At 45.0% G+C, this 72,089-nt stretch overlaps 3 protein-coding genes across 3 annotated transcripts; 1 reads left to right on the top strand and 2 right to left on the bottom strand.

The window, feature by feature from the left end:
- Positions 1-25,408: 25,408 nt before the first annotated feature.
- LOC123147701 (cold-responsive protein kinase 1) lies at positions 25,409-27,592 on the bottom strand. Its single transcript, XM_044566973.1, has 2 exons — positions 26,831-27,592; positions 25,409-26,763 (listed from the first exon to the last, which is right to left on the bottom strand). The coding sequence occupies exons 1-2, from the start codon at positions 26,910-26,912 to the stop codon at positions 25,739-25,741; spliced, it is 1,107 nt and encodes a 368-aa protein (XP_044422908.1). The 5' UTR covers positions 26,913-27,592; the 3' UTR covers positions 25,409-25,738.
- A 243-nt stretch (positions 27,593-27,835) lies between these two features.
- Positions 27,836-32,214, bottom strand: LOC123147699 (choline transporter protein 1). Its single transcript, XM_044566971.1, has 10 exons — positions 31,867-32,214; positions 30,797-31,155; positions 30,537-30,682; positions 29,993-30,176; positions 29,786-29,859; positions 29,582-29,701; positions 29,060-29,416; positions 28,682-28,942; positions 28,343-28,570; positions 27,836-28,219 (listed from the first exon to the last, which is right to left on the bottom strand). The coding sequence occupies exons 1-10, from the start codon at positions 32,058-32,060 to the stop codon at positions 28,028-28,030; spliced, it is 2,115 nt and encodes a 704-aa protein (XP_044422906.1). The 5' UTR covers positions 32,061-32,214; the 3' UTR covers positions 27,836-28,027.
- Positions 32,215-32,269: 55 nt separating this feature from the next.
- LOC123147700 (protein odr-4 homolog) lies at positions 32,270-37,005 on the top strand. The gene is made up of 11 exons (XM_044566972.1): positions 32,270-32,501; positions 32,617-32,847; positions 33,151-33,249; positions 34,007-34,095; positions 34,358-34,474; positions 34,798-34,903; positions 35,032-35,116; positions 35,207-35,316; positions 35,889-36,019; positions 36,317-36,413; positions 36,510-37,005. The coding sequence occupies exons 1-11, from the start codon at positions 32,418-32,420 to the stop codon at positions 36,804-36,806; spliced, it is 1,446 nt and encodes a 481-aa protein (XP_044422907.1). The 5' UTR covers positions 32,270-32,417; the 3' UTR covers positions 36,807-37,005.
- Positions 37,006-72,089: the final 35,084 nt, after the last annotated feature.

The following is a 72,089-nucleotide window of genomic DNA, read 5'->3' as shown; positions in this document are numbered from 1 at the left end:
CCGGCCCCCTCCCCCTCCTCCATTCCTTTATATACGGGGGAGGGGGCACCCCATAGACACACAAGTTGATCATTGATCTTTAGTCGTGTGCGGTGCCCCCCTCCGCCATAATCCACCTCGGTAATATTGTAGCTATGCTTAGGCGAAGCCTTGTTTCGGTAGCAACATCATCACCGTTATCACGCCGTCGTCCTGATGAAGCTCTCCCACTAAGCTATACTGGATCGTGAGTTCGCTGGACGTCACCGAGCCGAAAGTGTGCAGATCACGGAGGTGTCGTACCTTCGGTGCTAGATCGGTCGACCGTGAATACGTATGACTACATCAACCACGTTGTCATAACTCTTCCGCTTACGGTCTATGAGGGTACGTAGACGATACTCTCCCCTCTCGTTGCTATACATCACCATGATCTTGTGTGTGTGTAGGATTTTTTTTTGAAATTACTACATTCCCCAACATCCCCGTCGACGCCCCGGCCCGTGTCGTTGCCGTCTCGCCGCCGCCCCATCGCCGTCGCCGACCCCGTCGCCGCCCCCGTCACCTCGCCTCGCCCCGGCCCATCGCCCCGCTGTAAGAACCTCGGCCGCCATGCATATGGTCGGCCGCCCCCAATCCCGCACACACACACGTACACACACACTTAGATGTGTTTTTCTGTTTTTAGTTTTTAGTTTTTTCTATTTTTCTGTTTTTATACAAAGGTTTTAGATGAATTGATTAATTAGATTAGATTAATGTCAAATGTCAAAGGTTTTAGATGAATTAATTATTTTTTATAGTTTTAGTTTGATGAATTAGCTAGCTAGAATTTGCATATAGAATTAGCTAGATATATATATATATATGTATATATATATATATATTAATGTTAGATGAATTAGCTAGAGTTTGCATATAGAATTTAAAAATGTTATATTTGCATATAGAATTTTGACATATGCAATGATATCATTTTTTAAATTTGTATATAAGAAATCACAATCCAATAATTTAAAAAATGTTACATTTGCATATAGAATTTGTTCTCGGCGATGCCCGGCCCGCATCCTCGCCGTCGACCGATTCGCGACGACGTCCTGCTTCAGAGGACCCATGTCCGGGGCTGGGCTACGCCAGGATGGCACTGGGAGGTGCTACCTTCAGGGGCGCGCCGCTTGGTGAGGAACCCGACCCCGGGTCCCGTCATCGACTTTGAGCTCCTTTGGTGGCGTTCGCGTGGGCCACTTTTGGTGCGGAGGGAGCCGGACCCGCCGGAGGTGGTATGTCACTATGTCAGGGAGGAGGACGAGCACGTCAGTCGCTACATGGCTGCTATGGACATTAGGTTCTCCAATACCTGGCAGGTTCTTCGGGGATCTCAGCCAAGCTATGATCCTGTGATGGTTCCTTCTCTTTGGGTGTCCACCGCTCGCGCCTCAGGAACCGCGAGTGAACTAGATTATTCTGTAGTATTCGATCTTTATTAGCTAGCTAGCTAGTGATATATTCGATATATAATATTCGAGACGATGTATCCGAGATTATATATATTATTTGAGATGATGTATTCGAGATTATATATATATTATTCGATAATATTCGAGATGATGTATTCGAGATTATATTTGATGATGCATATTATGTACTGTGATTCATTTTTTCAGTATTGATTGCATGCATGCATTGTAATTTCAATACTAGATTGTTTTATATTTCTTTTGGATTAGTTAAATAAAAGTTATGGCGGACAATACCGGCAGAGAAGGAGAAGAGGCCCTGTTCGAGATCATACGCTCCCCTGGCCGGCCAGATGATCAGAATGCAGAAGATGACGGCTCCCAATATCTGAACAATACCGGGAATGGTGATATGATATTCGATCGTGACGACCGAATTAATGAAGTCCAGAACTATGATTATGACGACGAAGAAAATGTTGATCTTGAAATAATAGAGACCGGCGAGGTATATTTATATAAGCAGGCATCTGGTGATCATCACATGTTTTAAATGATTTGAAGATATATTAATGAATCGATCTTTCTTCTTTCAACCCTCCGGGTCGAGAAAATCTTCTATAGGCAGCAGGACAGTGCGAGGCCCAGCCAAAAAGTTGAAGGAGGCTTTAAAGTACAACATCGATGCCATCAAAACTGATGGCGAACCAATCGCGCCTAAGAAGAATGCGAACAAGTTCATTGGTCAGTGCAGAGTTCTTGTGAAGGACCAACTCCCGATCTCCACGCAAGAATGGAAAAGGCTAGCAAAGGAACGTCCAGATCTTACTTGGGTCGACGACAGAGCAAAAGATCTGCTTTGGGAATCTCTCATGGAACATTTCACCCTACCAGATCATTTCATAGATGCAGATGTGCAGAAAGTGAAGGCCGCTGCTCTTAGGAAGATGGTAGTTGCATTCAACAACCACAAGAAACTATATGGGCCAAGTATGTCGCAGTAGGAAAGAAGACTCCAGAATTCACGGGAACACTAGAGAAGCAAAGAGATCACTGGCCCGCTTTCGTGAAATTCAAGGAATCGGAATTATCTAAGGAAAGGTCGAGAATAAACAAGGCCAATGCCGCAAAAAATTAGCAGTTCCATAAGCTGGGGCCAAGTGGCTACGTGGTGGCAATGCCTAAGTGGGATAAGTCTGAGCAAGAGATGGTGGATGCAACGGTCATTCCAGTTACATTGAGCTGGCCCCCAGGTGCGGGACTTGGTTCTATGTGCATGGGGGTGTTGGACCTGAAGACAGGCAAGGTTTTGAAGAAGATAAGTCTTAAAGGAGCTGAGGACAAATTACTTGTTGCAATAGAAGAGGCTCGAATGGGGTTGTTCACGCCCAACAGAGAGAACGACGAGCTTACGTGCACCCTGGGAAATCCTGAACACCCGAGAAGAACACGAGGCAAAGGCATTGTTCCGTGGTATGAGGGGTTTGCGGACTGGAACACCGACTATAGAAGCCATGCAAGAAGGAAGATGGAGGAGGAGGAGAAGAGGAAGCTGGAGGAGGAGCAGAGGAAGCAGGAAGCAGAACGCCTTAAAGGCCTAGAATCAAAGCACGCGGAGTTGGCACTCCAATTCCAGCGGCAGCAGCAGCAGATCGACTCACTTAGCCAAGAAAGGGGGTTTCAGCAGTGGCATCAGCTAGCGGATGATCTAGCATTGGATAGCACCATCCCATCCATGCCGAGAAGCAGCGTGGGTTCCGCCCTGGGCGAGGCACTGTTGGATAGATACCCTGTGGATGACAACATGGAGAACACTAATTGTGAGCTACACTTCAAAATGAAGAACATATCCATGAAGGTGGCGGACGCCGTTGCTTTTACAAATCCCCCCGAAGCAACCTTCCATTGCAACCCGATTCCAGGTGGCTATGCTCGTGTCATGGTTGATGAAGTGGTGGACCAATATTCGGGGCTAGAGCTTGACATTCCTGGAGGTGATGAGGAGCACACACTGGGAGAGGCCAAACATCGTATCATCCTATGGAGAAAGGATTGCATTATCTTTCCAAGGCCACCGACACCGCATCGGCCGACTCCTCCTCGAAGTCCGCCACTGCGTCAGCAAACTCCCGCTCCTCCAAGTCATCAGCCACCGCCTCAGCACAATCCTGCTCCTTCAAGTCCACCAACGCGTCAGGCCACTCATCCTCCTCCAAGTCCGGCCCCGCATTAGGCCACTCCTCCTGCTTTAAGTCTGGCATCATGTCAGCCCACTCCTCCTCCTCCAAGTCAGCCATGTCAGTCGTCTCTGCCGCCTCAGCAACATCAGAAGAGAGCCGCCGCAGCTATGTTGCGTAGCGGTACAAGTCGAGGTACAGGATCAGGTACATAAGGCAAGAGATTCCAATTTGGTCCAAGCCTCGCGCCACTTCCGAAGAGGCCTTACGACCTGACTCCGTAGGAAAACGAAGCCGAATGCCAAGCCCAAGTGAGGGCCCATTTTGGACCAAAACCGGCACCGCCGCCAAAGGAGAAAGTGCCTGAGCGTGTCGTTGACCACTTTATTCGTATGGCTGAAGCACCACCTCCCAAGCCTGTTGACTCGGACTATGAGCGCCAAATCATAAAGGCACATCGAGCACAACGAAAGAAGGAGTCAAGCTCGAGCTCGAGCCAAGAAGCTGCCCAAAAGAGCGGGAAAACCGTTCCCCAGCTGGGAGAACAAGCGGTGCAATCGATCCCCTGGCTCATTGTACCAACACATGCGAGTACCGGCGCCGATCAGCTGGTAATAACCGACGAGCATATAAGGCAGGCTACAGAGCTCGGTATCACTATTTATCAACTCCTAGATATCGAGCCCATGGAGACGCTTAGAGAGGAGGACATAAAATGGAAATATGTTCGCGGCGAACCTTTTGTCAAGCCTGAGGAGGTCAAGAAGCTCTCAACGAGAATGTATGAATTCCATCAATGGTACATGGAAATTACCAAGACTACCAATCGAGAGTCCCTCATGGTGAAAGTCAAGGAAGAGCATTACTTCCATCAGCTAGCTCTGTATGTTGAGTATACAGAACTATTTCAGTTATTCAATCAAGACGCACTCGACAAATCTATCGTCAGTTGCTATTGTCTGTAAGTGATTTCTTTCTATAATTTAAGTCTCAAGCTAGTTGTAGTGCTCTCGTTGATCATTACCTGTAATTATCCTCACTATATTATTTTCTATGGTATTATGCAGGATGAAGATGTATGATATGAAAAAAGCTGAACGCTATGGCATTGGGTTCATTGACCCAAATACCATTAATGAAGAGACATGGACATATGAATGGTATAAAGCAGAAGTAGAGAAAAACATGCTAGAGTTCTTGAAGCGCCTCAATACCAATCCAGATATACTACTTCCTTACAACTTCCCTGTCTTGTACTACAAATTCTATTTTTGCATACTAGCTAGATGTTAATAAGTGTATAGGGCTTAGGGAAGTTGATGAGTGTTATGCACTGATACGTCTCCAACTTATCTATAATTTTCGATTGTTTCATGCTATTATATTATCCATCTAGGATGTTTTATATGAATTTATATGCTATTTTATATGATTTTTGGGACTAACCTATTAACCTAGAGCCCAGTGCCAGTTTCTTTTTTTCCTTGTTTTTGAGTTTTACAGAAAAGGAATACCAAACGGAGTCCAATTGACGTGCCAATTTTTGATGATTTTTTATCGACCAAAAGAAGCCCGTGGAGTAAAAGAGTTGGGCCAGAAGAGCCCCGAGCCATCCACAAGGGTGGAGGGCGCGCCCTACCCCCCTGGGCATGCCCCCTGCCTCGTGGACGACTCGGAGACCCCCCTGACATGAGACCGACGCCAAAAATTCCTATAAATACAGAAACCCCCGAAAAGAAACCTAGATCGGGAGTTCCGCCGCCGCAAGCCTCTATAGCCACCAAAAACCAATCGGGACCCTATTTCGGCACCCTACCGGAGGGGGGAATCATCACCTATGGCCATCTTCATCATCCCGGCGCTCTCCATGACGAGGAGGGAGTAGTTCACCCTCGGGGCTGAGGGTATGTACCAGTAGCTATGTGTTTGATCTCTCTCTCTCTCATGTTCTTGATTTGGCACAATCTTGATGTATCGCGAGCTTTGCTACTATAGTTGGATCTTATGATGTTTCTCCCCCTCTATCTCCTTGTGATGAATTGAGTTTTCCCTTTGAAGTTATCTTATCGGATTGAGTCTTTAAGGATTTGAGAACACTTGATGGATATCTTGCGTGGGATACCCGTGGTGACAATGGGGTATTCTATTGATTCACTTGATGTATGTTTTGGTGATCAACTTGTGGGTTCCGTGACCTTGGGAATCTATGCATAGGGTTTGGCACACGTTTTCGTCTTGGCTCTCCGGTAGAAACTTTCGGGCACTCTTCGAAGTTCTTTGTGTTGGTTGAATAGATGAATCTGAGATTGTGTGATGCATATCATATAATCATACCCGTGGATACTTGAGGTGACATTGGAGTATCTAGGTGACATTAAGGTTTTGGTTGATTTGTGTCTTAAGGTGTTATTTTACTACAAACTCTAGGGCTGATTGTGACACTTATAGGAATAGCCCAATGGATTGATTGGAAAGAATAACTTTGAGGTGGTTTCGTACCCTACAATAATCTCTTCGTTTGTTCTCCGCTATTAGTGACTTTGGAGTGACTCTTTGTTGCATGTTGAGGGATAGTTATATGATCTAATTATGTTATTATTGTTGAGAGAACTTGCACTAGTGAAAGTATGAACCCTAGGCCTTGTTTCGAAGCATTGCAATACCGTTTGTGCTCACTTTTATCATTAGTTACCTTCCTGATTTTATATTTTCAGATTACAAAAACCTATATCTACCATCCATACTGCACTTGTATCACCTTCTCTTCGCCGAACTAGTGCACCTATACAATTTACCATTGTATTGGGTGTGTTGGGGACACAAGAGACTCTTTGTTATTTGGTTGCATGGTTGTTTAAGAGAGACCATCTTCATCCTACGCCTCCCACGGATTGATAAACCTTAGGTCATTCACTTGAGGAAATTTGCTACTGTCCTACAAACCTCTGCACTTGGAGGCCCAACAACGTCTACAAGAAGAAGGTTGTGTAGTAGACATCAAGCTCTTTTCTGGAGCCGTTGCTGGCGAGGTTGGCGCTTGAAGGTATATCTTTAGATCTTGCAATCGAATCTTTTTGTTTCTTGTTTTATCACTAGTTTAGTCTATAAAAGAAAACTACAAAAAATAGAATTGAGGATGCTTCATATGCTTCATCTTTTTAATATCTTTCGTGAAAATGATGGAAAGGAAAATTGTGCTCAAGTGTTAGAAGAAGAATGCATTAAAATGTTTGGCACTATATATTTGAATGATGAGCATGATTGCAATGTTGTTAGTATGAATTCTTTGAATATCCATGATGCTAATGATATGCAAAGCCACAAGCTTGGGGATGCTATGTTTGATGAAGATGATATTTTTAGTCCCCCAAGTTTTGATGAGAAAATTTATTATGATGATAGCATGCCCCCTATTTATGATGATTATTGTGATGACATGTATGCTATACAGAATAATGATATCCATGAAACTTGTCATCATGATTTTAACTTTCAATTGGATTATGCCTCACATGATAGTTATTTTTTTGAGTTTGCCCCCACTACTATGAATGAGAATAAATTTGCTTATGTGGAGAGTAATAAAATTTCTATGCTTGTGCATCATGAAAATAATTCTTTATGTGATGGTTATATTGTTGAATTCATTCATGGTGCTTCTGAAAGTTATTATGAGGGAGGGATATATGCTTGTAGGAGTTGCAATAATATCAAGTTTCCTCTCTATGTGTTGAAAATCTTGAAGTTATGCTTGTTTTACCTTCCTATGCAAGTTGATTATTGTTCCCATAAGTTGTTTGCTCACAAAATCCCTATGCACAGGAAGTGGGTTAGGCTTAAATGTGTTAGTCATATTCTTCCTCTCTTTATGTTTCAATTCTTATCTTTTATGTGAGCATCATTGAAATCGTCATGCCTAGCTAAAAAGGCATTAAAGAAAAGCGCTTGTTGGGAGACAACCCAATATTTACCCCTACTGTTTTTGTGTGTCCACATGATTAAGCTACTGTAGTAATCATGTTTTGTAGCTTTTGTTTCAATAAAGAGCCAAGTAAGACCTTTGGGATGGCTTACGGTGATAGTTGACTTGATCTTGCTGAAAAACAGAAACTTTTACGCCCAGGAGATTAGTTCTCATTTTTAACAGAAGGGTGATAAAATACTGATTATTTTTGCAGAAGATTAATAAACAAATTTCTCAGGTTTTCCTGACTTCTCAGAATTTTTGGAGTTATATAAGTATTCGAGAGCTACAGATTACTACAGATTGTCCTATTTTTGACAGATTCTGTTTTCGATGCATAGTTTGCTTGTTTTCTAGTTTCTATGGCTCATATTGCTTAATATAAATTGTAGAAATGATAGGGCACAGTAGGAATCATGTGAGAAAAATTATGAATCTTGTCTTGACAGTACCTAAGTGGTGATTTGCTTTCTTATACTAACGGAGCTTACGAGTTTTCTGTTAAGTTTTGTGTTGTGAAGTTTTCAAGTTTTGGGTAAAGATTCGATGGACTATAGAATAAGGAGTGGCAAGAGCCTAAGCTTGGGTATGCCCAAGGCACCCCAAGGTAATATTCAAGGACAAGCAAGCGCCTAAGCTTGGGGATGCCCCGGATGGCATCCCCTCTTTCGTCTTTGTTCATCGGTAACTTTACTTGGGGCTGTTTTTATTCACCACATGATATGTGTTTTTCTTGGAGCGTCATTTTCTTTTATTAGAATTTGCTTGCTGTTATTTAGAGTAATTTTTTCATCTTTTAATTCAATAAAAAGGTCAAGTATAGCCTTTACCATGCTTATTTTTCCAGTCTATATGTTGCTGTTTTAAAAACGGAAAGTTTGCTGTTATGTTTTGAACTAGCGGGGTTACCCGCGCATTTGCGCAGCTAGAGTGTCCTAATATCCATATTAGCAGTGAGATGCTGATAGGAGATAGACATATAGCCAAAGTACACCGTACAAACACTTTTTTTTCATCATTTACTGAGTTACCGGGGCACATGCAAAATATTTTGTATTGTATTTCATTTAGAAAATTGATGTGATGATTATCCCTAATATATCATTCAAAATAAAAAGTATTGTAGCCAAAATATATATCATGAGGAAATACCAACTGAGTCTATTGAATTTGTTTTAGTATATAAATTTATTGGTCATGGATTTAGTACGTGACAATAGAAAACCATAGAATTGCTTGACCCACATGTCAGGCCAATCTATATAGGGTTTGGCTGATTTTTGTAGGCAGTGTTTCCTTTCCTCTTCTTCTAGTCAATATTTGTTTGTCTTTTACTGATGTTTTTTTAAAGAATCACAATAAAATATATTAATCTAACATTATTGCCTATTACAACTGCCTTGTTACTACTGCAGTTGCATTGTGTAATATCATGTCCATATATGCTCCTACACATAATAATATAGTATTGTTCTAATTATGTAGGACAATATAAAAGTATTCCTATGTAATAATAAAAGAAGTGCTAAAACAAATACTCCCTTTAAGCCTCAGCATACCAATGTATTTGATGAATGAAATAAATGATATATGTAGTTGCATGGTGCTCTATTTTTAAATAATTGTCTCTTTTTCTTGTTTTATACTGACATGTATGTGCTTCTCTTGAGCGGTCCTTTTATTTTCCTCCAAGATTTACATTAGGTAATCCCATCAATTTTATTTGGAATATAGTTTCATCTATGAGGAAAAGTATAGCGTGTGCATATAACGTACTCTTCGTACTGATACTTGGTTATTTTGCTTCTTGTACTATTCATCGCTGGACATCAATACATCATAGTAGCGATGGCTAGTTCCAGATTAAGAATTTATTGCGGGAAGTTGCAAATTGGTTGTAGATTATTATATTACAATACATGCAATCCTCCTAGCTACATGGTTTGAGAAAGAAATAGTCATAGATAGTCTAATAGGCATGCTAACCTTGTTTATTCTTCAGCTGAAAAAGATTGGTTTGTTCTTGTTTCGAGAGCCAACTGATTGGCTTGTAACCATAACGATCGTCCTTCGGCCAGCGTGGCATGATGCCATGATGTGCTGAATCTCTTGCCGTTCGAAGCCTCAGATAGCCTATGAATCCTGCCAGTGCGAGCGCCACTCGTGCATGCCAGGCTAGGTGCCACTGTGTTTGTGGGATCATCCGGCTGTGCAGGCGCCCATGGCATCTGGAAGTCCTATGATTATAAGTGTTCGTGCTGGATTCGATGAAAACTATTCAACTTGATTTTGCTAGATGTATACTACCTTAGTTTTGGAACAATATTTGTCGCCACGTTCAGGTCATCAAAGACATCAGTCCAGGGCATTTGCTGAGTTCTTGTATGATTCTGGTCATGGACGTGTGTCCGTGTGCTTCTCTTGCTAGAGAATAATCATGACCATGGAAAGCAAATTAAGTTATACGGTACGTAGAAATATGTGCAAGTGTCGGTCTTATTTATGAGTCTCCCCCAAACGGATTGCAAGTGTCCCTCTTTGGGAAGGCAATCAATTGTACTATTGGAAGTCAGACTCGTTTTGAGTCCGTACAGCCCATGAAGCCAGCTTGCTTTACGTATCTTTGTTCCAAAACTTGCTTGATGTGTTAGATTGAATCTAGCACGTCCAAAAAATCTAATATGTCGATTGAATATCCACTGTTTAAACATCATAACTTTGGAGTACTAAATCTTTACTGTTCGTTTCTATCGTTTTAATAGTATAATAGATATTTGTGAATAGTCAGAATATGATAAAATCTTGAAATTTTCACACAATGAGTAACAACAAATTATCTGCAGTGTGGTAATTTTTCATAATTTTTGGAGTTAAAGAAGTATGACTCTTCTTGCATTCTTTACAGACAATCCTGTTTAGACAGATTGCTATTATGATTGCATTGTTTGCATATGTTTGCTTGTTTAATGATTCTATTTGATGATAGGAGTATTAAATATGCAGAGGCATTTAGTATGCAATGTCGAATAATAATTTTAGTCATTTGCTACAGTAGAGAATGATAAGGTTTAGCATGGATTTATACTAACTTATCTCACGAGTTCTTGTTGAGTTTTGTATGGATGAAGTTTTTAAGATTTAGGAAAATCGCGATATGAAAGGAATTAAGGAGACACAAAAGCTCAAGTTTAGGGATGCCCAAGGCATCCCTAATTAATATTTCAAGAAGTCTCAAGCATCTAAGTTTGGGGATGCCCCGGTTGGCATCCCACCTTTCTTCTTCAACAACTATCGGTCAGTTTTGGTTGAGCCTAAGTTTTTGCTTCTTTACATAATATGTGGTATCGTTGCAATGTCATTTTATTTTGTTTTGCTTGCTGTTTGAATAAAGTACTTAATATCTGGAAAAAAAATTGTGAGAAGGAGTCTTCACATAGTTACATAATTATTCAACTACTCATTGTGCTTCACTTATATCTTTTGGAGTAGTTTGTCATTTGCTCTAGTGCTTCACTTATATCTTTTTAGAGCACGGCGGTAGTTTTATTTTGAAGAAATTGATGAACTCTCATGCTTCACTTATATTATTTTGAGAGTCTCTAAACAGCATGGTAATTTTCTTTGGTTATGAATTTAGTCCTAATATGATGGGCATCCAAGAGGGATATAATAAAAACTTTCATATAGAGTGCATTGAATACTAGGAGAAGTTTGATTCCTTACGATTGTTTTGAGATATGAAGTATGGTGATATTAGAGTCATGCTAGTGGGTAGTTGTGAATTTGAGAAATACTTGTGTTGAGGTTTGTGAGTCCCGTAGCATGCACGTATGGTGAACCGTTATGTAATGAAGTTGAAGTATGAGATATTTTTTGATTGTCTTCCTTATGAGTGGCGGTCGGGGATGAGTGATGGTCTTTTCCTACCAATCTATCCCCCTGGGAGCATGCGTGTAGTACTTTATTTCGATAGCTAATAGATTTTGCAATAAGTATGCGAGTTCTTTATGACTAATGTTGAGTCCATGAATTATATGCACTCTCATCCTTCCACCATTGCTAGCCTCTCTAGTACCGCGCAACTTTCGCCGGTACCATAAACCCACCATATACCTTCCTCAAAACAGCCACCATACCTACCTATATGGCATTTCCATAGCCATTCCGAGATATATTGTCATGAAACTTTCCACCGTTTCGTTTATTATGACACGCTTCATCATTGTCATATTTCTTTGCATGATCATGTAGTTGACATTGTATTTGTGGCAAAGCCACCGATCATAATTCTTTCATACATGTCACTCTTGATTCATTACACATCCCGGTACACCACTAGAGGCATTCATATAGAGTCATATTTTATTCTAAGTATCGAGTTGTAATTCTTGAGTTGTAAGTAAATAAAAGTGTGATGATCTTCATTATTAGAGCATTGTCCCATGAGAGGAAAAAAAGAAAGGACAAAAAAAGAGAATGCCCAAAAACAAAAAAACAAAAAAATGAGAGAAAAAGAGAGAAGGGGCAATGCTACTATCCTTTTACCACACTTGTGCTTCAAAGTAGCACCATGATCTTCATGATAGAGAGTCTCCTATGTTGTCACTTTCATATACTAGTGGGAATTTTTCATTATAGAAATTGGCTTGTATATTCCAACAATGGGCTTCCTCAAATGCCCTAGGTCTTCATGATCAAGCAAGTTGGATGCACACCCACTTAGTTTCTTTTTGAGCTTTCATACACTTATAGCTCTAGTGAATCCGTTGCATGGCAATCCCTACTCACTCACATTGATATCTATTGATGTGCATCTCCATGGCCCGTTGATACGCCTAGTTGATGTGAGACTATATCCTTCTTTTTGTCTTCTCCACAACCACCATCTATTCCACCTATAGTGCTATGTCCATGGCTCACGCTCATGTATTGCGTGAAAGTTGAAAAAGTTTGAGAACATCAAAAGTACGAAGCAATTGCTTGGCTTGTCATCGGGGTTGTGCATGATTTGAATATTTTGTGTGATGAAGATGGAGCATAGCCAGACTATATGATTTTGTAGGGATAAGCTTTCTTTGGCCATGTTATTTTGAGAAGACATAATTACCTTGTTAGTATGCTTGAAGTATTGTTATTTTTATGTCAATATTAAACTTTTGTTTTGAATCTTGTGGATCTGAATATTCTTGCCACGATGAAGAGAATTACATGGATAAATATGTTAGGTAGCATTCCACATCAAAAATTCTGTTTTTATCATTTACCTACTCGAGGACGAGCATGAATTAAGCTTGGGGATGCTTGATACGTCTCCAACGTATCTATAATTTTTTATTGTTCCATGCTATTATATTATCAATCTAGGATGTTTTATATGCATTTATATGATATTTTATATGATTTTTGGAACTAACCTATTAACCTAGAGCCCAGTGCTAGTTTCTATTTTTTTCCTTATTTTTGAGATTTACGGAAAAGGAATACCAAACGGAGTCCCATTGACGTTTTATCGACCAAAAGAAGCCCCCGGAGTAAAAGAGTTGGGCCAGAAGAGCCCCGAGCCATCCACAAGGGTGGAGGGCGTGCCCTAGCCCCTGGGCATGCCCTCCTGCCTCGTGGACGACTCGGAGACCCCCCCCCCTGACATGAGACCGACGCCAAAAATTCCTATAAATACAGAAACCCCCGAAAAGAAACCTAGATTGGGAGTTCCGCCGCGGCAAGCCTCTATAGCCACCAAAAACCAATTGGGACCCTGTTCCGGCACCCTGTCGGAGGGGGAATCATCACCGGTGTCCATCTTCATCATCCCGGCGCTCTTCATGACAAGGAGGGAGTAGTTCACCCTCGGGGCTGAGGGTATGTACCAGTATCTATGTGTTTGATCTCTCTCTCTCTCATGTTCTTGATTTGGCACGATCTTGATGTATCGCGAGCTTTGCTACTATAGTTGGATCTTATTATGTTTCTCCCCCTCTATCTCCTTGTGATGAATTGAGTTTTCCCTTTGAAGTTATCTTATCGGATTGAGTCTTTAAGGATTTGAGAACACTTGATGTATGTCTTGCGTGTGACACCTGTGGTGACAATGGGGTATTCTATTTATTCACTTGATGTATGTTTTGGTGTTCAACTTGCGGGTTCCATGACCTTGGGAATCTATGCATAGGGGTTGGCACACGTTTTCGTCTTGACTCTCCAGTAGAAACTTTGGGGCACTCTTTGAAGTTCTTTGTGTTGGTTGAATAGATGAATATGAGATTGTGCGATGCATATTGTATAATCATACCCGCGGATACTTGAGGTGACATTGGAGTATCTAGGTGACATTAGTGTTTTGGTTGATTTGTGTCTTAAGGTGTTATTTTACTACGAACTCTAGGGCTGTTTGTGACACTTATAGGAATAGCCCAATGGATTAACCGGAAAGAATAACTTTGAGGTGGTTTCGTACTCTACAATAATCTCTTCGTTTGTTCTCCGCTATTATTGACTTTGGAGTGACTCTTTGTTGCATGTTGAGGGATAGTTATATTATCTAATTATGTTATTATTGTTGAGAGAATTTGCACTAGTGAAAGTATGAACCCTAGGCCTTGTTTCGAAGCATTGCAATACCGTTTGTGCTCACTTTTATCATTACATACCTTCCTGTTTTTATATTTTTCAGATTACAAAAACCTATATCTACCATCCATATTGCACTTGTATCACCATCTCTTCGCCAAACTAGTGCACTTATACAATTTACCATTGTATTGAGTGTGTTGGGGACACAAGAGACTCTTTGTTATTTGGTTGCAGGATTGTTTGAGAGAGACCATCTTCATCCTACGCCTCCCACGGATTGATAAACCTTAGGTCATCCACTTGGGGGAAATTTGCTACTATCCTACGAACCTCTGCACTTGGAGGCCCAACAACGTATACAAGAAGAAGGTTGTGTAGTATACATCATGCACATGCCCGCTTAATTTATACATATGCAAATGTATGCGCATGCAGTTTCCACTGAATCTTGTTAGTCATTGAAGTTGAAGAAGGAACAGTTGAAGTAATGGACTCACTACCTAAAAAACCTATTGACTACACAATCCTGAAGGGGATAGTCGACAGCTAATTTCAATCATTCTTGAACTATGTATCTGAAGGAAATATGCCCTAGAGGCAATAATAAAGTTATTATTTATTTCCTTATATCATGATAAATGTTTATTATTCATGCTAGAATTGTATTAACTGAAAACATGATACATGTGTGAATACATAGACAAACAAAGTGTCACTAGTATGCCTCTACTTGACTAGCTCGTTGATCAAAGATGGTTATGTTTCCTAACCATAGACATGAGTTGTCATTTGATTAACGGGATCACATCATTAGGAGAGTGATGTGATTGACTTGACCCATTCCGTTAGCTTAGCACTTGATCGTTTAGTATGTTGCTATTGCTTTCTTCATGACTTATATAAAGTTCCTATAACTATGAGATTATGCAACTCCCGTTTACCGGAGGAACACTTTGTGTGCTACCAAATGTCTCAACGTAACTGGGTGATTATAAAGGTGCTCTACAGGTGTCTCCGAAGGTACTTGTTGGGTTGGCATATTTCGAGATTAGGATTTGTCACTCTGATTGTCGGAGAGGTATCTCTGGGCCCTCTCGGTAATGCACATCACTCAAGCCTTGCAAGCATTGCAACTAATAAGTTAGTTGCGGGATGTTGTATTACGGAACGAGTAAAGAGACTTACCAGTAACGAGATTGAACTAGGTATTGAGCTACCAACGATCGAATCTCGGGCAAGTAACATACCGATGACAAAGGGAACAACGTATGTTGTTATGCGGTCTGACCGATAAAGATCTTCGTAGAATATGTAGGAGCCAATATGAGCATCCAGGTTCCGCTATTGGTTATTGACCGGAGACGTGTCTCGGTCATGTCTACATAGTTCTCGAACCCGTAGGGTCCGCACGCTTAAAGTTCGGTGACGATTGTAATTAGGGTTTTTGTGTTTTGATGTACTGAAGGTTGTTTGGAGTCCCGGATGTGATCATGGACATGACAAGGAGTCTCAAAATGGTCGAGACATAAAGATTGATATATTGGAAGCCTATATTTGGATATCAGAAACATTCCGGGTGAAATCAGGATTTTACTGGAGTACCGGGGGGTTACCGGAACCCCCCCCCCCCCGGGGGTTATTGGGCCTACATGGGCCATAAGGGAGAAGAGGAGGGCCGGCCAGGGCAGGCCGCACGCCCCCTCCCCCCCTAGTTCGAATAGGACAAGGAAAGGGGGGTGGCGCCCCCCTTTCCTCTTTCTCCCTTCCTCCTTCCTTTTCCAACAAGGCAAGAGGGGGGAGTCCTACTCCCGGTTGGAGTAGGACTCCTCCAGGCGCACCCATAGGGTCGGCCGCGCCTCCCCCTCTCCCTCCTTTATATACTGAGGCAAGGAGGCACCCCATGACACACAAGTTGATCCTCGTGATCGTTCCTTAGCCGTGTGCGGTGCCCCCTTCGACCATATTCCACCTCGGTCATATCGTAGCGGTGCTTAGGCGAAGCCCTACGTCGGTAGAACATCATCATCGTCATCACGCCGTCGTGTGATGAAACTCTCCCTCAACGTTTTGCTGGATCGGAGCTCGAGGGACGTCACCGAGTTGAACGTGTGCAGAACTCGGAGGTGCCATACGTTCGGTACTTGGATCGGTCTGATCGGGAAGACGTACGAGTAATTCCTCTACGTTGTGTCAACGCTTCCGTTGCCGGTCTACGAAGGTACGTAGACCACTCTCCACTCTCGTTGCTATGCATCACCATGATCTTGCGTGTGCGTAGGAATTTTTTTGAAATTACTACGTTCCCCAACAGTGGCATCTAAGCCAGGTTTTATGCGTTGAAGTTATGCACGCGTAGAACACAAGTGACTTGTGGGCGATATAAGTCATACTGCTTACCAGCATGTCATACTTTGGTTCGGCGGTATTGTTGGATGAAGCGGCCCAGACCGACATTACGCGTACGCTTACGCGAGACTGCTTCTACCGACGTGCTTTGCACACAGGTGGCTGGCGGGTGTCAGTTTCTCCAACTTTAGTTGAACCAAGTGCGGCTACGCCCGGTCCTTGCAAAGGTTAAAACAACACCAACTTGACAAACTATCGTTGTGGTTTTGATGTGTAGGTAAGAACGGTTCTTGCTAAGCCCGTAGCAGCCACGTAAAACTTGCAAAAACAAAGTAGAGGACGTCTAACTTGTTTTTGCAGGGCATGTTGTGATGTGATATGGTCAAGACATGATGCTAAATTTTATTGTATGAGATGATCATGTTTTGTAACCGAGTTATCGGCAACTGACAGGAGCCATATAGTTGTCGCTTTATTGTATGCAATGCAATTGCGTTGTAATGCTTTACTTTATCACTAAGCGGTAGCGATAGTCGTGGAAGCATAAGATTGACGAGATGACAATGATGCTACGATGATGATCAAGGTGTCACGCCGGTGACGATGGTGATCATGATGGTGCTTCAGAGATGGAGATCACAAGCACAAGATGATGATGGCCATATCATATCACTTATATTGATTGCATGTGATGTTTATCTTTTATGCATCTTATCTTGCTTTGATTGACGGTAGCATTATAAGATGATCCCTCACTAAATTATCAAAGTATAAGTGTTCTCCCTAAGTATGCACCGTTGTGAAAGTTCTTCGTGCTGAGACACCACGTGATGATCGGGTGTGATAGGCTCTATGTTCAAATACAACGGGTGCAAAACAGTTGCACACGCCGAATACTCAGGTTTAACTTGACGAGCCTAGCATATAACAGATATGGCCTCGGAACATGGAGACCAAAAGGTCGAGCGTGAATCATATAGTAGATATGATCAACATATTGATGTTCACCATTGATACTACTCCATCTCACGTGATGATCGGACATGGTTTAGTTGATTTGGATCACGTGATCACTTAGAGGATTAGAGGGATATCTTTCTAAGTGGGAGTTCTTAAGTAATATGATTAATTGAACTTAAATTTATCATGAACTTAGTACCTGATAGTATCTTGCTTGTCTATGTTTAATTGTAGATAGATGGCTCGTGTTGTTGTTCCGTTGAATTTTAGTGCGTTCCTTGAGAAAGCAAAGTTGACAGATGATGGTAGCAATTACACGGACTGGGTCCGTAACTTGAGGATTATGCTCATTGCTGCATAGAAGAATTATGTCCTGGAAGCACCGCTAAGTGCCAAGCCTGCTGTAGGAGCAACACCAGATGTTATGAACGTCTGGCAGAGCAAAGCTGATGACTACTCGATAGTTCAGTGTGCCATGCTTTACGGCTTAGAACCGGGTCTTCAACGACGTTTTGAACGTCATGGAGCATATGAGAAGTTCCAGGAGTTGAAGTTAATATTTCAAGCAAATGCCCGGATTGAGAGATATGAAGTCTCCAATAAGTTCTATAGCTACAAGATGGAGGAGTATAGTTCTGTCAGTGAACATATACTCAAAATATCTGGGTATCATAATCACTTGACTCAACTGGGGGTTAATCTTCCTGTTGATAGTGTCATTGACAGACTTCTTCAATCACTGCCACCAAGCTACAAAAGCTTCATGATGAACTATAATATGCAAGGGATGAATAAGACTATTCCTGAGCTCTTCGCGATGCTAAAAGCCGCGGAGGTAGAAATCAAGAAGGAGCATCAAGTGTTGATGGTCAATAAGACCACCAGTTTCAAGAAAAAGGGCAAAGGAAAGAAGAAAGGGAACTTCAAGAAGAATAGCAAACAAGTTGCTGCTCAGGAGAAGAAACCCAAGTCTGGACCCAAGCCTAAGACAGAGTGCTTCTACTGCAAGCAGACTGGTCACTGGAAGCGGAACTGCCCCAAGTATTTGGCGGATAAGAAGAATGGCAAAGTGAATAAAGGTATATGTGATATACATGTTACTAGTGTATACCTTACTAATGCTCGCAGTAGCACCGGGGTATTTGATATTGGTTCTGTTGCTAACATTTGCAACTAGAAACAGGGGCTACGGATTAAGCGAAGATTGGCTAAGGACGAGGTGACGATGCATGTGGGAAATGGTTCCAAAGTCGATGTGATCGCGGTCGGCACGCTACCTCTACATCTACCTTCGGGATTAGTATTAGACCTAAATAATTGTTATTTGGTGCCAGCGTTGAGCATGAACATTATATCTAGATCTTGTTTGATGTGAGATGGTTATTCATTTAAATCAGAGAATAATGGTTGTTCTATTTATATGAGTAATATCTTTTATGGTCATGCACCCTTGAAGAGTGGTCTATTTTTGATGAATCTCGATAGTAGTGATACACATATTCATAATGTTGAAATCAAAAGATGCAGAGTTGATAATGATAGTGCAACTTATTTGTGGCACTGTCGTTTAGGTCATGTCGGTGTAAAGCGCATGAAGAAACTCCATACTGATGGACTTTTGGAACCACTTGATTATGAATCACTTGGTACTTGCGAACCGTGCCTCATGGGTAAGATGACTAAAACGCCGTTCTCCGGTACTATGGAGAGAGCAACAGATTTGTTGGAAATCATACATACAGATATATGTGGTCCAATGAATGTTGAGGCTCGTGGCGGATATCGTTATTTTCTCACCTTCATAGATGATTTAAGCAGATATGGGTATATCTACTTAATGAAACATAAGTCTTAAACATTTAAAAAGTTCAAAGAATTTAAGAGTGAAGTTGAAAATCATCGTAACAAGAAAATAAAGTTTCTACGATCTGATCGTGGAGGAGAATATTTGACTTATGAGTTTGGTCTACATTTGAAACAATGCGGAATAGTTTCACAACTCACGCCACTCGGAACACCACAGCGTAATGGTGTGTCCGAACGTCGAAATCGTGCTTTATTAGATATGGTGCGATCTATGATGTCTCTTACTGATTTACCATTATTGTTTTGGGGTTATACTTTAGAGACGGCTGCATTCACGTTAAATAAGACACCATCGAAATCCGTTGAGACGACGCCTTATGAATTGTGGTTTGGCAAGAAACCAAAGTTGTCATTTCTGAAAGTTTGGGGCTGCGATGCTTATGTGAAAAAGCTTCAACCTGATAAGCTCGAACCCAAATCGGATAAATGTGTCTTCATAGGATACCCAAAGGAGACTGTTGGGTACACCTTCTATCACAGATCCGAAGGCAAGACTTTTGTTGCTAAATTCGGAGTTTTTCTAGAGAAGGAGTTTCTCTCGAAATAAGTGAGTAGGAGAAAAGTAGAACTTGATGAGGTAACTGTACCTGCTCCCTTATTGGAAAGTAGTACATCACAGAAATTGGTTTCTGTGACACCTACACCAATTAGTGAGGAAGCTAATGATAATGATCATGAAACTTCAGATCAAGTTACTACCAAACCTCGTAGATCAACCAGAGTAAGATCCGCACCAGAGTGGTACGGTAATCCTGTTTTGGAAGTCATGCTACTAGATCATGATGAACCTACGAACTATGAAGAAGCGATGGTGAGCCCAGATTCCGCAAAATGGCTAGAAGCCATGAAATCTGAGATGGGATCCATGTATGAGAACAAAGTGTGGACTTTGGTTGACTTGCCCGTTGATCGGCAAGCAATTGAGAATAAATGGATCTTCAAGAAGAAGACTGACGCTGACGGTAATGTTACTGTCTACAAAGCTCGACTTGTTGCAAAAGGTTTTTGACAAGTTCAAGGGATTGACTATGATGAGACCTTCTCACCCGTAGCGATGCTTAAGTCTATCCGAATCATGTTAGCAATTGCCGCATTTTATGATTATGAAATTCGGCAAATGGATGTCAAAACTGCATTCCTGAATGGATTTCTGGAAGAAGAGTTGTATATGATGCAACCAGAAGGTTTTGTCGATCCAAAGGGAGCTAACAAAGTGTGCAAGCTCCAGCGGTCCATTTATGGACTGGTGCAAGCCTCTCGGAGTTGGAATAAACGCTTTGATAGTGTGATCAAAGCATTTGGTTTTGTACAGACTTTTGGAGAAGCCTGTATTTACAAGAAGGTGAGTGGGAGCTCTGTAGCATTTCTGATATTATATGTGGATGACATATTATTGATTGGAAATGATATAGAATTTCTGGATAGCATAAAGGGATACTTGAATAAGAGTTTTTCAATGAAAGACCACGATGAAGCTGCTTACATATTGGGCATTAAGATCTATAGAGATAGATCAAGACGCTTAATTGGACTTTCACAAATCACATACCTTGACAAAGTTATGAATAAGTTCAAAATGGATCAAGGAAAGAAAGGGTTCTTGCCTGTGTTACAAGGTGTGAAGTTGAGTAAGACTCAATGTCCGACCACCGCAGAAGATAGAGAGAAAATGAAAGATGTTCCCTATGCTTCAGCCATAGGCTCTATCATGTATGCAATGTTGTGTACCAGACCTGATGTGTGCCTTGCTATAAGTCTAGAAGAGAGGTACCAAAGTAATCCAGGAGTGGATCACTGGACAGCGGTCAAGAACATCCTAAAATACCTGAAAAGGACTAAGGATATGTTTCTCGTATATGGAGGTGACAAAGAGCTCATCGTAAATGGTTACGTTCATGCAAGCTTTGACACTGATCCGGACGATTCTAAATCACAAACCGGATACGTGTTTTTACTAAACGGTGGAGCTGTCAGTTGGTGCAGTTCTAAACAAAGCGTCATGGCGGGATCTACATGTGAAGCGGAGTACATAGCTGCTTCGGAAGCAGCAAATAAAGGAGTTTGGATGAAGGAGTTCATATCCGATCTAGGTGTCATACCTAGTGCATCGGGTCCAATGAAAATCTTTTGTGACAATACTGGTGCAATTGCCTTGGTGAAGGAATCCAAATTTCACAAGAGAACCAAGCACATCAAGAGACGCTTCAATTCCATTCGGGATTTAGTCCAAGTGGGAGACATAGAAATTTGCAAGATACATACGGATCTGAATGTTGCAGACCCGCTGACTAAGCCTCTTCCACGAGCAAAACATGATCAGCACCAAGGCTCCATGGGTGTTAGAATCATTACTGTGTAATCTAGATTATTGACTCTAGTGCAAGTGGGAGACTGAAGGAAATATGCCCTAGAGGCAATAATAAAGTTATTATTTATTTCCTTATATCATGATAAATGTTTATTATTCATGCTAGAATTGTATTAACCGGAAACATAATACATGTGTGAATACATAGACAAACAAAGTGTCACTAGTATGCCTCTACTTGACTAGCTCGTTGATCAAAGATGGTTATGTTTCCTAACCATAGACATGAGTTGTCATTTGATTAATGGGATCACATCATTAGGAGAATGATGTGATTGACTTGACCCGTTCCGTTAGCTTAGCACTTGATCGTTTAGTTTGTTGCTATTGCTTTCTTCATAACTTATACATGTTCCTATGACTATGAGATTATGCAACTCCTGTTTACCGGAGGAACACTTTGTGTGCTACCAAACGTCACAACGTAATTGGGTGATTATAAAGGTGCTCTACAGGTGTCTCCGAAGGTACTTGTTGGGTTGGAATATTTCGAGATTAGGATTTGTCACTCTGATTGTCGGAGAGGTATCTCTGGGCCCTCTCGGTAATGCACATCACTCAAGCCTTGCAAGCATTGCAACTAATAAGTTAGTTGCGGGATGATGTATTACGGAACGAGTAAAGAGACTTCCCGGTAACGAGATTGAACTAGGTATTGAGATACCAACGATCGAATCTCGGGCAAGTAACATACCGATGACAAAGGGAACAATGTATGTTGTTATGCGGTCTGACCGATGAAGATCTTCGTAGAATATGTAGGAGCCAATATGAGCATCCAGGTTCCGCTATTGGTTATTGACCAGAGACGTGTCTCGGTCATGTCTACATAGTTCTCGAACCCGTAGGGTCCGCACGCTTAAAGTTCGGTGATGATCGTAATTAGGGTTTTTGTGTTTTGTTGTACCGAAGGTTGTTCGGAGTCCTGGATGTGATCACAGACATGATGAGGAGTCTCGAAATGGTCGAGACATAAAGATTGATATATTGGAAGCCTATATTTGGATATCAGAAACGTTCCGGGTGAAATCGGGATTTTACCGGAGTATCGAGGGGTTACCGGAACCCCCCCATGGGTTATTGGTCCTACATGGGCCATAAGGGAGAAGAGGAGGGCCGGCTAGGGTAGGCCGCACGCCCCCTCCCCCCTAGTCCGAATAGGACAACGAATGGGGGGTGGCGCGCCCCTTTCCTCTTTCTCCCTTCCTCCTTCCTTTTCCAACAAGGCAAGAGGGGGGAGTCCTACTCCCGGTTGGAGTAGGACTCCTCCAGGCGCACCCATAGGGCCGGCCGCACCTCCCCCTCTCCCTCCTTTATATACTGAGGCAAGGGGGCACCCCATGACACACAAGTTGATCCTCGTGATCGTTCCTTAGCCGTGTGCGGTGCCCCCTTCCACCATATTCCACCTCGGTCATATCATAGTGGTGCTTAGGCGAAGCCCTGCGTCGGTAGAACATCATCACCATCATCACGTCGTCATGCTGACGAAACTCTCCCTCAATGTTTTGCTGGATCGGAGCTCGAGGGACGTCACCGAGTTGAACATGTGCAGAACTCAGAGGTGCCGTACGTTCGGTACTTGGATCGGTCGGATCGGGAAGACGTACGACTATTTCCTATACGTTGTGTCAACGCTTCCATTGCCGGTCTACGAGGGTACGTTGACAACACTCTCCACTCTCGTTGCTATGCATCACCATGATCTTGCGTGTGCGTAGGAATTTTTTTGAAATTACTACGTTCCCCAACGGTGTCGGCCTCTTTAGTTCGTCATTTCCTGATATCAACTAATTAATTACTCCTTTATTCATTTTCTTTGCCGGCGGGTAGGACTTGGCAAAAGTTCATCAATACGGTTTCAGGCGAATGGAAACAAAAGTTGCATTTGTTTCGACCTAGGGTAAGTAATTAAGTATAGTACCAGCTAGCTACCATATCTTTAACTCTAGTTTCAATATCATTAATTATCATGCTTGATTAATTATTATCTGATTGATTTATATTCTCATAAAGGCCATGAAGTAGGCGTCGGGGACTGATTTATGTGCATACTATGTTTGCGAGAACATTCGTATGATGGCGTCCAAAAAGATCAAATCTGATAGACAGTTGTGGGTACGTTTGCCAGAACACTACTCACAATTTTTACATCATTATCGATATCTAATCACACAACTAATACATGGATATTGATCTCCTTCTTAAAAGTTCAATGAGGTGAGGGATAAGCTCCTACCAACGGATCGCGTAGGAGTAATTCAAGAGGAAATAGCAGGATTTTTGCTCGACCAGGTCATAAATCCCAAAGGAGAATACCATTACCCGTTACCGCAGTAATGCCTCCATGTAGGAGAAATTATATATATATACCAGTATATATATACATGTGTATGTGTGAATGGTGGTGCGAGACATTCGATAATATATATGATCGGTTCTACGAGAAATTCTATTTATATATATGCATTATGTGTACAATATATAGTATCGTAAAATACCAGCAAATGAAAAAAAATTAAATGAAAAACACAAAATTAAAGGAAAAAGAAATCATGAACTCAAAACCCCCCAAACCTTTTAGTACCGGTTGGTGTTACCAACCGGTACTAAAGGTCTCCCCGCCCTCGGTGCTGGCTCGTGCCACGTGGTGGCCCTTTAGTTGCAGTTCGTGTTGAACCGGTATTAAAGGGGGGGACTTTTAGTCCCCATCCTTTAGTGTCGGTTACAGAACCGACACTAAAGGGCCTTACGAACCGGTGATACAACCCGGTTCTGCACTAGTGTACGAGATACGCCGGATATAGAACCGACATTGGTGCTTTCATTGAGAGCCTGCTGGGTGATCGTCGCGGATCGATGGGATGATCAAGTGATATTTTTACAGTAGGATGATCAGGTGATATTTTCCTTGCAAGTAACCGTGAAGGGATTGACAACCTCTTTATCGTGTTGGGCGCAAGTATTTGTTTATTTGTGTAGGTGCAATCATTGGTGACTTGTGTGTTTCTCCTACTCGATTGATACCTTGGTTCTCAACCGCAAGAAATACTTATTTTTACTTTGCTGCATCACATGTTTCTCTTTAAGAAAAAACCAACGCAAGCTCAAGAAATAGCAGTTTCCCTAAGAGATCTTGTATGAGAAAAGAGAGATTGGGTTGGTACATTACTACATGCGTGCATGTGAAGGACAGTGACGTGGGTGGGACCTCCACCGTATTTGGTTTGATATTCGTTTCGTATAGGAAAAGAATGAGGAGAAACATGTGGCCCATGCGCCGATCTTCAAGCATTCAACAATGATAGATTTCTTATCGGTACGCACTTTTTTACCGGTAAAAATTACTTCACGTTCACGGACAGAATGGGTTGTGCTCGATTCCCTTCAAGTTTCTTTTAGTTTCATTTACTTATAAAGATTAAAACAATTGCCATTAAAATGGTTGCATGCCATACATCGATGCAAAGGCTAGAGGCATTTGTGGCCCTTCGGGAAAAAAAACAGTGATGGTATCATTCATGGCAAGGACTGCTAGACTCTTAATAGAAGTAATTTCCCCGCGGAGAATTACTTTTATCGGGATCGTTCATTTTTCGCCCGCAGCATCCTTTATATAAGTAATTTCCTCCTTTTTAATGAAAAGACAACGCTCCTGCAGGTTGCTCCTTGAAAGGATTAAATTAAAAGACAATCTGCCTTACAAAGTTGTGGAACAACACTAAACATGATTGCATGCATACATCGATGCAAAGGCCAAATGCATTTTTGGCTCTTATCAAAGAGAAAACAATGATGACATCATTCATGGCAAGGACTGCTAGACCCTCTCAGCTTGTCAGTTCAATTCTACTACTACTAGCTAGCTAGCTACTCGAACGGTCGAACCTTCTAGTCAGAAGGAATGAATTGCCCTGATTTATGCGCAGGCCTTGCCTTCCATTTATACTCAGGCAGGGTACAAAATACAATCCAGTTAGGATTTATCTACAACCACGAGCTGATCCTAACAATCTAGGGCTAGGCTATAGACTCGTTTAACACTTCTTTACCTTGGCGCTACCTCCGTCACGGTGTGCGAAGCAACGACCATGGACGTGGAGTGGATGTCCTTGTTGTCCCGGAGGACGTAGCCCGGCGGCGTGATCTCTTTCTCCCTCAACCGGACATCCTCCCTCTCCAGCATCTCCAGCACCCGCGGCATCGACGGCCGCCGCAGCGGCGTCGCCTGCGTGCACAGCAGCGCCACCTTCATGTACCTCACAGCCTCCTCCTCATTGCAGCCGTCTTCCATCGCCGGGTCGATCATGTCCCTGAGGTTGGCCGCCTCGTAGAGCTCCCACACCCTCTCCACCAGCACCTTGTCCCCCTCGTCGGATAAATGGAAGCTCCTGGAGCTGCTCTTGCCGGTGACGGTCTCCAGCAGCAGCACCCCGAAGCTGTAGACGTCGGCCTTCTTGGTGAGATGGCCGTACAGCGCGTACTCCGGCGCGAGGTACCCCGCGGTCCCCGCGACGCGGGTGCTGACGTGCGTGGCGGCGTCCGGGAAGAGCTTGGCGAGGCCGAAGTCGCCGATCTTGGCGCCGTAGCCGGCGTCGAGGAGGACGTTGCTGGCCTTGATGTCCCTGTGCACGATGGGGCCGGATGCCATCTCCTCGTGCAGGAACGCCAGGCCCCTAGCGACGCCGACGCAGACGCCGCGCCTGATCGCCCAAGTGAGCCTGGAGGGGTCGCTGGCGGAGGCGAGGAGGGCGCCGTGGAGGCTGCCGTTGGGGAGGAGCTCGTAGATGAGGATGCGGTGGCGGCCCTCCACGCAGCAGCCCAGCAGGGACACCAGGCTGGGGTGCTCCACGTTGGCGATGACGTCGATCTCGGTGAGGAACTCCCTGGTGCCCTGCCGGGAGTGCGCGGACAGCACCTTGACCGCCACGTCGCCGCTGCCGTCCCGCAGCGCGCCCTTGTAGACGGCGCCGAAGCCGCCTCGCCCGATGTGGTTGCTCCGGTGGAAGTTGTTGGTCGCCGACCGCAGCTCCGCGTAGGAGAAGAGCTTGATCTTCTTCTCAGATGACAGTCCTGAAGCCAAAGGTTAGTCAATTCCATGAATGGCAAGTAATGTGAGGAATGGGAAACTGTTGCTTACTGCCCATGGAACGGGAGTAGAGATCGGAGGCGTGTTTCTCTTCCTTGTTGGAGACGCGGAAGCAGCAAGAGCAACAAGGCATGGCGACTCGATCATATAATACACACAGCACCAGAGAGAGTTCCTTCCTAGCTCCTGTATGGAGGAGAAGAAGCCGGTGATGACGAGTGATCAGACACGGAGGAGAAGAAGAAGCTGGTTGAATTGCCGCATCAGGAAAAGTCGGATGTAATAATAATATGAAGCTCTCTTCCACGACCGGCCGGCCGAGACGGAGAGTGACAGAAAATGACGCCTAGCTAGGACTAGGCGTGCTTTTAGGAGGCGTTGTGTATGAACGGGGGCAGCATTCAGCAGCCTGCTATGACATATTTTGCTTTGATAGCACTAGTATATGCACTAGATTAAATGGTGGCGCGCGACGTTGACACGCAGGTAATTTCCATTTCAGATGGCCGACATATAGTCAGTTGACCTGCACACACATGTAGATAATTTGCAGTGTAGAGTAGATTTCAGATGAATCATTAGACGGCCGGTCCACTCCAATCTCCCTCATCCATCATCCGCAAAAACAAAAAACAAAAGCAAAAAAATCTCCCTCATCCATCTAAACCCACCAGACCCCTTGGGTTTGAAAGAGTTAAATTATTACTTCGGGTAGTCTCACTAACGATATTTTGTTCTAGTCTCTGTTGACCACCAGCACGTTTTCTTAGGATTATTCACATAGCAGCCACACGAGACACGACACGACTACTTGTACCACCTAGTATTTGGTTTCCAACCCCATTCGGTTGCTTTACACCAGTGCTCACATCAGCATGATGATCGCATTTCATCATTGCTAGACTTCCGTTGTACTACTACCTAGCATTGATATAGGTTGAACCGTTCTCTTTTTCTTTTCTTTTTTGCGGGATATAGGTTGAACCGTCAGTCATGGAGCAACATCCACCATCCATCTGGTATCCAATTGCCATCCCCATCCCCATCACAAAGAACTTCATCGACACTACTAGTAGTAGAGGTCTTTGCCACCGTAGCCAGGCATGCCTTCATTCCACCTAACAACGCAGTTAATTAATAGTAGTAGTATATAGTGCGTATTATTATGGTCAAAGCCATTCACCCAACCAGCTGCCTCTGGTAACCCTACACTACTAAAGTCGATCAATGCCGAGAAGCTGGGTCGAATCAAGGCCCCTGCGTGAGCCTCTGCAGCTGGCTCGTGTCGCCCAGCGTCTCCATGAGCAGCGGGGGAGCGTACTGCGCCTCCCCGTCGTGCTCCTCCGCGTCCTGGCAGAAGGACAGGATTATCGTCTCCACCGACGTCTCCACCACCCCGAAGAAGAGCTGCGCCACCACGTACCCAAGCGCCCAGCACAGCTGACAACCAAAATGTACACATATGTCATGCCGGAGATAAGTTAAGTTCAGTTATGCATGCATCTAGGACGGATAGGTGAGTGCGGTTTTCGGCCGTATTTCGAAAGGACACCGCTTGCTTACCAGCACGGGGAAGAGCGGGGACGATATCTTGTTGTGAGCAGACCTGTACTTGTGGGTGTCCAGCATGAGGAACGCGAACAGCGCGCTGGACAGGCTCACGCACAGCTTTCCGAGGTAGAGGATCACGTCCCCGATGACGTTCACCTTACCGATGCGCAGTATGTTGTTCATTATCAGCCCGGTCGCGAGCTCGGAGGCTTTGCAGAACCCTTTCCCTGTAACGGCAATCTTCACCGGCAGTTCGCGGTGTCAAGAAACCGATTTGTATCGGCGCAATTCTCATCAAAGCCACACAAGACAGTTGTAACAAGTACAGCGAGGAGGACTGTTGGTACTTACCACGATATAAGCATTCCGGTTCACTGACTTGATGGTCCAGTCTATGCAGCCCAAGCAGCAGTGAGATGAGGATGACACTGTCTTCCCCAAGCGGCTTTCACCAGTTGAATCAACCCCCTTCAGCCTACGGCGGAGCGATTTAAGTATACACCGCACCCACTCCACGCTGGATACGATCAGTGAACCTAGAGCCACAGATCCAAGGCTGTAGCGCAGCAAACGCTTCACGGAGGACACCACGGTATGAAATGGTATGTCATGCTGCAAAACAACAATGTGCCACACAATCAGTCGGATGGAAAACACTGCCTTCCAATGTTAAAACATGACAATTAACTGGAGTTATTTGCCAGTCTAAGGTTCGTGTGCGGTGCTTGCCGATATTTCACCACGCGCCCAGTAGTATGAAGCAACTGATCCAGCAATTACGGTCGAAGAGCATGCGATGAAGAATTGTGTTGCCCAGTAACAGCCAAACAGGTGGAAAAGAATCGCAATTCCAATATGAGGGGTGTAATGGACACTGTACCCGCAACAGCTGTCACAATTTACTTTTCCCAGCTTGAGATCAAATGAGCAGCACTCTGCATTGCAATCATTTTGTAGAACTTGACCAGAGCTGAAAAGATACAGTGTCGCCGCAAACCAGAACATATAGATGATAGCAAGGGCGAAGTATGGTACGACCGGAAAGATGATGAGTGCATGGACTTCACCAATGACCTTTGCAGCCACCTACATACAGTTCATCCTGATGAGCGCTCAGAAAATACAAGCAAGAAATAGACAACACACATAAGCTAGCACCCATGCTTTTGCAAAATGCGAGCTGTAATCCCGCACAGCTTATTGCGGGAAATGGTGTGCATGTGAAGCTAGTGGATTCAGCACCATACGCACCTTTAGGACGGTTGTGGATGTCGCTATCAGTATACGCCGAACAATAGCTATTGAAGTCAGGAAAGCAATGATCATTACCACTGTCATCAATACAGCAGCAGCATGAAGGTGGTTTATTTCCTGGTGAAGAGATGAATCATGGGATAACGAAAAGTGTAGCAAAGATAGTGTTAAAAATAATAACAACAGGAGGTACAAGCATACCCGTCCACCTATGCTGACATATGGATCACTTGGACCAATCACAACAGTTAAGGGATCATTGCCAATCCAGCCAGCTGAGTACATAAAATATTCCAAACATATGAGATTACGTATAAGATGATGTCTCCTGATAAATATCACATGACGCCACTTTGCTACCTATAACAGTTTGTGGTACTTATATTTAGAAGTTGGTAAGCATCCTACCTTTTATATAGAAGAACATCGTGACTGATACTACAAGGGCATTGAAAAGGATCACTGTTATCCATGGCATACCAGCAACAAAATATCGGATCATCGCTAACCATATCAAAGATAGGAAAAGAGGGAGTAATCCCCCACAAACGATTAACACAGGCCAAGACTTCCCAATATCTGCAACATATCTCTGCAAAATAAGAAAAAAAATATTAGTTCCAAGAATCTACATATACACAAGCAAGCATGTACATAGCTCTCAATGTTTTTTGCAGGAGCATATCTGTCAAATTGAATCTAACAAATGTAACCAAGTAATATCAATCACATGAGGCTGCTACTTTGTTTTAGCAATACATGCGGCTGATAGTGTTTCTTTACTGACGGAACATTTAATGTCGTGTAACTTGCAGTGAAATAATGTTGACCCATAGAAGAAAAGCATGCTTTAACTATATATGGACAGACATTTTGGATAAGAACTTAGGAAGAATATATTTCTTGTGAAACAGATAAATGGACCGATAGTGCAAGTAGTACTGAGACAAACCTTTAAGACAGAAGATTTATAGTTGATGCTATTGTGAATTGTCTTGTCTATTAGCATGTTCTCATCAATGCTAACACCACCCATCTGCTGCCAATGCTTCAGAGAAACATTGGATGGCCTTGCAATAAACTGGCAGCTCCAGTAGACTGCAGTGACAGAAAGAGATCAAAATTAGCGCATGTACTTCACGTTCTCACAAATTGGCAGGATCTTGCTGAGTATCAGAGGACTTGATATTCAATTATTCATGCGAGACTTACCATTTATACTCGGAAATATGATGGGGTAACACGGACCCTGCAACTGAAGAGAACTGTTCCTCATATCTGGTGTGAGATACTCGAAGTAATCATAGTCCCTGTCGATCCAATCATCGACAGAGAGCCGTATGTCGCCTTCCGGATAATCACAAACAAAGTTCAGCCCGTCTTCCGCAGGATAGGGGCATTCCATCAGGCAGATGGCCTTAGCATCAGCTAGATCATTTGTGCTATTTTTGAGCCCACTTTGGTACACCTGGTTGGGGTTCACCCAGTAACGAACATCCAGCTCACTCAAATCTGGGTCACCGTGCTTGCTGCCACATATGTTCCCTTTGTAGTCCAGTCCGTAAGTCAGCCTGCATGATCAGAGCAGAGAAAAACCAAATATAGATGTCTTCACCAACAAAGACCACTATAAATTCCAAAAACAATGAGCAGCGGCACACGAAATGTTTGTAAGAACGACGTTCTATTCATCTTCCACCCTGTATAATCACCCCTTCCTTTGTGGGGACCTCATGTTCGTAGGAGCACCCAACTACAGCAACAAATCTCTGCATCTCCTTAAATGGGTTGCAAAGATAAATAAATTGTGAAGGAGGGCAATGAAGGCAACAGACCATTTTAAGCATCACTTATTACTTGATGAGTGTCAACAATTGGAGGAGAAAATGTAAGCAAGGATTCATCACCTTATTTGGCTAAACCGACAATCCTACAGTTAGTGAGACTAGGGGTTCATTGCATCCAGTGGAGGAAAGCTCCACAATAGGCAACAAGCACTTCATTTGCATTTCCCACAAGCTATTTCTACTGTTAGCTGGAGGTAGTAAACATCAAAAGTGACTAAGGAGCAAAAAGTGGAAGAGCAGGAGACAAGTTTTAGCCCCTAGGCTGTACCCATCCTCGAAAGATCTAATCTAAATATGCGAGAAATTGGCAAATGTGGCAGACCTTCACCGACGGAATCCACCCAAAAAGGCAAAATTAATCGCAGCTAGGCGGGCACCGACAGCGGCGGAAAAATAAATGCAGAATAAAAAAGGGAAGGTGGGGAATGGAGCGACCTGAGCGGGCTGCCCTGGTTGAACCCGAAGCTGGAGTTGACAATCATGGCGACCCAGAAGGCGGCGAAGAGGGCGAGGAACGGCAGGTCCCGGCACTTGCGGTCGTGGCGAATGATGCCGGCTGCGGCGTCGTCTCCTCCTTTTCCTCCCCCGGCGCCGGCACCGGAGGCGTCGCGGCCGAGGGGCCCCCGCATTATGCCCTTGCCGCAGCTCAGCTCTTCTGAATTGGAGTAGGTCGCCGGCTCGCCGCCTCCTCCTTCCTCCTCGGGTGGTCACAGGTGAAAGGAGCGAGGGGGGGAAAGTGCTGCTGCCGCTTGCTAGCTTCCGCCTCACTGCGACTGGCCTGCCACAGTGCCACTGCCAGTGATATCGCAACTCGAAAGCGGATTCGGGGTTTACGTAACCTCGCGGCGGAAAGCGGTGGCATCACGGTTTACGTGAATGAGGTGGGAAAGCGGTGGGGCCGTGCGCTGCGTCACGTGAAGTCGTGACGGCTCCCCGCCGTCCGCCGCTTCTGCAGTCCAGACCAGATCGCCCTCCGCCGCGAAGCGATGGTGAAGGCGGTCGTCGCCGACGAGGCGCGCATCAAGGCCTTCGAGGACGCCGTCGCCTCCTCTGGCGTCCTTCGATCGCAGGTGGCTTCCCTTCCTCGTCGTGCTCGTCCTATGGCATCTCAGGCAGAGGCAGGCCGCCGTCGCCGTGCCGTGGAGGTTTGGTTTGATTTGGTTTCATCGGTTCTTCCGCGTGCAGGTGGGGCTGGTGGTCGGGAAGCTCAGCGCCTCCTCCGACCGCGCACTCGTCTACTCCCTGCTCCCCACGCCGCCCACCGATGCCGGCGAGCCCGCTTGCTCCCTCCGGGCCGCCGCCCCCTCAGCTGGCAAGGCCAAGCCCAAGGGCGGGAAAGGTGGTGCAGGGGCTTCTAACGACGCGCCGCCGACGCTCCAGTTCGATGTCGACTGGGTCGCCGAACACGCCCGACAGGTCCAATGTCCAGCCCTCACTTGTTACAGTCGACAAACCTCGGACGATACTAATATCTTCAGCTGTAGATAACAGTTGAACATTTTTTTATCATTAGTACTCTCCTGTAGGTTTCAGACCTTAATGTGGCAGTCCCAACAATTTCTGTCCAGTTCGAGTTGCTTGCTCAATTACATTGAAAATTCGGCCATATTTGATTCTTTTGCTCAAGATCATACTACGGTAGCACAACTGTATTTGGTCATGTCAACTCGGAATAACTACATATTTGATAATACTGGTGAATCTTCTTACGGTCTGCAGGTGTCGAGGATGCTCCTTGGAGGAATGAGTGTCATGGGTATCTATATATGGTCTTCTGAAGGCTCCTTCAAAGCTACTCCTTCTGCTGTTTTATCACAGGTACCAACATTTGGCCTGCTGTTTCATCACAGGTGCCAATAATGTCCTGAAGAGTGGCACTAGTGTTGTAAACTTGCTCATACACGGGTTTGCTATTTGGAATTGAGGATATGTATACAAATTTATATGTTAACAAAACAAGTTTCTGAGAAGATATAATGGAACTCAAGTTCCAGTTTTTGTCCATAGCACCATAGAATGGAGAGGATTTTACCAAGTTAGGCTTGGTGAATGCTACGTATTAGATGTTCCATTCCATGTTATATACTTTGTGATGAGAACAAAAATAGAAAACAATGCTAGAAAATGATCAACGCCTGTTTAATAAAATAGATATCCTCATCTTGGCCTATCACTTTTATCTTTCAAATGAAGCTTGGCCATTAACCAACCTGATTTACCGACCTATTTCTGTTATCTTTCTGTACCTGGCCCTTCTACCGCCTAGGTTTTGTGGTCTTTGCTTAAAGAATTTTGGCATAATATCAACTTGAACAAACGGGAAGGCTACCTTTACCTTGTAAACTGCCTTTCACAATGCCATAGTGACCTTATTATTTAGAACACTGAGTACCAACTTCTTTTTTGATTCATTTGTTGAATTCTGGGGTGGGGGCACATTCTGCTGGCATTTGTTTTAGGATCTTTTGCCATTGTTGTCTGATCTTTTAGTGATGACCTGTTGATTTTTTTTTCTCTGTACTACCCTACTAGGACATTTTCATTGTACAGATTATCGACTGATGTTATTTCCCAGGTTATCAGAGTGGTTTCTCAGTCAGTTCCCTGGTACGGCAGTGACTTTGATGAGAGGCTGCTCCTTCATCTCTCTTACAGCCCAAGAAGGTGCGTATTATTTTTACTCTAGTACTTTGGTTTCCTTCCCCCTCCCCCGATAAATCAATGTATCATAATCTTCTTAGCACATTGATCACACTGGACCTGCCGAACTTGGATTTCGACAACTCTTATTTGTTTTTTCTTGCTTGTTTAACATTGATTGTCCTAATTTCTGTATGTCAATAAATGGTATTGCCCTTGGAAATCTGTCGTGCTCAGATACTGTTAATACACTGATAGGTTATAACGTAATTTTGATGTGTTACAGGTGGGCCTGTCGCATATGTGAGATGGCATCAGGAAGTCTAAGGCCGTGTGACTTCAAATATAGCAAATTATTAGCTTCGCTTCAAACTTTCAGATGCACATACAATTTTGAGACGAGGTACTTGCAATGCTGCCTGATACTAGTAGCTAAGCAATCCTTGTGTCATTTATGTCTCAAAGTCAGAAGGGGTGTCATTTTAAGTTAACTAGATTTTTATTAAATATATTAAAATACAGAAACAAGCCTTCCCCGGACCCTGCGCAAGCAGGAGCTACGTGCTCCAAGCTGCCCCTTTTTGTTATTAAAATTATAAAATACAGAAACGACCAACTGTGCTTACCAGTTACCAGTCATAGTCGCATGTGCTGTAGGCTGTAGCAAATCCATGAATTTCATGTTCCGCATTCTGGACTGATTACTTACAATACGTACTTCCATAGATTGACAGTTGTTCAAGCTGAGCCTTTTAAGAAAGTTATTTCGAAGGCAATCAGTCATCTCACAAAGGAAGTGCAGAATGCCAAAGCCTTAATTGATGGAGATCTGGTAAATTAGAACCACTTAACCTTTGTTTCAGTTGAATAAGCACAACGAATTCCAAGCTATTTCATGGTGTAATGTCTAATCTTGTTTGTGTTTAACACCCACTTATTACTCTTAATATTTTCAACTAGTTTTCGGATGATATGACCATCACTTCAGAGGGCCCACACGAAGTCGATTTGCTTGTACCTTTCAAGAACAATTTGCCTGCCGGAGGTGCTCAGCTAACGCTGTTTCTGTTGTATTGTATGGTTGATTTCTCTTGATATAACTATGTGAGCCTAATAGTTAGTGCTTACACCAAAGAATGCAGTTTAGAGGGGGTTGCTGGGTTGCTTCTCTTTGCTGGATCTGTCAGTGCGTTGGCATACTTAGGCCCAAAAGAATCTATTTCGGAAGCTATATCTGATCTGAAGGTATTAATGAGATAAAATTTCCACTGTTATTGGCTTATCTCTGTGCCTTGTATTATTTTCCTTGTTACCTATGTAGTCTCCATTTTGTTATAATAGCTTCACATACAACTGTGCAAGCCACGAGCTTGGAGCCAAACCACCAATTTTATACTAAATATCAATTGAAGTAAAAAGAACTTACAATATTGAAAATGTGAACAGGCATTTTGGTTGGCATTTCTGTACTGACTTGGGAATTTTGAACCCTTTGTTTAACTATATATAGCATGATTATCTGGTGTCTGTAATGTAGAACTGTAGATTTTTTTTTGTTTTGATTTTCTAGTGATGGTGCTTTTCATTTGTACTGAATTTATTAGCAAGTTGGCACTATCGCCTTATTGCCCCTCATTAGTTGAATTGACTCTCCAAAGAGTTAAACATGATAAATCTATCCTGAATGGTTTATTTATTGCCATTTTTATAAATGCAGTCATTTTAACTTGTTGTTAAATTTGTGCAAGCATATTTTAATGGTTAGCAAACTAATAGTATTTTATGCTGCCTTTCTACCTATCCTACTCCGTATTAAGGTGGACATCATTGCGAGCCTACGAAGCAGATTAGATATCATCCTTGATGAGGCAGATGATGACTCTACAACTAATGATATGGAGAATTCAGCATCTCAGAAGGTTACCCAAGTTAATTTTCATGAGCTGAGGTATTTCTTATCTTCTAGGAATATTTTTGTTTTGAATAGAATGATAAGTACACCCACCATATTTTACCTCTAGCCTACCCCAACTTGTTTGGGACTAAAGGCTTTGTTGTTGTTGATAAAAGAACCCTAAACCCTCCTTTGCTAATGTTTCTACATCGTATTAAACTGCAGACAGTTTTTACCCTCTGATTGTAAGGGGAAAACAAATATGTCACATTTCTTTATTTCTTCGGAGCATGTCTGTGATGCTTTTTTTTGTCTACGCAACTGATCACATCCTTTTCTTTTTGCAAACAGAGAACCTTATAGTTTCTCATTCCCTAGAAGGATTCTGATTCCTTGGTTAGCTGGCTCCTATATTTGTGACTACTTGCAACAATCAGAAACGACAAAGGTGCTTATGTTCTCTCCTAGCTATATAGTCTGGATGCAAGCCCAAAATACAATATGTTTGACTTGACGTGCCCTTGTATGTGCACGTTACCTGCAGGATGCAATGGAGCGTTGCAAGGAAGTGATATCACTGGAAACAGAAGTAGAGAACTCAATCCTAGAACCAGAAACCGCAGCATCTACTGCCACACTAGAATCGTTTTGGGATGTGGTGCCTGGAGCTTCATCACGTGCTCGTGCAGGGCCTGGTCCGAAAGATGAGCGCCCTGAACAGGCGACGGGTTCGGGGAGAACACAAGACAACAGTTTCAGCATCCTAGCTGCCTTGTTTGTGCTCCTGGTTGCTCTTCTAGTTGGATTTATGTTTGCGTTCCCTGCCAATTCGAAAACCTGAGTAATTCATGCTGCATCAGCCGAACCAAGATGTTGACATGTTTTGTGTATCTTATATTTTGTCCAAACCTCAGCTGTGGATGTGAAAAGTGTAGAGTTTCTTTCGTCGTGAACAGTTTGTAGGTGCTGCACATACATGAACATGATCCATCCTTTTCGATGACAGGGACAATTGTGTGGAGTATTTTTGAGTGATGCAAGCCCTGCCGTCGTCTTCATTGTTTGGTCATTGAGATGTGTGATGCTAGGCTAGGCTCACCCACAGCATTTGATGATCGTGCAGAGACGAATAACTCACTCTCTTTTCCAGTTTGCGCCCACTAAATTATGAGAAAAGGCATCTGGCCTGTGACCAGATGGACGGCTAGTACTCAATCTTTCTCCTGTTTCGGCATCGGATGTCTTCTCTGTTGGATTAATCATTTGTGCTGATGCTTTACTAGACAAGTGAGTGTTGGCCTTGGGGAGTAGGCATCTGACTGAAGAGAATAGATAGAAGTCAACCAAAACAGACAACTATGTTTCTCAGGTTGGGCTTGATTTTGACACCACAAAATATCTCTGTCCGCAGCATACAAATTTATACATTTGCTACCATGAGGAAGACGCCATTAAACTAGAGCAAGCAAGCAGTATTTTGTGATACATCAACCGGTAGCTTGCTTATAGATGCATGCAGGCAGCCAGACGTTTGACTCTGGCAGGAGTAAATTGCAGGGAAGTATCACACTTGGGACAGTTGTAACGGGTCAGTATCACTATTAAGATTTTTTGCAAGTCAGTACCAAGTTTGAGGCTAGTCGTTGCAATACGGGCTAAGTGGCGTATAATGTTGTATTAACGTTGTATCTGACAACCCGGCCCCACCAGTCAGTTGACAAGCCGGCGAACCGGCTCGGTCGGTCTTCCTGGTCGAACCCAACTCACTCACTCGCCACGAACCCTAGCCCTCGCCTCGCTCGAGCTCTCGCCCGCTGATTTGCCGCCGACCGCCGCGCATTCCCCCGCCGCCACCGCGCCATGGTTCACGAGGATGAGAGCAGCGACAACTACTCCAGCCTGCAGTACATAACTCCTCCTCTAACGACATCATGTTGTACCGGGTGAGTGGTGTAGCTAGGGTTAGGGTTAGGGTTCCTGCTTTGGGGATTTGATCTTTGATTTGGGAGGGTTTGGTTCATTTTGCTCCTGTAGATCCCTGTCAGCATTGAAGACCAAGACTACATGGGCATTGAGACTGGAACCATTGTTCCCTGCCAGCACCATGGGCTGCCATGTGAGAGGCGTGTAGCCTTTGAGGGATTTGAGACGGGCAGGAGGTTCTTAGCCTGTCCTCTGAAAGTAAGATTCTGCACTTTCTATGTTCTGTGTGTTAAAATGAGTTGGTAGTAGCCCCGCAGTATTTTTATTTGGTAGTAGTTTGGTCCAAGTTAGATTATGTTCTTGTGATTGCCATTCTTTATCCAATTACTAGTACTGATGCACTGATGCTGGTCATTGGAGTAGGCATCTATTAATTTAATATGTGGCCAAGAGCTTAGTTTCCAGTGCACAACATTGTTTAAGCTTTGATCCTGATAGTTTAGTGCTTTATGAGTGCTTTATAGTTGCTGTACTTTTTGTTATGATTAAAAAATGTGGCTATGTGATTTGGTTGCAGTGCACATGTTGTGATGTTCTTCAGTTAGTTAGTTCTGTTGTTCTTTAGTTCTTTACTTAAGACCATATTCTTTAATTGTAATATTTAGTGTAGTTGTGATGTTCTTTACAATCATATCCTTTAACAAATATAGGTGCTGGATATACTGCAGGAAGGTCAGAACTGTGGTTCTGTTGAATGGGTTGACCCAGAGTGGCCTCCTACAATGCAGAATGCATTGTTGGAGCTATGGGAAATGTATTAAGACAGTAGGAGTGATAGGAGGAAGGATAACCTGGAGAGTTTACTCACTATTCACCATTTGACAGAAGAAAAAAATAAACTGGAGGCCAACTATGACAAATTAGTTGAAGATGTTCATCAACTGCTGAATGCCCAAGAGGATAGGGTGCTGGATTTCAGATATTTGCAGTCTAAGATGGAGAGTGCAGAGGGGAGGAAAGCTGAGGTGACCAACTCAGTTGTCTAAGATATGAAGACAAAGATGGAGAAGAAAGATGCAGAGATATTCAAGCTGCAAGAGAAGTATGCAGTCCTTATGAACCTAACAAAAGCCCAAGGCACTGTCATCAGGAACATGAAGTTCAACCATTTAAAAGAGAAGGAAGTGCATAGTGCAGCCATGAGAAACTTAAAGTTCCAGGTTGAAGAACTAACTAAGTCTGTGGAGAAGTTCACCCAAGAGAATCTGAAGCTGAAGCAGGTTGATGAACTCACTAAGTATCATGAAGAGCTCACCCAAGAGAATCTGAAGCTGAAGGATCACATTGGTGATCTGAAAAGGGACATGATAAGCTCATCCAAGAGAATCTCCAGTTGAAGGGTCACATGGGTGATCTGAAAAAGGGACATGACAAGCTCAGTAAAGATAGGGCTCAGCTCAAGCTTCAGATTGCTGATCTGTTGAAGGCAGAGGAGAAGAACAAGCAGAAGATGAAGGGGGTCCAGGCCATCTTGGATGAATGAACGAGATGAAGAGGCTGCTTAGCTGACCTTTTGTGAAGTAGTATCCATGGATCTGTTCTGTATGTGTGGTTGGATCTTTTAGTTTGAATTATGGTTCTGTAAGAATCTATTAAGTATGTTGAACTCCAGTTTGAATTATGGGTCTGTTAGAAGTTATGAACTATGTTGAACTCCAGTATGTTGTTGTAAGAATCTATTATGGTTATGTTTTGTGTGGATCTTTTAGTTGGAATTATCTTGCTTTCATAGATGCTTCATAGAATGGTGAAGTTAAGAAGTTTTATCATCTTTGTTTCATGGATGTAGTTAGATATATAGATAGAATGGAAAAGTTATATTGGGTCCCATCGCCGTCGACAACCCCTAAAGACTAGTACTTTGGCTATGTTGGGTTTCGTCGATGTCGACAACCCCTAAAGACTAAAAGTTTGGCTATGTTGGGTTCCATCGACGTCGGCAACCCCTAAAGACTAAAAGTTTGGCTATGTTGGGTTCCGTCGACGTCGACAATCCCTAAAAGACTAAAACTTTGGCTACCTTGGATTCCATCGATGTCGACAACCCCTAAAGACTAAAACTTTGGCTATCTTGGGTTCCATCGATGTCGACAACTCCTAAAGACTACACTTTGGCTATATTGGCTTCTGTCGATGTCGACAACCCCTAAAGACTAGTACTTTGGCTATGCTGGGTTCCGTCGATGTCGACAACCCCTGAAGACTAGTACTTTGGCTATGTTGGGTTCCGTCGACGTCAACAACCCCTAAAATACTAAAACTTTGGCTATGTTGGGTTCCGTCTACGTCGACAACCCCTAAGGACTAAAATTTTGGTTATGTTGGGTTCCGTCGACATTGACAACCCCTAAAAGACTAGAACTTTGGCTACATTGGGTTCCATCAACGTCGACAACCCTAAAGACTAAAACTTCGGCTATATTGGCTTCCGTCGACGTCGACAACCCCTAAAGACTATGAGTTTGGCTATATTGGGTTCCGTCAATGTCGACAACCCATGAAGACTACACTTTGGCTATATTGGCTTCGATCGATATCGACAACCCCTAAAGACCAAAATAACAGAAAGAGTACACACATAACCCCCTCATCTCTTGGGCATAACTGACATAGTTTAGAAGCATGACTAATAACAGAAAGAGTACTCTAACAGATAGCATTGCAAACCAAAATAATAATTGTTTTAAAACATACATAACTTGCCCCTCATCTCTTGGGGCATCACTGACATAGTTTAGAAACATGACTCATACATAATGAAGGAAATATGTCCTAGAGGCAATAATAAAGTTTTTATTTATATTTCCTTATATCATGATAAATGTTTATTATTCATGCTAGAATTGTATTAACCGGAAACTTAGTGCATGTGTGAATACATAGACAAACAGAGTGTCACTAGTATGCCTCTACTTGACTAGCTCATTAATCAAAGATGGTTAAGTTTCCTAGCCATACACTTTTGGGGAACGTAGTAATTTCAAAAAAATTCCTACGCACACGCAAGATCATGGTGATGCATAGCAACGAGAGGGGAGAGTGTGATCTACGTACCCTTGTAGATCGACAACGGAAGCGTTTGGTTGATGTAGTCGTACGTCTCCACGGCCCGACCGATCAAGCACCGAAACTACGGCACCTCCGAGTTCTAGCACACGTTCAGCTCGATGACGATCCTCGGACTCCGATCCAGCAAAGTGTCGAGGAAGAGTTCCGTCAGCACGATGGCGTGGTGACGATCTTGATGCACTACCGTCACAGGGCTTCGCCTAAGCACCGCTACAATATTATCGAGGAATATGGTGGAAGGGGGCACCGCACACGGCTAAGAATATGATCACGTGGATCAACTTGTGTCTCTAGGGTGCCCCCTTGCCCCCGTATATAAAGGATCAAGGAGAGGAGGCCGGCCGGCCCTCTATGGCGCGCCAACGAGGAGTCCTCCTCCTAGTAGGAGTAGGACTCCTACTAGGAGGGGGAAAGAAGTGGGGAGGGAGAGGGAAAGGGGGGCGCCGCCCCCCCTCTCCTAGTCCAATTCGGACCAGGGGGGAGGAGGCGCGCAGCCCACCTTTGGCTGCCCCTCTCTCTCTCCACTAAGGCCCATATGGCCCATTACTTCTCCCGGGGGGGTTCCGGTAACCCTCCGGCTCTCCGGTTTTCTCCGAAATCACCCGGAACACTTCCGGTGTCCGAATAAAGCCGTCCAATATATCAATCTTTATGTCTCGACCATTTCGAGACTCCTCGTCATGTCCGTGATCACATCCAGGACTCCGAACTAACTTCGGTACATCAAAACTCATAAACTCATAATATAACTGTCATCGAAACCTTAAGCGTGCGGACCCTACGGGTTCGAGAACAGTGTAGACATGACCGAGACACATCTCCGGTCAATAACCAATAGCGGAACCTGGATGCTCATATTGGCTCCTACATATTATACGAAGATCTTTATCGGTCAGACTGCATAACAACATACGTTGTTCCCTTTGTCATCGGTATGTTACTTGCCCGAGATTCGATCGTCGGTATCTCAATACCTAGTTCAATCTCGTTACCGGCAAGTCTCTTTACTCGTTCTGTAATACATCATATCGCAACTAACTCATTAGTTGCAATGCTTGCAAGGCTTATGTGATGTGCATTACCGAGAGGGCCCAGAGATACCTCTCCGACAATCGGAGTGACAAATCCTAATCTCGAAATACATCAACCCAACATGTACCTTTGGAAACACCTGTAGAGCACCTTTATAATAACCCATTTACGTTGTGACGTTTGGTAGCACACAAAGTGTTCCTCTGGCAAACGGGAGCTGCATAATCTCATAGTCATAGGAACATGTATAAGTCATGAAGAAAGCAAGAGCAACATACTAAACGATCGGGTGCTAAGCTAATGGAATGGGTCATGTCAATCACATCATTCTCCTAATGATGTGATCCCATTAATCAAATAACAACTCTTTTGTTTATGGTTACGAAACATAACCATCTTCGATTAACGAGCTAGTCAAGTAGAGGCATACTAGTGACACTTTGTTTGTCTATGTATTCACACAAGTATTATGTTTCCGGTTAATACAATTCTAGCATGAATAATAAGCATTTATCATGATATAAGGAAATAAATAATAACTTTATTATTGCCTCTAGGGCATATTTCCTTCAGTCTCCCACTTGCACTAGAGTCAATAATCTAGTTCACATCGCCATGTGATTTAACAGCAATAGTTCACATCACCATGTGATTAACACCCATAGTTCACATTGATATGTGATCAACACCCAAAGGGTTTACTAGAGTCAGTAATCTAGTTCACATCGCTATGTGATTAACACCCAAAGAGTACTAAGGTGTGATCATGTTTTGCTTGTGAGATAATTTTAGTCAACGGGTCTGTCACATTCAGATCCGTAAGTATTTTGCGAATTTCTATGTCAACAATGCTCTGCACGGAGCTACTCTAGCTTATTGCTCCCACTTTCAATATGTATCTAGATCGAGACTTAGAGTCATCCAGATCCGTGTCAAAACTTGCATCGACGTAACTTTTTACGATGAACCTTTTTGTCACCTCCATAATTGAGAAATATTTCCTTATTCCACTAAGGATAATTTTGACCGCTGTCCAGTGATCTACTCTTAGATCACTATTGTACTCCCTTGCTTAACACAGTGTAGGGTATACAATAGATCTGGTACACAGCATGGCATACTTTATAGAACCTATGGCTGAGGCATAGGGAATGACTTTCATTCTATTTCTATCTTCTGCCGTGGTCGGGCTTTGAGTCTTACTCAATTTCACACCTTGCAACACAGGCAAGAACTCTTTCTTTGACTGTTCCATTTTGAACTACTTCAAAATCTTGTCAAGGTATGTACTCATTGAAAAAACTTATCAAGCGTCTTGATCTATCTCTATAGATCTTGATGCTCAATATGTAAGCAGCTTTACCGAGGTCTTTCTTTGAAAAACTCCTTTCAAATATTCCTTTATTCTTTCCAGAAAATTATACATTATTTTTGATCAACAATATGTTGTTCACATATACTTATCAGAAATGTTGTAGTGCTCCCACTCACTTTCTTGTAAATACAGGCTTCACCGTAAGTCTGTATAAAACTATATGCTTTGATCAACTTATCAAAGTGTATATTCCAACTCCGAGATGCTTGCACCAGTCCATAGATGGATCGTTGGAGCTTGCATATTTTGTTAACACCTTTAGGATTGACAAAACCTTCTGGTTGCATCATATACAACTCTTCTTTAAGAAATCCATTAAGGAATGCAGTTTTGTTTATCCACTTGCCAGATTTCATAAAATGCGGCAATTGCTAACATGATTCGGACAGACTTAAGCATATATACGAGTGAGAAAATCTCATCATAGTCAACACCTTGAACTTGTCGAAAACCTTTTGCGACAGTTATAGCTTTGTAGATAGTAACACTACTATCAGCGTTCGTCTTCCTCTTGAAGATCCATTTATTTTCTATGGCTTGCCGATCATTGGGCAAATCCATCAAAGTCCATACTTTGTTCTCATACATGGATCATATCTCAGATTTTATGGCCTCAAACCATTTCGCGGAATCTGGGCTCATCATCGCTTCCTCATAGTTCGCAAGTTCGTCATGGTCTAGTAACATGACTTCCAGAACATGATTATTGTACCACTCTGGTGCAGATCTCACTCTGGTTTACCTACGAGATTTGGTAGTAACTTGATCTGAAGTTACATGATCATCATCATTAGCTTCCTCACTAATTGGTGTAGTAGTCACAGGAACAAATTTCTATGATGAACTACTTTCCAATAAGGGAGCAGGTACAATTACCTCATCAAGTTCTACTTTCCTCCCACTCACTTATTTCGAGAGAAACTCCTTCTCTAGAAAAACTCCGAATTTAGCAACAAAAGTCTTGCCTTCGGATTTGTGATAGAAGGTGTACCCAACAGTCTCCTTTGGGTATCTTATGAAGACATATTTCTACGATTTGGGTTTGAGCTTATCAGGATGAAACTTTTTCATATAAGCATTGCAACCCCAAACTTTAAGAAACGACAACTTTGGTTTCTTGCCAAACCACAGTTCATACGGTGTCGTCTCAACAGATTTAGATGGTGCCCTTTTAACGTGAATGTAGCTGTCTCTAATGCATAACCCCAAAACGATAGTGGTAGATCGGTAAGAGACATCATAGATTGCACTGTATCCAATAAAGTACGGTTATGACGTTCGGACACACCATTATGCTGTGGTGTTCCATGTGGCATGAGTTTTTGAAACTATTCCATATTGTTTTAATTGAAGACCAAACTCGTAACTCAAATATTTGTCTCCGCGATCAGATCGTAGAAACTTTATTTTCTTGTCACGATGATTTTCCACTTCACTCTGAAATTCTTCGAACTTTTCAAATGTTTCAGACTTATGTTTCATCAAGTAGATATACCCATATCTGCTCAAATCATCTGTGAAGTTCAGAAAATAAGATACTTGCCGTGAGCCTTAACACTCATCGGACCGCATACATCAGTATGTATTATTTCCAATAAGTCAGTTGCTCGCTCCGGAGAACGGAGTCTTAGTCATCTTGCCCATGAGGCATGGTTCGCAAGCATCAAGTGATTCATAATCAAGTGATTCCAAAATCCCATCAGCATGGAGTTTCTTTATGCGCTTTTACACCAATATGACCTAAACGGCAGTGCTACAAATAAGTTGCACCATCATTATTAACTTTGCATCTTTTGGTTTCAATATTATGATTATGTGTATCACTACGATCGAGATCCAACGAACTATTTTCATTGGGTGTGTAACCATATAAGGTTTTATTCAGAACAACAATTTATTCTCTTACTTAAATGAATAACCGTATTACAATAACCATGATCAAATCATATTCATGGTTAACGCAAACACCAAATAACACTTATTCAGGTTCAACACTAATCCCGAAAGTATAGGGAGTGTGCGATGATTATCATATCAATCTTGGAACCACACATCATCACTTCACGCTTAACTAGTCTCTGTTTATTCTGCAACTCCCGTTTCGAGTTACTAATCTTAGCAACTGAACTAGTATCAAATACTGAGGGGTTGCTATAAACACTAGTAAAGTACACTTCAACAACATGTATATCAAATATACTTATGTTCACTTTGCCATCCTTCTTATCTGCCAATCACTTGGGGGTAGTTCCGCTTCCAGTGACCAGTCCCTTTGTAGTAGAAACACTTAGTCTTAGGCTTAGGACCAGACTCGAGCTTCTTCACTTGAGCAGCAACTTGCTTGTTGTTCTTCTTGAAGTTCCCCTTCTTCCCTCTGCCCTTTTCTTGAAACTAGTGGTCTTGTCTACCATCAACACTTGATGTTTTTCTCGATTTCTACCTTCGTCAATTTTCGCATTACGAAGAGCTTGGGAATCGTTTCCGTTATCCCTTGCATATCATAGTTCATCATGAAGTTCTACTAACTTGGTGATGGTGACTAGAGAATTCTGTCAATCACTATCTTATCTGGAAGATTAACTCCCACTTGATTCAAGCGATTGTAGTACTCAGACAATCTGAGCACATGCTCACTAGTTGAGCGATTCTCCTCCATCTTTTAGCTATAGAACTTGTTGGAGACTTCATATCTCTCAACTCGGGTTTTTGCTTGAAATATTAACTTCAACTCCTGGAACATCTCATATGCTCCATGACGTTCAAAACGTCTTTGAAGCCCCGATTCTAAGACATTAAGCATGGTGCACTAAACTATCAAGTAGTCATCATATTGAGCTAGCCAAACATTTATAACGTCTGCATCTGCTCATGCAATAGGTCCGTCACCTAGCGGTGCATCAAGGACATAATTCTTCTGTGCAGCAATGAGGATAAACCTCAGATCACGGATCCAATCCGCATCATTGCTACTAACATCTTTCAACACAATTTTCTCTAGGAACATATCAAAATAAACACAGGGAAGCAACAACGTGAGCTATAGATCTACAACATAATTTGCAAAATACTACCAGGACTAAGTTCATGATAAATTTAAGTTCAATTAATCATATTACTTAAGAACTCCCACTTAGATAGACATCCCTCTAATCCTCTAAGTGATTACGTGATCCAAATCAACTAAACCATGTCCGATCATCACGTGAGATGGAGTAGTTTCATTGGTGAACATCGCTATGTTGATCATATCTTCTATATGATTCACGCTCGACCTTTCGGTCTCCGTGTTCCGAGGCCATATCTGTATATGCTTGGCTCATCAAGTATAACATGAGTATTCTGCGTGTGCAACTGTTTTGCACCCGTTGTATTTGAACGTAGAGCCTATCACACCCGATCATCACGTGGTGTCTTAGCACGAAGAACTTTCGCAACGGTGCATACTCAGGGAGAACACTTCTTGATAATTAGTGAGAGATCATCTTATAATGCTACCATCAATCAAAGCAAGATAAGATGCATAAAAGATAAACATCACATGCAATCAATATAAGTGATATGATATGGCCACCATCATCTTGTGCTTGTAATCTCCATCTTCGAAGCACCGTCATGATCACCATCGTCACCGGCGCGACACCTTGAGCTCCATCGTAGCATCATTGTCGTCTCGCCAATCTTATGCTTCCACGACTATCGCTACCGCTTAGTGATAAAGTAAAGCATTACAGCGCGATTGCATCGCATACAATAAAGCGACAACCATATGGCTCCTGCCAGTTGCCGATAACTCAGTTACAAAACATGATCATCTCATACCATAAAATTTAGCATCATGTCTTGACCATATCACATCACAAAATGCCCTGCAAAAACAAGTTAGACGTCCTCTACTTTGTTGTTGCAAGTTTTACGTGGCTGCTACGGGCTTAAGCAAGAACCAATCTTACCAACGCATCAAAACCACAATGATAGTTTGTCAAGTTGGTGTTGTTTTAACCTTCGCAAGGACCGAGCGTAGCCACACTCGGTTCAACTAAAGTTGGAGAAACTGTCACCCGCTAGCCACCTTTGTGCAAAGCACGTTGGGAGAACCGGTCTCGCGTAAGCGTACGCGTAATGTCGGTCCGGGCCGCTTAGTCCAACAATACCGCCGAACCAAAGTATGACATACTGGTAAGCAGTATGACTTATATCGCCCACAACTCACTTGTGTTCTACTCGTGCATATAACATCAACATATAAAACCTAGGCTCGGATGCCACTGTTGGGGAACGTAGTAATTTCAAAAAAATTCCTACGCACACGCAAGATCATGGTGATGCATAGCAACAAGAGGGGAGAGTGTGATCTACGTACCCTTGTAGATCGACAACGGAAGCGTTTGGTTGATGTAGTCGTACGTCTCCACGGCCCGACCGATCAAGCACCGAAACTACGGCACCTCCGAGTTCTAGCACACGTTCAGCTCAATGACGATCCCCGAACTCCGATCTAGCAAAGTGTCGGGGAAGAGTTCCGTCAGCACGACGGCATGGTGACGATCTTGATGCATTACCATCGCAGGGCTTCGCCTAAGCACCGCTACAATATTATCGAGGACTATGGTGGAAGGGGGCACCGCACACGGCTAAGAATATGATCACGTGGATCAACTTGTGTCTCTAGGGTGCCCCCTTGCCCCCATATATAAAGGATCAAGGGGAGGAGGTCGGTCGGCCCTCTATGGCGTGCCAAGGAGGAGTCCTCCTCCTAGTAGGAGTAGGACTCCTACTAGGAGGGGGAAAGAAGTGGGGAGGGAGAGGGAAAGGGGGGTGCCGCCCCCCCTCTCCTAGTCCAATTTGGACCAGGGGGGAGGAGGCGCGCGGCCCACCTTTGGCTGCACCTCTCTCTCGCCACTAAGGCCCATATGGCCCATTACTTCTCCCGGGGGGGGGGGGTTCCGGTAACCCTCCGGCTCTCCGGTTTTCTTCGAAATCACCCGGAACACTTCCGGTGTCCGAATAAAGCCGTCCAATATATCAATCTTTATGTCTCGACCATTTCGAGACTCCTCGTCATGTCCGTGATCACATCCGGGACTCCGAACTAACTTTGGTACATCAAAACTCATAAACTCATAATATAACTGTCATCGAAACCTTAAGCGTGCGGACCCTACGGGTTCGAGAACAATGTAGACATGACCGAGACACGTCTCCGGTCAATAACCAATAGCGGAACCTGGATGCTCATATTGGCTCCTACATATTCTACGAAGATCTTTATCGGTCAGACCGCATAACAACATACATTGTTCCCTTTGTCATCGGTATGTTACTTGCCCGAGATTCGATCGTCGGTATCTCAATACCTAGTTCAATCTCGTTACCGGCAAGTCTCTTTACTCGTTCCGTAATACATCATCTCGCAACTAACTCATTAGTTGCAATGCTTGCAAGGCTTATGTGATGTGCATTACCGAGAGGGCCCAGAGATACCTCTCCGACAATCGGAGTGACAAATCCTAATCTCGAAATACGCCAACCCAACATGTACCTTTGGAGACACCTGTAGAGCACCTTTATAATCACCCATTTACGTTGTGACGTTTGGTAGCACACAAAGTGTTCCTCCGGCAAACGGGAGTTGCATAATCTCATAGTCATAGGAACATGTATAAGTCATGAAGAAAGCAATAGCAACATACTAAACGATCGGGTGCTAAGCTAATGGAATGGGTCATGTCAATCACATCATTCTCCTAATGATGTGATCCCGTTAATCAAATAACAACTCTTTTGTTTATGGTTAGGAAACATAACCATCTTCGATTAACGAGCTAGTCAAGTAGAGGCATACTAGTGACACTTTGTTTGTCTATGTATTCACACAAGTATTATGTTTCCGGTTAATACAATTCTAGCATGAATAATAAACATTTATCATGATATAAGGAAATAAATAATAACTTTATTATTGCCTCTAGGGCATATTTCCTTCATAGACATGAGTTTTCATTTGATGAACGGGATCACATCATTAGAGAATGATGTGATTGACTTGACCCATCCGTTAGCTTAGCACTATGATCGTTTAGTTTATTGCTATTGCTTTCTTCATAACTTATACATGTTCCTATGACTATGAGATTATGCAACTCCCGAATACCGGAGGAACACTTAGTGTGCTATCAAACTCACAACGTAACTGGGTGATTATAAAGATGCTCTACAGGTGTCTCCGATCATCCGATGGTGTTTGTTGAGTTGGCATAGATTGAGATTACAATTTGTCACTCCGATTGTCGGAGAGGTATCTCTGGGCCCTCTCGGTAATGCACATCACTATAAGCCTTGCAAGCAATGTGATTAATAAGTTAGTTGCGGGATGTTGCGTTATGGAACGAGTAAAGAGACTTGCTGGTAACAAGATTGAACTATGTATGTGTAGGGGAACGTTGCAGAAAATTAAAATTTTTCCTACGGTTTCACCAAGATCCATCTATGAGTTCATCTAAGCAACGAGTCAAGGGAGAGAGTTTGCATCTACATACCACTTGTAGATCACGTGCGGAAGCTTGCAAGGTGATGATGTAGTCGTACTCGACGTGATTCGAATCACCGATGACCAAGTGCTGAACGGACAGCACCTCCGCGTTCAACACACGTACGGGACGGGAGACGTCTCCTCCTTCTTGATCCAGCAAGGGGAAGGAGAGGTTGAGGAAGACAGCTCCACCGGCAGCACGACGGCGTGGTGATGGTGGAGAGGCAGTACTCCGACAGGGCTTCGCCAAGCACACAACGGAGGAGGAGAGGTGTTGGGGAGGGGAGGGCTGCGCCTTGGAGGGTGGTCCGGCTGCCCTCCCCTCACCCCTCTATTTATAGGGGGAAGGGAGAAGGGGGCCGGCCCCCTAGAACCCATCTGGGGGGGGGGTGCGGCGGCCTAGGGGAGAGGGGAGAGGGTGGCTTGCCCCCCAAGCCAAGGGGGGCGCCCCCTCTAGGGTTCCCCCTCAACCCTAGGCGCATGGGCCCAAGGGAGGGGGTGCGGCCAGCCCACCAGGGGCTGGCTCCCTGCCCCACGCAGCCCATGTGGCCCCCCGGGAGGGGTGGCCCCTCCCGGTGGACCCCCGGAACCCTTCCGGTGGCCCCGGTACAATACCGGTATGACCCCGAAACTTCCCGGTGTCCGTTTGACAACTTCCCATATATAAATCTTTACCTCCGGACCCTTCCGGATCTCCTCGTGACGTCCAGGATCCCATCCGGGACTCCGAACAACATTCGGTAGTCACATACTAGTCTTCCTAATAACCCTAGCGTCACCGAACCTTAAGTGTGTAGACCCTACGGGTTCGGGAGACATGCAGACATGACCGAGACGCTCTCAGTCAATAACCAACAGCGGGATCTGGATACCCATGATGGCTCCCACATGCTCCTCGATGTTGTCATCGGATGAACCACGATGTCGAGGATTCGATCAAACCCTGTATGCAATTCCCTTTGTCAATCGGTACGTTACTTGCCCGAGACTCGATCGTCGGTATCCCAATACCTTGTTCAGTCTCGTTACCGGCAAGTCACTTTACTCGTACCGTAATGCATGATCCCGTGTCCAACACCTTGGTCACATTGAGCTCATTATGATGATGCATTACCGAGTGGGCCCAGAGATACCTCTCCGTCATACGGAGTGACAAATCCCAGTCTCGATCCGTGTCAACCCAACAGCTACTTTCGGAGATACCTGTAATGCACCTTTATAGTCACCCAGTTACGTTGTGACGTTTGATACACCCAAGGCACTCTTACGGTATCCGGGAGTTACACGATCTCATGGTCGAAGGAAGAGATACTTGACACTGGCAAAGCTCTAGCAAAACGAACTACACGATCTTTTATGCTATGCTTAGGATTGGGTCTTGTCCATCACATCATTCTCCTAATGATGTGATCCCGTTATCAACGACATCCAATGTCCATAGTCAGGAAACCATGACTATCTGTTGATCACAACGAGCTGGTCAACTAGAGGCTCACCAGGGACATATTGTGGTCTAAGTATTCACACGTGTATTACGATTTCCGGATAATACAGTTATAGCATGAATAAAAGACATTTATCATGAACATTGAAATATAATAATACTTTTATTATTGCCTCTAGGGCATATTTCCAACAGTCTCCCACTTGCACTAGAGTCACCAATCTAGTTACATTGTGATGAATCGAACACCCATAGAGTTCTGGTGTTGATCATGTTTTGCACGCGAGAGAGGTTTAGTCAGCGGATCTGCGACATTCAGATCCGTGTGCACTTTGCAAATCTCTATGTCTCCATCTTGAACATTTTCACGGATGGAGTTGAAACGACGCTTGATGTGCCTGGTCTTCTTGTGAAACCTGGGCTCCTTGGCGAGGGCAATAGCTCCAGTGTTGTCACAGAAGAGTTTGATCGGCCCCGACGCATTGGGTATGACTCCTAGGTCGGTGATGAACTCCTTCACCCAAATCGCTTCATGCGCTGCCTCCGAGGCTGCCATGTACTCCGCTTCACACGTAGATCCCGCCACGACGCTCTGCTTGCAGCTGCACCAGCTTACTGCTCCACCATTCAACATATACACGTATCCGGTTTGTGACTTAGAGTCATCCAGATCTGAGTCGAAGCTAGCGTCGACGTAACCCTTTACGACGAGCTCTTCGTCTCTTCCATAAACGAGAAACATGTCCTTCGTCCTTTTCAGGTACTTCAGGATATTCTTGACCGCTGTCCAGTGTTCCTTGCCGGGATTACTTTGGTATCTTGCTACCAAACTTACGGCAAGGTTTACATCGGGTCTGGTACACAGCATGGCATACATAATAGATCCTATGGCTGAAGCATAGGGGATGACACTCATCTCTTCTTTATCTTTTGCCGTGGTCGGTGACTGAGCCGAGCTCAATCTCACACCTTGTAACATAGGCAAGAACCCCTTCTTGGACTGATCCATTTTGAACCTCTTCAAAATCTTATCAAGGTATGTGCTTTGTGAAAGACCTATGAGGCGTCTCGATCTATCTCTATAGATCTTGATGCCTAATATATAAGCAGCTTCTCCAAGGTCCTTCATTGAAAAACACTTATTCAAGTAGGCCTTAATGCTGTCCAGAAATTCTATATTATTTCCCATCAAGAGTATGTCATCTACATATAATATGAGAAATGCTACAGAGCTCCCACTCACTTTCTTGTAAACGCAGGCTTCTCCATAAGTCTGCATAAACCCAAACGCTTTGATCATCTCATCAAAGCGAATGTTCCAACTCCGAGATGCTTGCACCAGTCCATAAATGGATCGCTGGAGCTTGCATACTTTGTTAGCGTTCCGAGGATCGACAAAACCTTCCGGCTGCATCATATACAGTTCTTCCTTAAGATGCCCGTTAAGGAATGCCGTTTTGACGTCCATTTGCCATATCTCATAATCATAGTATGCGGCAATTGCTAACATGATTCGGACGGACTTCAGCTTCGCTACGGGAGAGAAAGTCTCGTCGTAGTCAATCCCTTGAACTTGTCGATAACCCTTAGCGACAAGTCGAGCCTTATAGATTGTAACATTACCATCCGCGTCCGTCTTCTTCTTAAAGATCCATTTGTTTTCTATCGCTCGCCGATCATCGGGCAAGTCTGTCAAAGTCCATACTTTGTTTTCATACATGGATTCTATCTCGGATTTCATGGCTTCAAGCCATTTGTTGGAATCCGGGCCCGCCATCGCTTCTTCATAGTTCGAAGGTTCATTGTTGTCTAACAACATGATTTCCAGGACAGGGTTGCCGTACCACTCTGGTGCGGAACGTGTCCTTGTGGACCTACGAAGTTCAGCAGTAACTTGATCCGAAGTACCTTGATCATCATCATTGTTTTCCTCTTCAGTTGGTGTGGGCATCACAGGAACGGTTTCCTGCGCTGCGCCACTTTCCCGCTCAAGAGGTAGTACTTCATCGAGTTCTACTTTCCTCCCACTTACTTCTTTCGAGAGAAACTCTTTTTCCAGAAAGCATCCGTTCTTGGCAACAAAGATCTTGCCTTCGGATCTTAAGTAGAAGGTATACCCGACAGTTTCCTTAGGGTATCCTATGAATACGCATTTTTCCGACTTGGGTTCGAGCTTTTCAGGTTGAAGTTTCTTGACATAAGCATCGCATCCCCAAACTTTTAGAAACGACAGCTTAGGTTTCTTTCCAAACCATAATTCATACGGTGTCGTCTCAACGGATTTAGACGGTGCCCTATTTAAAGTGAATGTAGCTGTCTCTAGAGCGTATCCCCAAAATGATAGCGGTAAATCGGTAAGAGACATCATAGACCGCACCATATCCAATAGGGTGCGATTACGACGTTCGGACACACCGTTTCGCTGAGGTGTTCCAGGCGGCGTGAGCTGTGAAACGATTCCACATTTCCTTAAGTGTGTACCAAATTCGTGACTTAAGTATTCTCCTCCACGATCTGATCGTAAGAATTTTATCTTTCGGTCACGTTGATTCTCTACCTCATTCTGAAATTCCTTGAACTTTTCAAAGGTCTCAGACTTGTGTTTCATTAAGTAGACATACCCATATCTACTCAAGTCATCAGTGAGAGTGAGAACATAACGATATCCTCCGCGAGCCTCAACGCTCATTGGACCGCACACATCGGTATGTATGATTTCCAACAAGTTGGTTGCTCGCTCCATTGTTCCGGAGAACGGAGTCTTGGTCATTTTGCCCAAAAGGCATGGTTCGCACGTGTCAAACGATTCATAATCAAGAGACTCTAAAAGTCCATCGGCATGGAGCTTCTTCATGCGCTTGACACCAATGTGACCAAGGCGGCAGTGCCACAAGTATGTGGGACTATCGTTATCAACTTTAAATCTTTTGGCATCTACACTATGAACATGTGTAATATTACGCTCGAGATTCATTAAGAATAAACCATTGACCATCGGAGCATGACCATAAAACATATCTCTCATATAAATCGAACAACCATTATTCTCAGACTTAAATGAGTAGCCATCTCGTATTAAACGAGATCCAGATACAATGTTCATGCTCAAACTTGGCACTAAATAACAATTATTAAGGTTCAAAACTAATCCCGTAGGTAAATGTAGAGGCAGCGTGCCGACGGCGATCACATCGACTCTGGAACCATTCCCGACGCGCATCGTCACCTCGTCCTTCGCCAGTCTCCGTTTATTCCGCAGCTCCTGCTGTGAGTTACAAATATGAGCAACGGCACCGGTATCAAATACCCAGGAGTTACTACGAGTACTGGTAAGGTACACATCAATCACATGTATATCAAATATACCTTTGGTGTTGCCGGCCTTCTTATCCGCTAAGTATTTGGGGCAGTTCCGCTTCCAGTGACCCTTCCCCTTGCAATAAAAGCACTCAGTCTCAGGCTTGGGTCCATTCTTTGACTTCTTCCCGGTAACTGGCTTACCAGGCGCGGCAACCTCCTTGCCGTCCTTCTTGAAGTTCTTCTTACCCTTGCCCTTCTTGAACTTAGTGGTCTTATTGACCATCAACACTTGATGTTCTTTCTTGATTTCAGCCTCTGCTGACTTCAGCATCGAGAACACTTCAGGAATGGTCTTTTCCATCCCCTGCATGTTGTAGTTCATCACAAAGCTCTTGTAGCTTGGTGGGAGCGACTGGAGGATTCTGTCAATGACCGCCTCATCTGGGAGGTTAATGTTCAGCTGGGTCATACGGTTGTGCAACCCAGACATCTTCAGGATGTGCTCACTGACAGAACTGTTTTCCTCCATCTTACAACTGTAGAACTTGTCGGAGACATCATATCTCTCGACCCGGGCATGAGCTTGAAAAACTAGTTTCAGCTCTTCGAACATCTCATATGCTCCGTGGTGCTCAAAACGCTTTTGGAGCCCCGGTTCTAAGCTGTAAAGCATGCCGCACTGAACGAGGGAGTAATCATCAGCACGAGACTGCCAAGCATTCATAATGTCTTGGTTCTCTGGGACGGGAGCGTCACCTAGCGGTCCTTCTAGGACATATTGTTTCCTGGCAGCTATGAGGATGATCCTCAGGTTCCGGACCCAGTCCGTATAGTTGCTGCCATCATCTTTCAGCTTGGTTTTCTCTAGGAACGCGTTGAAGTTCATGTTGACATTAGCGTTGGCCATTGATCTACAAGACATATTTGCAAAGGTTTTAGACTAAGTTCATGATAATAAAGTTCTAATCAAATTATGAACTCCCACTTAGATTAGACATCCCTCTAGTCATCTAAGTGTTACACGATCCGAGTCGACTAGCCCGTGTCCGATCATCACGTGAGACGGACTAGTCATCGTCGGTGAACATTCTCATGTTGATCGTATCTTCCATACGATTCGTGTTCGACCTTTCGGTCTCCGTGTTCCGAGGCCATGTCTGCACATGCTAGGCTCGTCAAGTTAACCCTAAGTGTTTTCGCTGTGTAAAACTGTCTTACACCCGTTGTATGTGAACGTAAGAATCCATCACACCCGATCATCACGTGGTGCTTAGAAGCGACGAACTGTAGCAACGGTGCACAGTTAGGGGAGAACACTTCTTGAAATTTTATAAGGGATCATCTTATTTACTACCGTCGTCCTAAGTAAACAAGATGCATAATACATAATAAACATCACATGCAATTATATAGTTGTGACATGATATGGCCAATATCATATAGCTCCATTGATCTTCATCTTCGGGGCTCCATGATCATCTTGTCACCGGCTTGACACCATGATCTCCATCATCATGATCTCCATCATCGTGTCTTCATGAAGTTGTCACGCCAACGACTACTTCTACTTCTATGACTAACGTTTAGCAATAAAGTAAAGTAGTTTACATGGCGTTATTCAATAACACGCAGGTCATACAAAAAATAATGACAACTCCTATGGCTCCTGCCGGTTGTCATACTCATCGACATGCAAGTCGTGAATCCTATTACAAAGAACATGATCTCATACATCACAATTCATCATTCATCACAACTTCTGGCCATATCACATCACATGATCAATCGCTGCAAAAACAAGCTAGACGTCCTCTAATTGTTGTTGCATCTTTTACGTGGCTGCAATTGGGCTCTAGCAAGAACGTTTTCTTACCTACGAATCACCACAACGTGATTTTGTCAACTTCTATTTACCCTTCATAAGGGCCTTGTTCATCGATTCCGCTCCAACTAAAGTGGGAGAGACAGACACCCGCCAGCCACCTTATGCAACTAGTGCATGTCAGTCGGTGGAACCGGTCTCATGTAAGCGTACGTGTAAGGTTGGTCCGGGCCGCTTCATCCCACAATACCGTTGAGCAAGAAAAGACTAGTAGAGGCAAGTAAGATGACAAAATCCATGCCCACAACAAAATTCTGTTCTACTCGTGCAAAGAGAACTACGCATAGACCTAGCTCATGATGCCACTGTAGGGGAACATTGCAGAAAATTAAAATTTTTCCTACGGTTTCACCAAGATCCATCTATGAGTTCATCTAAGCAACGAGTCAAGGGAGAGAGTTTGCATCTACATACCACTTGTAGATCGCGTGCGGAAGCTTGCAAGGTGATGATGTAGTTGTACTCGACGTGATTCGAATCACCGATGACCAAGTGCTGAACGGACAGCACCTCCGCGTTCAACACACGTACGGGACGGGAGACGTCTCCTCCTTCTTGATCCAGCAAGGGGAAGGAGAGGTTGAGGAAGACAGCTCCACCGGCAGCATGACGGCGTGGTGATGGTGGAGAGGCAGTACTCCGACAGGGCTTCGCCAAGCACACAACGGAGGAGGAGAGGTGTTGGGGAGGGGAGGGCTACGCCTTGGAGGGTGGTGCGGCTGCCCTCCCCTCACCCCTCTATTTATAGGGGGAAGGGAGAAGGGGGCCGCCCCCCTAGAACCCATCTAGGGGGGGGGGTGCGGTGGCCTAGGGGAGAGGGGAGAGGGTGGCTTGCCCCCCAAGCCAAGGGGGGCGCCCCCTCTAGGGTTCCCCCTCAACCCTAGGCGCATGGGCCCAAGGGAGGGGGGTGCGGCCAGCCCACCAGGGGCTGGCTCCCTGCCCCACGCAGCCCATGTGGCCCCCCGGGAGGGGTGGCCCCTCCCGGTGGACCCCCGGAACCCTTCCGGTGGCCCCGGTACAATACCGGTATGACCCCAAAACTTCCCGGTGTCCGTTTGACAACTTCCCATATATAAATCTTTACCTCCGGACCCTTCCGGATCTCCTCGTGATGTCCAGGATCCCATCCGGACTCCGAACAACATTCAGTAGTCACATACTAGTCTTCCTAATAACCCTAGCGTCACCGAACCTTAAGTGTGTAGACCCTACGGGTTCGGGAGACATGCAGACATGACCGAGACGCTCTCAGTCAATAACCAACAGCGGGATCTGGATACCCATGATGGCTCCCACATGCTCCTCGATGTTGTCATCGGATGAACCACGATGTCGAGGATTCGATCAAACCCTGTATGCAATTCCCTTTGTCAATCGGTACGTTACTTGCCCGAGACTCGATCGTCGGTATCCCAATACCTTGTTCAGTCTCGTTACCGGCAAGTCACTTTACTCGTACCGTAATGCATGATCCCGTGTCCAACACCTTGGTCACATTGAGCTCACTATGATGATGCATTACCGAGTGGGCCCAGAGATACCTCTCCGTCATACGGAGTGACAAATCCCAGTCTCGATCCGTGTCAACCCAACAGCTACTTTCGGAGATACCTGTAATGCACCTTTATAGTCACCTAGTTACGTTGTGACGTTTGATACACCCAAGGCACTCTTACGGTATCCGGGAGTTACACGATCTCATGGTCGAAGGAAGAGATACTTGACACTTGCAAAGCTCTAGCAAAACGAACTACACGATCTTTTATGCTATGCTTAGGATTGGGTCTTGTCCATCACATCATTCTCCTAATGATGTGATCCCGTTATCAACGACATCCAATGTCCATAGTCAGGAAACCACGACTATCTGTTGATCACAACGAGCTGGTCAACTAGAGGCTCACCAGGGACATATTGTGGTCTAAGTATTCACACGTGTATTACGATTTCCGGATAATACAGTTATAGCATGAATAAAAAGACATTTATCATGAACATTGAAATATAATAATACTTTTATTATTGCCTCTAGGGCATATTTCCAACAGTATGATGATCCCGATGATCGAATGTCGGGCAAGTAACATACCGATGACAAAGGGAACAACGTATGTTGTTATGCGGTTCGACCGATAAAGATCTTCGTTGAATATGTAGGAGCCAATATGGGAATCCAGGTTTCGATATTGGTTATTGACCAAAGAGATGTCTCGGTCATGTCTACATAGTTCTCGAACCCGTAGGGTCCGCACGCTTAACGTTCATTGACGATATAGTTATTATATGACTTATGTATGTTGGTGACTGAATGTTGTTCGGAGTCCCGGATGAGATCACGGACATGACGAGGAACTCCAGAATTGTTCGGATATAAAGATTGATATATGGGATAATAGTGTTTGTTCTCCGGAAGGATTCCGGAATTCATCGGAAGGGGTTTCGGATGTTTCCCGAAATGTTTGGGTACGAGAACACTTTATTTGGGCCAAAGGGGGAAAGCCCACAAGGTTTTTGGAAAGCGCAAAAGGAATTTTTGCGGAGTCCAGGGGCCAGACGTCAGGGTCCCTGGCATCTGGGTCCAGACGCCGGGAACCCTGGCGTCTGGTCCTGGAGTCCGAGAAGGACTCTTGCCTTTCGGGTGAAACCGACTTTGTGTAGGCTTTTACTCCAAGTTTCAACCCCAAGGCTCAACATATAAATAGAGGGGTAGGGCTAGCACCCAAGACACATCAAGAAACACCAAGCCGTATGCCGGCAACCCCGTCCCCTCTAGTTTATCCTCCGTCATAGTTTTCATAGTGCTTAGGCGAAGCCCTGCGGAGATTGTTCTTCACCAACACAGTCATCACGTCGTCGTGTTGCCGGAACTCATCTACTTCTTCGCCCCTCTTGTTGGATCAAGAAGGCAAGGACGTCATCGAGCTGAACGTGTGCTGAACGCGGAGGTGTCGTACGTTCGGTACTTGATCGGGATGGATCGTGAAGGTGTACGACTACATCAACCGCGTTGATAAACTCTTCCGCTTTCGGTCTACGAGAGTACGTAGACACACTCCTCCCTCTCGTTGCTATGCATCTCCTAGATAGATCTTGCATGGTCGTAGGAATTTTTTTGAAATACTGCGTTCCCCAATAGTGGCCTCCGAGCCATGTCTATGCGTAGATGTTATATGCATGAGTAGAACACAAAGGAGTTGTGGGCGTGGGTATATACATATTGCTTGTCGACACTAGTTGTTTCTTGATTTGGCGGTATTGTTGGATGAAGCGGCCCGGACCGACATTACATGACCACGTTCATGAGACTGATTCTACCGACGTGCTTTGCACACAGGTGGCTGGTGGGTGTCAGTTTCTCCAACTTTGGTTGAATCGGATTCAATGAACAGGGTTCTTTCTAAAGATCAAAAAGCAATCGCTATAACGCATTGTGGTTTTTGATGCGTAGGTAAGAATGGTTCTTGCTAAGCCCGTAGCAGCCATGTAAAACTTGCAACAACAAAGTAGAGCACGTCTAACTTGTTTTTGCAGGGCATGTTGTGATGTGATATGGTCAAGACGTGATTATATAAAATTTTGTATGAGATGATCATGTTTTGTAACACGGTTATCGGCAACTGGCAGGAGCCATATGGTTGTCGCTTTATTGTATGAAATGCAATCGCCATGTAATTGCTTTACTCACTACTAGGAAAAGGCCTACTAATGGCGCACCTAATTTGGCCATTAATGGCGCATTAGTGGTGCGCCATTAGTAGCACGCCATTAGTATATTTTACTAATGGCGCACCACAGGTGCGCCATTAGTATCTGGTATACTAATGGCGCACCCCAGATGCGCCATTAGTATATACAACAGTGCGCCATTAGTATGCCTCCCAGGGGGCCATGTATACCCAGGTGCTTTGGCATACTAATGGCGCACGACAGCAAGATGCGCCATTAGTAACTTCGGCATACTAATGGCGCACTCTTTAATGATGCGCCATTAGTATCCTTTGGCATACTAATGGCGCACTATGATGTGATGCGCCATCAGTATGAATATTAGGTTTTTTATTTTTTTATTTTCTGTTTTTTGCACAGGTTACAAAATGTATAATTGGACAAAATATAGACAGCACACATCAACAATAGATTCATCGAATACAATAGAAGATTAGTCTCTGAATACAATTCATCATTTTAGTCTCCGAATACAAGTCATCATATTAGTTTCCGAATTGAAAAGACCGAACAAAGATAGAACATTATATTACAAGTCTCGAGACCGCGAGTTTGTCTTCACATTACAAGTCGATATCGATCATCTAAACTACCATCACATAGAAGAGAGCTGCGGTCATCACGATGAGCATCATCACGATGAAACTCGTCTTCATCCGGTTCCTCCAACGCTCCCTCCCCTCTCCCGCTAGATAGCGGGCGTATCTAGATTTGGCCTCGGCCCTAGTGGCGTACCCTTTGTAACTGTTACCGCTGAATCGGTGAACCTGTCTCCGACACTCCTCCCAGTCGTCGTAGACTCCGGGAACCTTACCCTTGTACACGACATACCACGGCATCGCTATGCAGTAGCCAAACGAAACGTTAGTACCAATTCACAGACAATACATAAGCAATATATAAGTATGCAACAGAACGATCGGAAGAGAAAAGCAAGACATTAATAGCATCGATTACATCTTAAGTTGAACGACTCTCGAAACCAAAGAGACATACTACAAGTTCATTAAAGTTTAATTACAACATGAGACTCAAGGGACCGGAGCGTGGATGAAGCCGCCGTCTATCGTGGGAGTCATGAAAGAACGGGCGTTGTCAGCCTGCATTTGTAGGATTGTGTCGATGTCACTGTTGGACGGTTGATTTCTGAGGTAGAACTGCCCCGCGGTACGAAGGACATCTTGATGGATGATTTCCGCAAACTCCGACTGGATGCGAAAGAATTCTTGTCTGATGTCCGCGTCCTGGATTGCCGACACGCTCGCGGCCCAATCTTTGAGTCTACTCGGTAGCAGAAGTTGATGATGGTCCCGTACGATCGCCCGCATGTGATGGATGGCGTAGTAGGCACCCTTCTGACCGCCAGGCGGCTGCTTGACGCAGCAGAACGTCGTATTGTGGGAGAACACGTGCTTGCCGTACTTACGAATAGGCCTGGTGAAGGTGCCTCCAGATTTGACGTAGCCGGGGAGAACATCATCAAGAACCTTCTTGACATTTGTGTAGTCTACGTTCGACTGACGGTCCGGGTCGAAATACGTGGCCATGGAATATTTGGGGCTTAGGAGGATGAGCGTGCAACGTGTGTCACTGCAGAAAACACGGAATGTTAAAAGAAAAACGATCGAAATCTAAGAATTCATATGTTACGGGGCGGTTGAGGGGAGGACTTACTCGGGAAAGTAAGGCACGAGGAAGTTATCCTTATCTTGGTTTGCCAGAATGACGCCTTCGAGGTAAGAACTCGCGACTTGCCGGTCCCCAGCGCTGCCCAAGATCTTGGCACGCATGTAGAAGGGGTCGACTATCACGATGTCCGGGGTCTTGTCGCGAATGATCCGCATCTCCATACTCAGCGAAAATAGCCGAACGAAGGTGTAGTGCAGCGGATGAAGGTTCAACATAGCGTGGATGTCATCAAACCGCAGGACGATCGTACCCCCGATGGAGTTATCCACAAAGCCCTTGCCCTCTGGCACCTTGGCCGCGAAAACCGGGTATGCCACATCCTTCTCTCCGAGACGCCGCTTCTCCAAAGAAAGAACACTGTCATGCAGACTCCGCATAGCACCGGTTGCAGCATCGAGCATATTTCTCGGTAGCATCGGCCTACCCGCCACATGCACCCTCCTCGAGATATCCTCAGGTGAAGGTGGCCCGTCCTGAGCACGGATCGTACTCGGTGCCGGCTGGCCCGCACCCTTGTTAGTCTTTCTTTTGCGTGCCTTCTTCTTCTCCTGTAATGGGACCGAGTTCTGCTCACAGACCGCCTTCTTGAGTGTGTTGGGGCTGATCATATTTCGCACCTCGCCTATCTGAGGCTCGGTGAAGTCGGCAGCTGGAGGCGTCTCCTGAGAGCTGAACTGCAGACGACGCCTGTTGCAACTTGGCTTCTCCGCGGTACCAGCTAGATCGCGCACGTCTTTTGTTGGGTTGGGTTCTTGAGAAGGAGGCCCCATGAAGTCGCCACCGTACCCATGATCGGCAAAGTACTGATCGACGTTGGCAAATGTATCGTCGTCGTCGTCGTTCTGATCCTGTGCCATATGCATGTTTGGATCCAGTGGCATAGGGATGTCCGGCACCGTTGCGGCGGTCTTGCCATGGGGCCGACTTGGCGCCGGCACGACTGGCGGTGTTGTCTTTGGGGTGGTGTCCCCCGCCCCCAAACGAATCTGGCTCTTCGGCCAAAGCAGGGGCCAGCTCAGGCAGGCGCTGAGGGTCATCACGTCATCATCGTCGGCCCCGACGGGTCGAATCGGAGGTAACAACTCGTCGCAGCCTGGCAGCACCCGAACCAGTTGAACCCTAAACAAGTTGGGTGGCATCTGGGTACCGTGGAACAAGGGGTTGCCCGGTTGAACGATTTTGCCCTTGGCGACATCGACCAACTCGTTGTTCACGAAGTGCAGGAGAGTGCACGGAACGTCGGCGGCGCCCTGCGAAAACATGTAGGGCGTCAGGGATGCCCAGTCAAAGGCAAGGAGATGAAGTCCTCGGCCGAGAGAGGCTTAATTAGTTACCGTGATGATGGCGTCGAGCTCGGCTAATGTCGAGGCACCGCCAACGGCGGGCGTGCAGTTGACGGAGGGGCCGCTTGCTGCAGAGGTGCCGGCCGACGTACACCCGGGTGCATTAAGCTCCCGTGCCGGCGTCGGAGACACCAATGCCGCCTCCGCCGGAGACACCAATGGCCCCGCCATCGCGTTCTGCGAGTTGCTGGCCGTGAAGCTAGGAATCGGGGGCGGCCCCTGTTGGCCGCCCGCAATCCACGCACTAATCCCCTGGATCAAGGTAGGCACAATGGCGGTGATCGTCGCTCCGAGTTGTTGTTGCACTTGCTCTTGGACAATCTCCGGAATCCGCGCCACCTGTGCCCTGAGTTCTTGAACCTCGCGCGCCTGGCTTTCCGAGCTGGTCTTTTTCTCCTTTCGCCCACCAGTGTTATAGTATGACGACCATTTTGTCGACAAGCCTTTGCCGGCCACACGACCAGCTGACGTCGGCTTACTGAGCTTATCCTTGTTCTTCATTACATTCAACGCCCTATTTAGAGTGGTGTCCCAAGGGTTGCTCTTAGTCGACCCCGCGCTACTGCTTTCAGTCGCCTGCGGAAGGAATGTGAACCATTTAGAAATTTGGCTTCATTAATTAGAATGCAACCATATGGAGCTAATTACGCGGGGGTGTATTCCTTACCAGAACAAGCTCAAGCGCCCTGGTCTTCGGATCCGTGGTAAGCTCCTTTGTTTTCGGGTCCTTCTTGTACCGGGCCCTGACAAAGTTCCTGGTCTGCTTGTCACCGTATTTATCGAAGAGGGGCGGTAGGCCTTGCTCGGCACGGTCCGCCTCCTCCTTGTCCCATATAGGCTCCGCCACTCTGTAACCGCCGGGACCGAGTGTGTGTTCCCCTAAGTTCAGCTCCCGCATTTCTTTCCCCCACTTACTTGATTCGGAGCTTGCGGTGCTCGAGCAATTGATCTTGAAGTCGTTGTAGTCATCTTCGGTGATCGAAGGATTTTTCTCCTTGATCTTCTCATAACTCTCACCTTTCTCGATCATTCTCTTCACATTGCTTTTCCAAGTAGACAGGGCCGTGCTCATCTTCGTGAGGGCAGCATTGTTCACTTTATTCCCTTTGAGGCTTGTGTTTTCAAATTCAGCGGGGAACTTGTATCGTTCGTGCAGCTTCGTGAAGAGGAGGTTGCGCAAATTCCCTCGGTCAGGATGCCTGAGGTTCTCGGTGTTGATCGAGACGGTGCTCCGGAGAATGCACCCGAGCTGAAGCGAGTACCCCTTGACTATTCGTTCGGGCGCCGTTGGATTCCCGTTGGAGTCCACTTCAGTAACTTCCTCCTTGAGGGTGCGGAGCACGGTCGGGCGCCGGTCCTTCCGTTGCCTCTTCGGTTGGCTGCCATCTGTGCGTGCGCCGCCATCATCAGTGGTGGCATCCTCGGCGGCACCATCAGTGGTGGCATCAGTGGGGTCATCCTCGGCGGTACCATCAGTGGTCTCAGGATCGGTGGGGAAGGCGGCGTCCTCATACAAGTGAGGTTGTTCCTCCATCTCCTGGGACAGCTCCCAGAATTTCTTGCCGCCCGAACCCCCGGCCTCATCGTTGTTGGCCATGTTTCTCTATAAATAGGAACAAAGTTTGGTCAAAAAGTTGGTTATTGTCAAGGAACAAGATCATGGTCTCATCATTTAGGGTTTGTCGACACCGAGGCATCCTAAAAGCTAAGCTTTTATCATTGAGGGTTTTTCGACGCCGAGGCACCCTAAAAGCCTAAGCTTTCATCATTTCGGTTTTTATCGACACCGAGGCACCCTAAAAGCCATGCATTAGTCACAAGTACGCCGGGGCACTTGATCCTACTTAATTAACTACTAAGATACCCCGGCCCATGCATTAGTCACAAGTACCCCATATGTCCTATTTTTAGCAAAGTCATGCTAAAATTCACGGAAAATTTCAGCATGACCTTTGCTGAAAATAGGACATATGGAGTACCCGAATTTGCCGGAACGGAAGTTAATCGACATTCCAGCAAACTCAAGGGCCTCTCGGGTGGACAAGGCAAAAAAGGACACGATGGTCGGAGACATGACCTTTGCCTAACAGTTCTGAACTCCTGCCAAAACTGAACACAACATATATATACCAAGCATCTTGCCAGCTAGTAGACCAGCTAGTAGACCATCATTTGTCAGGCCAAATTGAGGCCAAACAGAAAACCAATGTGGGCATGGCACAAAGTCCATGACCCAGAACAGGAGACATACCAAGCACTAAATGAGGACAGAAACAGAAAATAGTTAAACTGTTAGGCATTATGTGTCACAGGTACTGCTACAGTTTTAAATAAGAAGATAAAAAAGAAAGCTGATGTACAAAACCTCAAAACAATGCAAAGTGCTGTGGGCTAAAAAACAATTACAGTAGACTAAAAAACAGGAATCATTATCTTCTATATGAAGCTGAACTAGGCAGACTGAACTGATTTTGATTTTCAAGTTCCAAAGTACCATCAAAACCATTGGTTTACGTATCAAGGTTCAGTATGGACTTTTTACTTATGAAATGATTCCCCACCCCTAGCAAACAACTATCTTCAGACAACCTTCTAGCATCTGTCCATAAACCCAACAGGCACAATGTTGTGCCTGTTAACCACGTACTGATTTAATCCAACAGCAGTTCATACTATTTCCTAGTCTTAACTCCTAACTGAAAGTCTGAAACAGATTATCAAAAGTTCGGAACAATTACAGTAGGCTAGAAAATAGGAACCTATGTGAAGCTGAACTAGGCAGACTGAACTGATTTGGGTTTTCAAATTCCAAAGTCTTCCACTAGCAGCATATCGTATTAAAGCACAGTAGCATCAAAACGAATAGTTCCCATATCAAGGTTTAGTGTGGATTTTAAATCTGTCCATAATAGCATCAAAGAACTGATTTGATTCAACAACTTTTACTGAAAGTCTGAAACACATTAGGAAAAGTTTCAGACCACATAAACTGTTTTTCAGACTAGTAGTTTCGAATACCCAAACTTTTACTAAATTTGGAATTTGGAGGTCACCGACCTCTTCATCCCTTTTACTGTCAAAAAACTACTAATAGCACAAGTGACATGAAAATTCAGGAGTACGAGATCACAAAGGCCATGTCATGCTTGGCAATATTTGTTTACTGAAACTAAATGAACATTTTACTGGTAGTGTACTGATAGTGTAATCTAGCTATTGTACTGATATTTCTGTTTCTTTGAACATTTTACTGTCAATAAAAATGATGTACTGCTGCTTTCAGTTAATTCAAATTAGCTAAAACCTTTTACTATCAAATAGTGCTAATGTTTACTCTATGAAATAAACTACTCCTCCTCTCTTCTCTTCTTCAGTTAATTAGGAATAGTTTTAGAGGTAACTAACTGAAACTATTTATCATGTTGACAACAGTAGCATGTGGACCTATCATGGTGATTTCATATCAAAATAGAGGAGTACTCCTGTTCATTTGGAGAACTCATACAACAATTGTTATGCATCAAACTTGGGATCAACAGCAGCAAGAATCAAGCCCAATACAGAGAGGAGAGGAGCAGCAGAAGTGGACAGCGCAGCGCTGACCCCAAGCTCGTGATTGGAGTGGGGGGAGGCGGCCGGCGAGGGATCTGTGGCTCCGGCGATGGTGGTGTGGACGGGGCGGCGTCCGGGCGGCGGGGTCGCGTCGAGGCGGGGTCGAGGCAGCGTCGGGCGGCGGGCAGCGTCGAGGCGGCGGGGCAGGGCGTCGGGGCGGGGTCGAGGCGGCGTCGGGGCGGCGGGGCAGCGTCGAGGCGGCGGGGCAGTGGCGTCGGGCGGGGTCGAGGCGGCGTCGGGGCAGCGTCGGGGCGGCGGGGCAGCGTCGAGGCGGCGGGGTAGTGGCGTCGGGAGAGGAGAGGGGAAGGGCATCGAGGGCGAGGGAGAGAGAGGGGATAGGGAGGGGCCGGGGAGGGAATATGGATGGGGCACGGCACAATACTAATGGCGCACCACCCCTCGGTGCGCCATAAGTACATCCATACTAATGGCGCACCTCACCCTGGTGCGCCATTAGTATTTTTTTCTTATAGCAATGGCACAATACTAATGGCGCACCACCCTTCGGTGCGCCATAAGTACATCCATACTAATGGCGCACCTCACCGTGGTGTGCCATAAGTAAAATTTTTTTGTAAGACAGTAATAATTTTTTAAAAAATATCATCAAACAGTAATGCCGGTGGAGCGGGGGAGGGTGCGCGGGGTGGGGGGGGTCGGCGGCGGCGGTTGAGTAGGGGAGGGGTGCGGGGGGTCGGCGGCGGCGGTTGAGTAGGGGAATCGAGGGTGCGGGGGGTCGGCGGCGGCCGGTGGACCGGGGGGTGCTCGGCGGCGAGGGGGACCGGATCTGGCGAGGTGGGATAGCGATCGAGATGGAGGGGGATCGAGATCGAGTGTCCATGAAATTTAAAAATATTCATGATAGTTCAAAAAGTGCCCATGAAATACAATCGAGAAATGAAGGCTACGATTTAAATACAATCGATCTTAGCTAGCTATCTGTTCACAATCTTCTTGCCCTTCTTTTTCGCAAATGGAGTTCTTCTGTGGAACGGACGTCCTTTAGGTAGGGTGGTCCTGCTTCTTCTTGTGGTGTATGCTGCTACTTCATCATCGTCGTCATGTTCGATCCTCGGGTCGCCGTACTTGTCGAAGTCTTGCTCATTGGCTACTCCATCCATTCCGATGATCTTCCTTTTGCCTCTCCTCACGACAACACGACTGGGCTTTGACGGGTCGGTAATGAAGAAGCATTGGTCCACTTGGGAAGCCAGTACCCATGGCTCATTTTTCGCGGTGACGTTTGCGCCCGCGGTTTTGGATTTGGCTTCGGGTATAACCATGGTGGTGAAATACCGGTCTTCTTTTAGGACGCTCTTGGCCCATCTGACACGGAACATCGGGACCTTCTCTCCAGCGTAGCTCAGCTCCCAGATCTCCTCGATCCTTCCGTAGTATCTGTCCTTGTCGTTACCGGTGTAGGATTCCATCGTTACCCCGGAGTTCTGATAACCATCGCTCTTCATGTCCTTGGCCTCGGTGTAGAATGTGTAGCCGTTGATATCGTACGCCTCATAGGTCATCAGGTTGTGCTCGGCGCCCTGTGACAAGGCGAATATGAGTTGTTCTTCCGCGGAAGAATCCTCATGTAAAGGGTACGACAGAAGCTTCTGCTTGAACCAACGCGTGAAACATGAGTTGTGCTCTTTGAGTATATCTCCGTCCGTCCTCTGTTGGCCTCGGTCATTGTACGTCTTCTTAATAAAGGTTTTGTGCTGTACCACCCAAGGATCGACCACGTCTATGTGTTGTAGCGCGACTAGGTTTGCTCTTTCAAAGTCGGCGAGTCGACCCTCGAAGTCGACATGCATTTCGCGACGACCCTCACGGTGACCCCATCCAGCGAGCCTGCCGAGGTGCCTGTTGACGGGCAGACCAACGGGGTTCTCGATGCCTAGATAATTCGTGCAGTAGGAGATGCACTCTTCGGTCAGAAAGCCCCTGGCTATGCTTCCCTCTGGACGTGACATGTTGCGAACGTATCCTTTGATGACACCATTCATCCTTTCGAACGGCATCATGCTGTGCAGGAACGTCGGCCCGAGTTGGATGATATCGTCCACGATATGGACCAGCAGATGCACCATAACATCGAAGAATGCGGGCGGGAAGTACATCTCAAGCTCGCATAGTATCACCACGATCTCTTCCTGTAGCCTTCTGAGTTGCCTCACGCCAACAGACTTCCGAGAGATGACGTCGAAAAAGTTGCATAGGCCAAATAGGGTTTCACGGACGTGCGCGTCCATGATCCCACGGATTGCAACTGGAAGTATCTGCGTCATCAGCACGTGACAGTCGTGAGACTTCATCCCGCTGAACTTCAGCTTCGCTGGGTCTAGGTATCTGCTTATCTTCCCCGCGTAACCGTAAGGAAGTTTTACTCCTACGAGGCAGGTGAAAAACTGCTCGATCTCCTCCTGACTTAGAGTGAAGCACGCGGGAGGGTAGTCATTTCCGGTCTTCTTGGCCTTCTTGCCTTTGCGACGACTTTCCGTGTCCTGCTTCGCCTCATCATCATCATCATCATGATCATCATATATAGCGTGAAGCTCCTGCCTGATGCCCATTGATTTCAAGTCTGCCCTTGCTTTCGGCCCATCTTTGGTCCTCTCTGGCATGTTGAGCAGGGTACCAAGCAGACTCTCGCACACGTTCTTCGTGATATGCATGACATCAAGGCTGTGAGGCACACGGTGGATCTTCCAGTACGGCAAGTCCCAGAAAACAGACCTCGTTTTCCATACCTTCAGCAGCGGCTCTGGCGCCTTTCGCTTCTTTCCCGGCTCTGGCGCCTTTTGCTTCTTTCCCGGCAGTGGGCAGTCTTTCCAATTTTTCAACAGCTCGTCTATTTCCTCGCCGCTCCTCGTACGCGGGCGTCCTCGGGGTTCGGTTTCACCATCGAACAGATCCTTGCGTTTTCTCCACGGGTCATCGTCGCGAAGCCACCTTCGATGTCCCATGAACACGGTTTTCGAAGACCCGGGATCTCTATCTAGCTGGCGATACGTTGTGTCATCCATGCACCTGACGCATCCAGAAAATCCGTGGACCACCTGCCCCGCGACATATCCGTAACCGAGATAGTCGTGCACCGTCGTGAGCAGCGCGGCTCTCATAGGGAAATATTCTTTTTCTGCGGCGTCCCACGTATTGGCTGGCGTTTTCCACAGCGTGTCAAGCTCCTCTTTCAGCAGCCCCAGATACAGATTGATGTCGTTCCCTGGTTGTTTCGGTCCTTCAATTAGCATACTCATGTGAATGTACTTCCTCTTCATGCACAACCAGGGGGGAAGGTTGTACATCCACACAAACACAGGCCAGGTGCTATGTGTGCTTCTCTGGCTGCCAAACGGATTGACTCCATCGGTGCTCGCGCCCAGCACGATGTTCCTTGGATCGTTCCCAAATTCTGGGTCTTCGAAGTTCAACGCTTGCCACTGGCTCGCATCCTTAGGGTGACTCAGCATCTTGTCTTTTTTATCTATCTCCGGATCATTTGCGTCATCTTCTCGCTTCTTCTCCTCCCTATCCGCGTGCCAACGCAGGAGCTTTGCTACCTTAGGGTCCGCGAAATACCGCTGCAGACGAGGAGTGATCGGAAAGTACCACACCACTTTTCGAGGAGCTTTCTTCCTCTTCTTGTATCGAGTGACGCCGCACACCGGACATATGGTAGACTCCGCGTGCTCGTCCCGATAAATGATGCAATTGTTCATGCACACATGGTATTTCACGTGCGGTAAATCCAGAGGACACACGATTTTCTTCGCCTCCTCCAAACTGGTCGGGCACTTGTTCCCCTCGGGAAGACGTTCGTGCCAGAATGACATGTTCTCGTCGAAGCATGCGTCGGTCATTTTGTGTTTTACCTTCATCTCCAGAGCCATGAGCGTTACTTTCAGGCGGGTATCCTCGGGCCTGCATCCTTCATACAATGGAGTAACCGCGTCTAACTCAAGTTGATCCATCTTGGCTTTCTCTCGGGCGGCAGCTCTTGCGTTATCCGTCTGCTTGAGAAGCAGCTCTTGAATATGAGGGTCCTGCACCCAGCCCATCGATGGTCCAGCGTCGTCTGCTCCGCCGGCATCATCATCTTCATGATCATGCCCGTCGACTGCTCCGGCATCTTCCTCATCATCATGTCCTGCATCTTCTACATGATGACTGTGTACAGCATCACCGTCGTGATCATCTCCTGGGGATTCTTCGTCTTCTCGCCCGCCCGAGCCGCGGTGGTTGTCTTGCTGCCCTTCCTCATTTCTTGCCCGGCCCCCATGGACGACTTCGTAGTCATCTTCATCACCTTGCCACCGATAGCCATCCATGAAACCACGCAAGAGCAGGTGGTCCCGCACCTGCCCGGATTCCGGGTCCGCAATAAGGCTCTTCAGCTTGCATCTTCGACACGGACATCTTATCTCCGTCTCGTTCTTTTGAAGCATCTCGGCCTTCGCGGACCTCAAAAACCTATTCACGATGCCTTCGGTCATCATGCGGACCATGGTCGCCTGCGGGGTAGAGCAAAACGATATTTTAGAACCAAGAAAAAATTTGGCATGACTTTCCCTAAAAATAGGACCAAAAAGAATGCTTAATGCCAAAATTCTCGCCGAAACGGAAATGAATCAACATTCCGGCAAAATATTGGCAACTATCGAATTTCAAATACCGGTACACCTCCAAACACAAACACATATGCAACACCACAAACATATGCAACACCACGAACATACATAGATCTAGCTAGGCCATAAAAAGTGCATGTGCACATTGTTGTAGGGAGAACAACATAAATATAGCTTCCCCCCTTACTTACCTATCAAAACAAGGTAATTTAACCACTTAAATTGAATGAATCTATGGTGGAAATGAGGTGAAAAAGAGGAGGCACCCGAGACAAGGAGGAGGTGGAGAGAATGAAGTGGGGAGAAAGTGAGTGTGGGTAGGAGAGGCTGTCCAAAATATCTTGTTGCTGCCCACTTACTAATGGCGCACCAACTCTAAATGCGCCATTAGTAATCCAGGTTACTAATGGTGCACCTCCTGGTGGTGCGCCATTAGTAGTTTTGCAAAAAAAAATACTAATGGCGCACTGTCCCACAGTGCGCCATTACTAGTTTAAACTAGTAATGGCGCA

This window comes from Triticum aestivum, chromosome 7A (assembly GCF_018294505.1).
Source record: "Triticum aestivum cultivar Chinese Spring chromosome 7A, IWGSC CS RefSeq v2.1, whole genome shotgun sequence".
NCBI lineage: Eukaryota > Viridiplantae > Streptophyta > Magnoliopsida > Poales > Poaceae > Triticum > Triticum aestivum.
This window is presented reverse-complemented; position numbering and strand designations above follow the sequence as displayed.

Bases quoted from the DNA above. Each gene is read 5' to 3' on its own strand.
- LOC123147699 (XM_044566971.1), bottom strand. From the start codon at position 32,060: ATGCGGGGGCCCCTCGGCCGCGACGCCTCCGGTGCCGGCGCCGGGGGA. The intron at 29,702-29,785 runs GTATGCTTGTAC...TCTCTTCACCAG, and splicing joins ATGTCAGCATAGGTGGACGG to GAAATAAACCACCTTCATGC. The intron at 29,417-29,581 runs GTGCGTATGGTG...AACTGTATGTAG, and splicing joins CATCCACAACCGTCCTAAAG to GTGGCTGCAAAGGTCATTGG.
- LOC123147700 (XM_044566972.1), top strand. From the start codon at position 32,418: ATGGTGAAGGCGGTCGTCGCCGACGAGGCGCGCATCAAGGCCTTCGAG. The intron at 33,250-34,006 runs GTACCAACATTT...GTTATTTCCCAG, and splicing joins CTTCTGCTGTTTTATCACAG to GTTATCAGAGTGGTTTCTCA. The intron at 35,317-35,888 runs GTATTAATGAGA...CTCCGTATTAAG, and splicing joins AAGCTATATCTGATCTGAAG to GTGGACATCATTGCGAGCCT.
- LOC123147701 (XM_044566973.1), bottom strand. From the start codon at position 26,912: ATGCCTTGTTGCTCTTGCTGCTTCCGCGTCTCCAACAAGGAAGAGAAA. The intron at 26,764-26,830 runs GTAAGCAACAGT...CTTTGGCTTCAG, and splicing joins CTACTCCCGTTCCATGGGCA to GACTGTCATCTGAGAAGAAG.